This window comes from Chiroxiphia lanceolata, chromosome 2, assembly GCF_009829145.1.
Source record: "Chiroxiphia lanceolata isolate bChiLan1 chromosome 2, bChiLan1.pri, whole genome shotgun sequence".
Lineage (NCBI taxonomy): Eukaryota > Metazoa > Chordata > Aves > Passeriformes > Pipridae > Chiroxiphia > Chiroxiphia lanceolata.
This window is the reverse complement of record NC_045638.1, coordinates 38,439,106-38,511,194: the sequence shown is the minus strand read 5'-3', so window position 1 is coordinate 38,511,194 and position 72,089 is coordinate 38,439,106.

Here is a 72,089-nt window from a genome sequence, read left to right as displayed (position 1 = left end):
AAAGAACACTGAATAACTAACAATACTGTGAGAGAGAAGAACAAAATGCATATGGTGGTGCTTGGTGGGAAACTGCTCAGTCCAGCCCTGGGGTAACTCAAGCCTTATCCTTAGATTTCCATTCTCTGTAAATCTGGCATTAAGATGTTGTTCAGTGGCTGCAGATGCAGCACAGGTGTCCCAGTTTGTGTTTTGTCTGCTATATCTACATATGTCATTTTCCTTCTCAGTGACTTCAGGGGTATTAGGGGGCCACGGTCAGACAGAGGAGATCACTGGAGATCCCTTCTTAGAAGCCTGGAACATGATATGTGCCTCCTGCAAAGAGTTTTAATTCTGGTTAAAACAATTTTGCCCAGAAAAGCACTTCAGTCAGCACTTAGGGTGCTTTCATACTGGGGAGTCCATATGTTTCCGTCTGAGCTATATAAACTTATTAAATCACTTTAGCCCACTAGATACTTGCTATCCTTAAAGTCTTCACAAGACCATTCTAAGAATAAATTCTCTAGGTCTGGACTCATCTTCATCGTAGCTCGATTCCATCTACTTACCGCTTTAACAACCCTCTGGTGTATGTTTCATAGATGTCAATTGTTTTGAAATTCTGTTTATATGACAAAGCCTACATTTAGCTCACAGAAATCAGTACAGGCCTTCAAAAACTCTTTCCTAGGAACTTTTCTGCATTCTAATGGAAGGCTATTTTGTTTTATCTGATCTACAGATTTTGCGTGTGTGTGTGTGTGTGTGTGTGTGTCTCAAGGACTGTCTGGGGCAAGCTTGTCTGACAGGCTGCAGAGACAGACTCTCATGAGTATCACCCAAATGGAAAAAGGGTTACAAATTAAATTGTCATTTATTTGTCTTCAATTTAGCTGTCAGAAAAAAAATATTTTAATTTGACAGTCTTACTAAATAGACATGCAGTTCTCGGACTGGTAAGTGTACTAGACTTACCCTATTGAGTCTGAAGTTCTGAAATACAAAACTGTTACAGTCCACCATATGTTACTTTTCAAGGTATGCTGTATCCAGCTAACTATTGCTTTCACTTTAGTTTGTCCAACAAAGAAAAAGTACCTCACCACGCAAAAAAGTAGTCTCACAGAAATAGTAACATACACTAACATGCTAATCTTTACATAGTGCCTTTTACATTGAAAAAGAGCATCCCTGAACAGGAATGAACATGGAGATACATGTATACACTTTTTTTGTAAATTAGGTCCAATGCATTTTTGACTGAAAACAGATTAAAATTCAGACAAAAATTAGATTTCTGTAGATAGAGGGAAGAGAAGGAGAAAGGGACAATCCTGCACAACCCTGGGCCTGTCTGTCCTAAATATCTGCATATAGGCTCTTCTGAGTCAGTTCTCTTTTCCAGTTGATTATAGAGGAAGTCTAGGCTTTAAACCAAATGCCTAACTTTCAAATAGTTGAACTTAGATAAGATGAATTCCACACCTAACTTTTTTTTAATCTCTCCCTAAAAACATGCACCTCAGAAAGTCAGAATGGCTTTACTGGTGTCCCAACAATGGCCAGTGGTGAATGCTGAAAATTACAGAATGGTTTAGGCTGAAAGGGATCTTTGAAGGTCATCTGGTCCAACTCCTCTGCAATGAGCAGGGACATTTTCAAGTATATTAGGTTGCTCAGAACCCCATCCAGTTTGATCTTGAATGTTTCCAGGGATGAGACATCCACCACCACTCTTGGCAACCTGTTCCAGTGTTTTACCATTCTCATTGTAAAAAATCTTTTCTTCTATATAATCTAAATTTACTCTCTTTCATTTTAAAGCTATTACCCCTTGTCTTGTAACTACATGCCCTTGAAAAAAGTCCCTCTCTAACTTGTAGTCACCTTCATGTACAGGAAGGTTCCTCTAAGGTCTCTCCCAATCCTTCTCTTCTCCAGTCTGAACGACCCCAACTCTCTCAACCTATCTTCATAGGAGAGGTTGGGATCTGTGGGTTGCTACCACATTCTGGTTTCAGATATGAAAGTGTGAGTGATCTAATGTGATTGTTGTCCAACAGAAAAAGATCGAGCATTCAAGGTGCCAGTTTTCTTTATGGCTGTTGAAGATCCAAGGGCAGCTCATGTTAATGAAAAACAGTGCTTAAGACAGTGTTTACTGCAAAAATAAGAGTGTTTTTAGATCAAGGAAGCTAAATCAAGATTGTAATCTCCATGTAAAATCTGAACAGAGACAAGCTAGTGCTAACAGACCACTATCTGAGATAAACCTCAAGAAGGACACACAAAGCTGACCTTCACTGGTCACATCAAGGCATGGATATAGATGACTATCTCATTGTTTGAGATATCCTTTCATTTGTTTTAGACAAAACAATAAATTTCTGTCCTTGATTTACCCTTACTTCAGTGGTACAATATGGCTACTTTTCCATTTCAGAGGTGATGGATTTTCTGTGCAAAAAAGAATTGGATTATATTTTTCTGCTATGATCTGTATAGAAAAACAGTGTCATCTTGGAAAGTCTGCTGTTATGGAGCTGATGTGCTAAGCTTATATTAAAAATTACTGTACCTTTCAAGTTAGTAATATCTCTTCCACAAGCTTCATTTCATGCTAATTTGTTCACACGTTAACCAGCACATTTTAAAGCTTGCTGTTTCCTGATAGAAAGCAGTGCTGAGGTTGCCAGGTACAAAGGTGCTTTGAAAGTTATATTGCCTCATTTCAGTGATTGAATAACGGGGTCAGAGTTACCTGAGGGAATGTTTTGCTTCCTTTTCTAGAGGTTACATTCCCCAATTATAAGAGCTCTGTCCTTCATTTAGAGAGACAACGGTGGAATGAGATACTCTGCAGGATATTTATAACTGTCTATTCTCAGGCTGCTGCATTGTGGCTAGTTAGAGGAGTAACATATGGCACTGTAGAGAAAATAATTATTATTCTTTGATAACTTACTTAGGAGCAGTTATTCTAGATGACTATCATGACAGACTCTTAAAAACTGTAAAGTTATTGATACAATAATGCAGTAAAGGCATATATTTTCTCACAGTTTTCAGCACAATTAATACCCTTTAATGTGTTTTTAAACTTGCAAACATTTATCTATCTTTGCAAAAATCTCAAAGGAAGTAACTTTAATCTGTATTCAGATTAGTTGCTATTTAGGCAAATTTACTGTTGGCCAAAGTTCAAGAGAACTTTGACTGTTTTAAACTACCATCTACCTAGGGCTATGAATCTGAGATTCCAGTCCAGTCATTCAAGAAAAGTGGTCATAGAAACTAAGTTAGAGAGCATCAGTGAAAATATTGCCCCTTTGTGGTATAGCTTTATTAGAAAAAGAAACGCAGTCTTAGATCAAAACCAACTCTCTTTCAAGTTTATTTAATAAATCCTATCTAGAACATTTCAGATTTGGTTTTATTAGAACATTACCCCTACTTTTATAACATTATATTTATTTAGAAAATTTGTATTTGATCACAAGCTGTAGTACATATTTTACCATGCTACTTCACAACCAGTCTTGGGTTTATAAGGAGAAAGGGAGGAAGTTGACTGCTAATTTTTCAGCTTTGCAGTCAAAAAAAAAGAAAAGGAAAACTTCTTAAGTGCCATGGAAGACACTATAATAGCTCCTTAGGCTATAGATTTAGGTTGTGATAGCACAGGGACTGTAGTGTTGCTCTGGGACTTGCTGTTAAACTTGGATCTGAAATTCATGCTATGCTTTTTCAAGTATAATTACCTGGTCTTTAAGTAACTACAGTGAATTTTGCCCCTGAGGAGGATCATTATCTTGAATGACTCTATTTGACTTTTGGTCCATGCTCAAACTAAGAAACAACACATAAGAAAAAGAAGTTCATTTCCTTGTAATCATAAATTATGTTTCTTATACTCGTGGTTGGTTTATTAGAAATACAGCAAGATAGAGTGGTATACAATGTTTTCCTTTTCACAAACATATGAAAGTCAAGAACCTAAGCATCACACTTCAGGAGGAAAGAGCTACACATCTTCCAGTTAGCCAAAGGTGGAGAAAATTTAGAGTTAGAAGAGTACCTATTGGCCTCCTGAATACAAGGAATCAGGTTGTTTTTCATTTACTTATCACCACAATCAGACAATGGGTCTTCAGTGATGTGCCCAAAATATTGTTCAAAGGTAAAGAAACAGCATATTTTATTGTCTTGGTTCTGGCCAGGAGTGGGTTAATTTTTGCAGTAGTCAGGAGGGTGGCATGGCCAGGACATGGAGGTTATTCTGTACCACCTCATGTCATTGCTGGGGGCTGCAGTAGGAAGTGTCTTCCAGGGAGAAATGGTCCCTTCCCAGTTGGTGTAGCGCGGCAGAGGGAGTGGTCGGTTCATGTTGATAGTTTTCTTTGCCATCAGTCTAGGTTCCACGTGGGATTGGACTTTTTACTGTTGTTTTAACATTTTGCTAATATTTTTTAAAATTTTTCTTTTTCATTGTTTTGAAGACTTATATTTGAAAATTACATCTGAATTTTCTCTGTATGGTATCTTTTGTGCACAATAGACACCATTTCTTTGCTTGCTTTATTAGCTCTAAAACCAGTTTTGTTCACCACCAGGTCTGCATTTCTTTAGCTGATCATTGGTGAGTGGTTTATATATGTGAGGTTTCCCATGGCAAGCCTGTGCCTGTTCTTCCCTATACCACATTTCTGTCTCCCTTTCTCAAGACTTCTGTTGCTGTGCTAGACTTGTCTTTCTCCACATAATATTGTGATAGAACTGTAAGTACCTCATTCTACATAGAATAATTTCTGAGTATTTCTATATGTATAAAATTATGAGTTTTAAACCACATCGATTTAGAAAAAAGTAAATTAGCTTTAGACACCCAGTCGATTAAAGAAATTTCTGTCAGCTAAATCAAGTCAGACAGAATAGCAGGCAGGTCAAGAAAATTTCAGACATAGAATACCTGACAAACATCACTCCTGAGGCCTCACAAACTCAGTAGAAAGCTTACAGTCTGTTAGTAGCAGTGGCAGTACCATTACAGAAGGTCACACAGCTGAAACCCTGCACTGGTGTTTCTGCCTCTCCAAGACCTAAGCACGAGCAGCACCACCTCAGTGCCTTTAGTTCCCGGTCAACCTTCCTGCAGGAACCCCACTGAGCAGATGGCAGACTGTGCTTCAGACATTTCTGTAATAATTCTCTGGATAACCTCCTCTGGTCTTGTTTCCTTGGGAACAAGCTACCTGAAATGGTGGTCCCACAGCTCTATTAACACCTCATTTACAATGGTGGGAAGATGGGTTGTATGCAATATGAATAAAAGAAGTGCATTTCAATAAATCCAAGTCGTAAGTCACTGAAGACAGTTAATAGCCACCCATGGAATAGGAAGGCAAAAGCTACGTATGAGATAAAAATACTAGAAGATTATTTAAGCTTTTTTTTCCTCTATTTTACATGATTGCATGCAAAATAATATACTTAGTGACTATTAAGTTTTCATATATAAGCATTTAAATTCCAGAAAATGTCACAAAGAAGACTGCTCCAAAACTGTGTAAATGGGTAAACCACAATCCTTTATGCCCCCTCATGATACATGCTATATTCAGCAAACAGAAGGCTACTTCTATTAAGGAGATTTTAATAGAAATTAAATACATTGATGTACAGGTAGTGAAACATCTGGGCAACATTTGCCCAGTCTTATTCTGAAAAACAGCACAGCTCTTCTCTTGAAATTCTCTTTCTCATAATATTGGTAATAATAATGGTAGAAATTCTGATAATAATGATGCATTCAGCACAAGGTTATATTTCGGCAAAGATATATGAAATTGAATGGAAAATTGGGTTTTAAAATAAAAATCATCAGGCAGTATTAACTCTAGAACTTGCTACATTCTCTGTCTGTAATAGGTATTGCAGTGTTTTTCATTCCAATATTGAATTAAAATCTTTTTTATGTCCTTTTAACAAGGAAAGATCATGAATAGAAAAAAATAATTAAATAATTAAGAAAACAGTATAAATTTAAAATAAAATGTAATCTGTAATCTAGTTGTTCCAGAGAAAACTCCATCTGTCATAGAATATTTTAGAACTTGCTCCCCTGGAGCACATTATTCTTCCCATCTTAGGCTGTCCAGTTACACTTTAGAAAACTCAGCAGTTGGTATGATGAATTCTTTTAGACTTTAAGCTATGAAAAATCATTTCTGATTAAACAGACTTGAGAAAAGAATTGCAGTTGATTATATTATAAAGATACATCAAAGTGGACACATTTCCAACTCTTGTGTGTCCATGTACTTTCTGGATTGTTAAGGTATCCCCATACTACTGCCTCTTAAATAGTTTTAGCTTTTTCCTGTTGTACTTAATGTATAAGTATTTTGAGATATTATGATAATTGTCATCATTCTATGTCTTTATTCTTTGACTCCTGTCTAATTTGCATTCATAAATCTAATTATTTTTAATATGATTGGTAATATATGATGGCAAACAGGGTTTTTTTAAATTAATGTAAAAAGGAAGGAGAGCTGTACCTTAGAATTCTTGGGTTTTTATAGCATGAAACTGTAGGTGCTCCACAAAATATCATTCAATCAATGAGAAGAAAGAAAGTGGAACTGAAAGGTTAATCAGTTAGCAATGACAGAATTTTCTTGCAATGCATTAGATTTTCTCTTTTGAACAGCAGCAATCCTAACTGGCATATTATTCATATATGTATTCATAGGTTGTATTGCACTGCAATACTCAAATATAAGGGTCCTACTGGGCAAGTTACTATAAAAAATGCTACATCTGGAGACAGCTTTAATACAGGTACAATCTTGCTTATTTTTGTCCCATTATATAAGAAAGCTGTATATATAAATTTTCCAGAAATTTAAAAATAAATTAGATACAAAACAAAGGAATTATCTAAAGAATGGGCCTGAACAGTCCTAATAATTGCTGTCATGCCTTAGAACAATATTAAAAGTAATTTGTCTATTCTTCCTCCATCAATGCACTATTTCATGTCACAGCAATATGTTGTACCAAGTTTGTTGTACTTTTACTTCATGTTGAGTATCAGATTAAAAAAATCAACTTTTTAAATATCATTTCTCATGTCTTGCTGTGTGCATTCACATAGTATTATCATTCATATAGGAAACTCCTTGTAATTACCAAAGGATATGAGAGTCCCTGTGTACCATGAAGAATGACTTTCAGGTATTGTAGTCTGGTGCAACTGCTCTAGTTTTGCTTCATATAGTACTTCAGGGTCTTATTCTTATTTGCTATTTTCTTACTTATTTCTAAGGTTTGGAAATTATTTCTGAGTTTGCAAATCTCAGAATCTAGTCTTACCAGGAAAACCATACAAATGTCAAAACACATATAGTGTATAGGAAATTTAATATGAAACACTTCAAGATTGAAAGAAATAGAAAGAAACCAGAAAACAAAGGGGGTTGTGTTTTTAAAAGTGCATAGTTTTGAATTTTTTTGCTATTCATATATATCCTACTTATGAGTTTAAAATTCTTAGAAATACTGTAGTTCCTCATCAGACAGAGCATTTCAAAGGTATCCATAATATCTGTGAAATTCTCACAGTGAAACTCTGTTTTAATGGGTACATATCTTACCTGAAAATATATCAATTTACATGGTTGACAGCTACATATGTCCTCTTTGCATAGGCAAAGCTGCTTTTTGTGCCCATCTTTGCTCTTAAAGAGCCAAAGATGGAGTTATGAATGTCCATTTCTTAGGTGAATGGTAAGTTCACCTTAACTGGGGAATAGTTCAGTTCCTCTCTGAGAGTTTCCGAATATAATTGGTAGTATATCTTCCACAAATCGTAAGGATAGGGAGGAGAAAATTATACTTGTGGTAGATCTGTATATGTTTTGCCATAGGCTATCATTGCTGGAATTGCATAAAATATTTTCTGTGTCTAGCCTCCTGGCAGTATCTGACGTATGCTGTTTCTCCATGTGGCTGAACAAGGGGTTTCTCCATTTGTTTCACTACATTGTGTGGGTCTGATTTCCTTCAGATCTTCTGGTTGCTCGTGTTGCTTTTTCAATGCACATAGTGCATGCCAGTGGCAACACGAGCATTTCAACAGTTGTACCCCCAAATAAACTTGTGGCTGTGTTTATTATTACTGGTGCTGGCAGACTGAGCTCTGTCTGTAGGTAAACATAGGCCAGCTATAAATATGTTTTTAAAACTACAGGCATGTATCATGATACTGAAGCAGCAGGTATCACACTAAATTCCCATTTGCTTTGTCATTATTGAAACATGTTTTTTTAACTTGTCTATATATTTTATGGGTCACAAAGACGCAATCTTATCTGTTACTTTTTATGCATCATATTCTTATTGTTGCTTTCCTCTAAAGAAGAAAAGATGCAATAGCAGTAGTACCAACAGGTAGAATTCTGAAAATAATGAAATTTAAGGCAATCAGTCTCTCCCTGGAGGAAACGATAACAAAATTTTGCTACCAAACATAAGTCAGGTCTCTGGAAAGCTTCTTGCTAATCCTGAGATAGTGTGGCCCTTTAGAAGTCTTTTGAATATTTAGCAATTAAAAAAAAAAAAAGGGAAGGTCTTTTTCTAAAACCTTCACCCTGTACAATCCTTTTATAATAACCTCAATTCCCAGTGAAAAGAGTAAACTAAGTGTTAGCTTCTTTATCACACCTCCTGCTATATTGCCTGCTTGTGACAAAAACCTAACTAGTAACTAAACCAGATCTTTCTAACATACTGATTTTAGTCCTAAAGGGACAATTTTGACAGGGGTTCTCTTACAGCCATATTCCCTATATCCCAAAGCAGGCAATGATTCTGTATATACCAGGTGCTGGCTCTGCCCTTTCCAATAGAAGAGAGACATTTTCTGTCTCATAAATTGTCTTCAAAGGCAAGCTTAACATGTTCGTAATACTCTTTATGGACAGAATGCAATATTTTATATTGACCAAATGTGCTCAAAGGTAAGGACTGATTATACCCAAACAGTTAAGAGCAAGACACTCAAACTGTGTCTTACCTATCCACGGCATTGCGTGACAAGGATGGGTCCGTGCTCAGCAGCTGCTTTGAACACACTGTTTAGGCTGCTGTGCTGAAATATGGATTTTCCAAACCCCTGCTTCTCAGACAATGACTCCTTCACCTGTGTAATAAGATTAGCAGAGCTACTTGAAGGACAGAAAAGCCTTGCCAGTCAAGTGGAGATCAACATCTTTTACACTGGTTTTCTAAAAGATGAACAAGACATACGCAACACTAGAACAGGACAATTTTTTAGTATCTATAAGTACTTGATTTTCACTGGGCCTGTTCAGTTAACAAGAATTGTTGTTCACAAAAACTGGTTGAACTATAGTAAATAGTGGATAGTTAGTATTTAAAGTTAGCTGAACTTGAAAAGCCAAGTGAAACTACTGCAAAATGTCTCAGTTATAAGGCAAGATAGAAAACTCTACTCTCCTAAACAATTTCTGCCATAAGCCTGCAAGACAAAATTCACAAAACCACAAAGCATGCTTTCCCTGTACTGGAAAATGAAATAGATTGGAAGATTACAGATAAAATAAAGGTTCAGTAGGTACAATCATCAATAAACAACAAAGCAATTTCACTACAATGCTATATGACATCAGCTGCACTTGTTTTATGAATAGCAGAATACACTTTATGTCAGTATCAAGAGTAACAAAACCTATAAGAGAGCAGAAGTATGTTGCTTTTACTAATGTATCTTGAAGAAATTTGCTCTTATTATGTCAGCATGAGTTTACTGATATGAACTGGAACGTCACGAGATTTTAAAAACAGGGAAAATACAGTGAGTTATGGTCATAAGTTCTATGGTGAATTCAGGGGCTTCTGGTCATTCACTAGTTTTTCCACTTAAGACTCATACTAAGTACAGAGAAATAAAACTCACAGTACACTGTGAGCTTTCTCTATCAAGTTCTCCTAGTTCAGGTCAGTAGTGACCTGCAATGAACTTTCTCTGACCAGAGTTTCTCCTGAGCAAAGCTTGCCAATCACACAAAATTACTTAGTGGTTTTGGGATCTGGACACATATATGGACAAGGGAATTAATGGATACTACTACCAAACTAATTTAATGTGTACTATAAATCAGAAGTGAAAGTTAGTCTCCCGAGGGGGAAAAAAGGAGCTAGTGTATTAAACCACTTTGACACCTTTGATCTTCAATGTTCACAACATGAAGTATTTTCTAAACACCTTTAAACTGAAATTGAAAGATACATTGCTGAAATTGACCCTGGTCTTTCTATCCGTTTTTTCTGAGTAAATGTGAAACTTCAATGCTGTCCTAGACACAGATATGATTTTTTTACAATGTTCAAAAATCCTTAACTGAAATCTGTTTTTATGCCTAATGTGTGTAGAGCTATTATTTGCTTTAAATAGTTCTCTTCTGTGTACAAGAAGACTATTGTAGTCCTAGTTAGACTGGTAATAGTTTTCAATTTTCCTTTAATTGATACTATGAGAGGTAAGAAAAGAATGCATGTACCTTTGCCCTTCAACAGACTGTGCACCCATGTAAGTTTGAGATCTGCTGAGGTTAATGGAATTGTCAGTCTAATATTACCATTCCAGGTTCTGTGATTTCTGTTTGCAATTAACTACATATGGCATTTATTATAAAATATCTAACTTATTAATAACAATTGAGTTTAATACAGCAATACAATCACACTTATATACATATTTAACCTTCAAATTGCATTGATCTTTCATTTTAATTGACTCATTGTTACAGGGTGGTTTTTTTAAATTAATGTTTGGCTATATTTCAAACAGTTTCCATGTTTATGAACTTTGGCCTATCTAAATAGTCTTTGTTTCCATACTGATTTATTTGAATTTGAAGATATCACTTGAATACAAGAAAAAATAAATAATCCTCTGTAGCTTTCTCAGTTTACAGTCTCTCTGAAGTGATGGGGCGAAAGAAAGCACCATTCTTAATCCATTCTTCATTCTTCGATACATTCTGAAGAATGGATTACTAACAGAGTAATAGTCAAGAAGGTTTTTGCATTTTGTTTTGGTTTTGTTTTTTTCCAGTTACCCCACACTGGGAAACCTCACTAAGCATTTTAGATGTTGAGAGAAGTTCTGATTCCTTCTTTGTTGCAGATGTGAATAATGGCCAAAATTTATGCTTCATGAAAGGATAAAGTAAAGCCAACAATACTGAATATACATACATACATACATACATACATACATATATATATATGTGAAAAAAGTATATCAACCGCTACCGAGCTTACAAAACCAGTGAGTTTTTGTAAGTGCCTACAGTGCCTACATGAGCACACTGAGCAGTCACAGTGAATCCAAACAGCTAGGCATGCCTATGTCTGTGGAGTGTACTGCAGTCCTAGGGTCATAGGCACCATTATCTGGCTGAATCTTCCTCTCAGATGTCCTTTGTCTAGAAGGTACAAATCTACCAGAGACTTAAATAGATGTGATGAAGCATCTCATTTCCTCTGCTCCCACTTCCTTGGTGATACCATCAAAGCCACGACCACTATGAGAAAGTGAATAAATGCCACCTACACAAGATTACTCAGACTACTCGATATATTTGCCATGACTTCAAGTACTTAAAAGCTGAATATTTAATTTTAAGAGTTTTTTGATCTCTACAGACAGTGATGTACAGGGTGATTCAGAGTATGACTCAGAATGCCTGTACTGAAGTAGTTAAGCACCTAATTTTAGGTACAATCCAGCTGGCCTCAGTCTAGGCTAGTTACACCCCCCCTTAAGATAAATGTTTCAGATGGTTTTAGATGGAACACTTCAGAATTTCCTCCCCACCAGCTGATATAGTGGCTGATTTACACTGATAGCTTTTAAATGACTCTAAATGCCACAGATGAGCTGGTGTCCTTAGACACCTAAGTTAGATGCCCAAAGTTAAGATATATGACTGTCATTTTAGCTGTGTCCTTTTAGACACACAAAAAACCCTCTCTGAGCATCATTTAAGAAAAAGAAGAGACTTTCTGGAGGAAAGCTCTGTAGAGGCCAAACTTCTCCCAAGGCAAATGCAACAGTAATTGACTGTTTCACTTAAAATGAAGACACTAGGGATCACCAACAAGATATTTTCCCACTTAATTCTCCCAAAGTATCTAACATTTTAAAAGTGCTCAGAACACTGTGTAAATTGGGAATCGAGTCAGGGAATTCCGATGACACTTTTTTTTTACAGACTTTTGGTAACCCTTTCATTGACTCAGACTCAAAAGTGTCAAAGTAAATGAGGACAAGGTTATAAAAAATGCAGTTTCTTAAACATTTTTTTCCAGTTTAAATTTGAGGAAGAATAAAATTCTTCATTTCAGGTTGTTTCTTAGGGAGTAACAGTGAATGTTAGACCTCTCACTTTTTTGTGGGAGGAGATGAAGAGGATGTTTGTGGTTGCCTCCACTGATGAACTGGAGGCATTTCACTATAGATATATCTGAGAAAATTTAGGTTAATTTGTTGGGATGAATTATGAGCATATTGCCCATGGAAATGTAACCCTGGCTAACAAAATTTTCCTAAGAAGGACATCATTCAATAGAATTATAGAATTGGTTTGGAAGGGACATTAAAGATCATCTAGTTCCAAACTCACTGCCGTGGGGGGCAATAGGCAAGATAGCTGAATAACGACTCCTAGCAGGTGTTATAGCAGTTCTGGGGAAGAAAACTTCTTAACAAACTGGAACAAAACATTTTGAAATTTCCAAATTAAGACTTCTGGAAAATTATTTTAGCAGTGGAAAAAAAATATCTAATTTTGAGTTCTTATAGAGTACAGCTATTACTTTTGCCAATAATTTATTGCTGTTGGTTATTGTTTCTTAACTGACTTTTAACATTTTACAAGCAGAAGGGAAGCATTGTTGTTGCCACTGCACTGGCAGAAAAATTGAAACCTGATTTGAAGTGAATTACCTAAAGTCAAACAAGGTTATTGTAATGACCACTGGGGAAATTAGAAAAACCTTGCAAAAGTTTAGAGATATTTTTGTTAGGGCATCTGTGTCTTGAAATACTCTACGTCTCTTAGTTAAAATAAAATTGTGTTACATAACCTGAGTGATTTCAGGAGTTAGTAAATGACTGATTTTCTGTTCCCTTGGTAAGCAATAATTCTTGCAAACAGATTGACTGAGATTTTATTGTGCTACTGAAGTGGGGGAAAACCAGTGAAATATTGTTTGAGACTTTTTACAAGTGAAAATGACAGCATATAGGGAAAAAATTTTATGAAAGGTGGATAGTACTCAAAACAGAATAAAATTCAGAAACCTAGACTTATTTTTTAAAAGCAAATTATATTAAAGAAACTGAAAAGAAAAAAGCCTACTTGTTTCTTATATGTGGAAAGAAAATAGGAGTTAATATCCTAAATATGCCCAGATCAGCAAATTTATGAATAAATGTATGAACAGAAAACACCTGACATCAGTGCCATTTATAATTATAGGATGGTTCACAAGGAGCTGAAAAAAATGAAACAGATTAAAAGTTTCAGCAGTTGCAATAAAAGTTTTGTCAGTTTGTGCTGGTTTTAAAGGCTATTTTTCTGGAACAGACTTGTTCCATTGTGTTTAGCTTGAGTTCTTACGAGATACAGATATCATCACTTGCTTAAACAAACCTTACCTTTTAAAGTGGTATTGACATTGCTGTCAGCAAAAAGCAGCTGAAAAAATAAAAAGGAAGACCCTAATTAAGGACATAAAATGAAACTATCTTGTATGCTTTAATTCTAACGTGGTAAACCAACATATGGTGTTATGCACGTTATATATATATACATATATATATTTACTCCTTTGTATCACAATGGTCAGAATAATGAATTGTGTAATTGTTTATGCAGCAGCAAATTTCAAGAAAAATTGCTCCCACGTGATAGGAAGTGAGAATCTAGTAAATCTGTTTCAGAAGTGTACTTGTCTGGTCTAACTTCAAACACCTATAATATAGAAGTCCACATCTGAGCTAATCACTTTAAACACATTTAACATTCTCCTGACCTACATTGAATGGTTTCTTTAGGATGAGATGAAGTCTGAATATAAACCCAAAAGGGCACTTGAAGATGGAAGTAAAAGCACACACTGTGATTGTAGAATTGCATCTCTGGGAAAGACAAAATTTCCCCCTCTGTCTATAAAATTACTAAAAAAGGTATAGGAAACTAACACTGAAAAATGTACATGCCAGTATGAAACTTTTTCAGTTATTCTGATGTTTAAAAATAATTAATAATCAGTTATCTCCCCTTATATTGGTATAAAGATTAAAGTTTGGCACAATAAACATTTCTTAGTTTCTCCACAGTAGTTGACATTCTGCAAAGCTTTCCATGAGGAGTTTTCCCAGAAGATTTAATAGCACCTTTAAGATATAATATACTACTTGAAAATGTAGAGGGTGCTGTGAAATATTTAAATATCAGTGGATTAAGATGAAAAATGCCTAACGACTTTTCTTGGAGAATAGTATCTTGAATATTTTGGACCTATTTTAAACCTTAAGGGATCCATCTAGCTGCTTAATTGCTGGAAAAATGCTGCAATAGTTACATATGTACCAAAATTCCTTTAACCAGGTCTTGAATTAAAAACTACTTGTATTTTTACTGCAGAATATGAGTTCCAATATATCTGCAATGGCAAAATCTCCTGAAAAGCTATTAACCAGAAGAATTACTTGGCCGAGCAAACCAACCTACTAAGCAATTTTGTGAAAATTAAAATTCATTTCCTACACAGTATAGTAGCTGGTTCACTATAGCCCCAGTAAACAGTTTTTCTGTTGATGTTTCCCCTTTTTAAACTGGAAGAAGCAGTCATCCTATTTCTTTCAGTTCAAGAGCCTTAATACCTGCTGAGAAAAAGTGCTGAGGATTTGTGAGAGATGTCTAGTTTTTTATTTTATAAGTATCTACCTGGTAAAACCAAATCAAGCCAAAATGACAAAACTCACTTTTTGTTAGCCTTTATTCCTAATTCAGTGAAAAAAAAAAAAGAACTGATTTTTACCTAAAGACCTCACAGATGGACAAGTCAGTCATTATTTGAGTAGTGTTCTTTTGATTAAGATGATAGTGCTGCTGCAGCTTTTTAGTCTGTCTTGAAGATTGCCTCAATATTTTGTGAAAAGATTATTCTGCATACCACAAGTAACCAGCTTCTGCTACACAGCTGTATATTACAAATTGACAGATCACCTGTGTCATTGCAAACAAGTCTTCTGGATCTCACAAATACAGACATTATTTCCAGTCTACAAGAACCGGATGTCAAAATAAGCATCAGCTGTTCAGTAGCTTCGTATTTTTCTAATAAATATGAAGTTAGTGTGGATAAATCGGTGCTGTTTCATCATTTCAGAAAGGATCTAGAATTTCCCAAAGCACAGCTATATACATGACTAGTATGACACGAGCAGACACAGTAGAATTAAAGAATGATGAAAATCTTTTGAGTTTGCAAAACCAACTGTTTATTTTCATTATACTTTTGAAAAGTCATAACATTCATGAAGTGAATTCCACTCCTTTCTAGTTGAAGGCAGAGACTGATCTAGATGTCCAGAAGGTATCTTAGTACCCCAATGAAGAGATTTAGGAAATAGCTCAATGAAAAGGATTCAGATTGCCTTGAAAATTATGTGCATTAATGTTCCAAAGCATTACTTTTAGTTTTTTCAATTACTAAAAATTCAGAGATAAATTCACTCCATTGAAAGTCAGTCCACAGCATTCTTCTGTTAAAGTTTGCAATGCCTTTGACTCCTAAGATAAATTGAAATTTCTTTTTTCTTGTTGCATCCAGGAGCTTTTATGCAGTGTATTACAAAATGCCATGAAAAAAAAAAGACATTTAGTGAAGCCATTAAGGAAATAAAATTGTTTTTCAACTAAAATGTCTACAATTCAAACAATAGTACAGCTTTTGGCAGATAATTAATCAATGATTGTCTTTTGAACTCTGAAAATGAATGACAGCTTTAACTGTTTGGTGGTGGTGGTTTTTTTCCATTTTTTTTTTTTGGTTGCCTTTTTTTTTTTCTTTTTAAGACTTTTAATGATTTTTTTTCAAAGGCATTTTTCTAACCAAGTACCCATAATTATGTACACATGAAGAGGTCTTGAGGAAACCATACAGGTCTATTCAACCACATGCTATAAAGATTTTAATTTTACAGATTCTTATTATTTTAGTTCCACTAAATGCTTTTAGCTAAGGTTGACCAAAACTTTTACCTTTGAGACCCTGTTTTGAATCACTTATAATTACCATATTTAAACTGACATCCCCCATACCAGATGTCTACTCTAGGATGAATCATTTTGGAAAATTCCAGCATAAATAGCTCAGTAGTTTTGCAATATTAAAGAAAGAAGTTTTTCCTTTGTCCTTATTAATGTGTTATTTTGAAGCAATTAACATGAATATTCTTGTTATTTTTTAATAAATCTGTCTCCACTTTACAATGTCTTTGCAGAAATGGGTCCAAATGAAGCTTCAGATAAACTTTTAGCAACAAACAATTTTAGCAACAAAACAATCACACACTCCCCTCCCATTGATTTTATTGGGGGTGAAATTATGACATTTGGAGGAGTTAAAATTTTATAATAACTTCTAATATAAATTTAATATTGTTTAAATACTCTCTTTTGTTTCTGCTTTCTTTGCTTCTCCTCTTTTGTCACCTTCCTCCAGGCCCTTGCATATGACGTTTTATGCAGCAGAAACAGGAATCTGTGACCTACAGGAGCTAGTGTATAGGTAGTTTAGCCTGGTACCTCAGTATATTGTCAGGAATGGATGCACCACAAAATCGTAGTGACGGCAAATCCTACCTGAATGAGTCATTTTCTCTCACGGGTGCTACTTTAGAAGAAAGAAAGAGAGAGAGAGAAAGAAAGAAAGAGAGAGAGGAAGAAATAAAGAAAGAGAGGAAGAAAGAAAGAAAAGAAAGAAAGAAAGAAAGGAAAAGAAAGAAAGAACAATTAGAAGGGTGGAATACTTAAAGTAGTATTTTGTCTCTAAAATTATTTAAAAAAAACTCCTGAGTATCAATGGTTGAAAGTTTTGTTATTATTCCTTTACAGCAACTCATAATATGTTAGGTTCTATCTCTACCAACAGAAAGAAAACTTTGATCTCCATGCAAAATTTGCCTTAGGGTAGAAATTGGAAAAGATTTTAATGGTTCTACAGGTTTTGACAGCCTAGTGTTCATAAACTAAACCTCCAGTTCACTTCAGTTCACACTGAAAATGTATGTGCTTAACTATGTTCACACAAACAGTTATAGACTGAGTCCACTCTCAGCTACTGGGTGCCCTCATGTCCATGGCACAGTGACCGTGCAGGCTTTCTTCCTGTCTCACCGCTCCATATGTGCATCCATGGACATGCACACACATGTGCATGTTTGTGCATGGAGAAGACAGTGCTCTTGTATGGAGCTTGGGTAGGGCTGTATTGTACACTTACATGAGGGAACTTGGGAATGTTTCTCAATTTAGCAAGATAAACGTAGTTTTAGAGCTTAGCCTTTGAGTGGTTTTGTATACATGCAAGTGTTTGCAGGATCAAAAGACAGCTAAAGTAGAGAAGACTAGATGGAAAATAAAAATATCTATTAGTTTGGCAGATTAGGCTGTATAATGTGCTAGTAGCACATTTTTATCATATTAGAGGTATATAATTTGTTTTCATGTACCAACAATTCAGCCATAGTCTTTCAGAAGGGTTTCCATTTACCACTGATTTTAAATCGTAAAGTGACAAAAGACTTTCATTTAACACATTAGATGATCTTGATAAGTGTTTTCTTTAAAAAAGGAACCAATCAGTGTGTTGAAATGAATGGCAATCTACTACATCTCATAATATTCAATCACCATTTAGTTGATAAATAATGAAGATTAAAGTTTCTTCCTTTTCACTATACATCACCCCTTGCTCAAGTTTGCTGCTTCAGCAGCTCTCTGAGAAAAATATATCTTGCAGCATGTCCTCAAGGGCATTAGATTTGGACTATTTCAGATTAAGGAGACTTCACTGAGAATGCATTGCCAAGAATACTTTCTCTTTTACATCTAGAAGGATCCAGCTTGAGTGAAATCTTACCTGCATTGTGGTTGAAGAGGACCTGTAAGAGATATATGCCTGAGAAGACTTTAATGGCTTTACAGATCATTTCAGAAAGGACATACCTTGACTTTCAGCCTTCATGGTCTCATCTGGATATTCATCAGCTAAGAAAAGCAATTAAAATTGTCTTTACTGCTTTTTGATTTCATGCACCAGATAAGGTGCATATCTCTCCAGTCTCTTCAAACTCTTTGTATCACTCTGCTTCTTTTCTCCACTGACTCCTAGACAATTCTTCTTCCCAGAAAAGACACTTGGCACCCACAGTAATTAAGAATAGTCTTACTGCCTTATTAAAAGGAAGCTGCAGCAGCATCCTTTGCAATTACACAGTGCACCAGAAGGCATCATACCTAAAGGTCAAACACTAATTGAATTTACAGGTGGGATTAGCTTGATCAAATATAGATACCTAAACAATAGATATCTACAACTACAGAAGACACTCACCAGAGAGAAGAAACAGACATTTTTAGGCTTTGGTTTGTCTGACCTGTTTCAGTCATCTACTTTAGGTGGTTAATCACGTCCTGAAGATTCTTCAATTCTTTCCATTGACAATAAAGAAAGACTACAGTATGTTGCTCACATGTAGGCGTGGACATATCTAAAGGTGGATGAGGTAAACCCTGTGCTGACGAGTATGTGGATCAGAGCCGGCTGTAAAGTCAGATGGAACTTCTGTGTCTCTGTGTGTGATTGGACTGCATGCCTTCACCCAGAAAGGTGGAAAGAACTGTCTTAGAAACAACAAAGTTAGTAGTACTTGTGTCTTTGAAATTTGAAATTGACTTTCACAAAACACCCTTTTAAATTATGTGTACTTTAAATTAAACAAACTTTAATTTTAAAATTAAATAAACTGTGTTGGTGTTTCTACAGGCACAGGGTTTCTGAAATATCCATACAGATTATCTTTTGAAAATTTCAAAGGATCAGCGTTGCTTCATTAGCACTTATACATAGAAGTCATCTTTATATTCAGAAAAGGAAAAATATAACCCAATACATTCAAATTAGAATGTCTTAGAGCATTGAAACAAAATTTAACAGAATTCAACGAGTGCTTATGAAGTCCTTCACTGTTTTAGGCATCCAAGTTTGAAAAAGGAACCTGGTTTGCTATTTGGTTTGTCTAAGTATATTTCATTGGAATAATTTATGTGTCAGTTATACAGTTGTGTAGATCTTGGTTGTCTGAAACTTAAATGATCTGAAACTTAAACTTTGCAGGAAATACCTTATATCTTACCACAAAATCTCCAGGAGAACTCTGAATCAACAAGTGTATGGTAATTCTGCATATATGGATATGCAGCATGACTTAAATGTGCAATTTCTGGTTTGTGGTATAGTAGAAAAATGGAACAATGTATAAATAACTTGAATTAAACTCCCATAGATGCCTGGAGTCAAGGAAAACGGGAATTTTCATCAGGCTTGAACTGGTTCTCTCAAGGAATGTAAATCTTACTTAGCTAGTCTTTACAGGAAGAAAATGAACTTCACTGCTCATTTACAGAATTGGATATTATAGTCAGTGATTTCAGGAGTAAACATATTCAAACAATTGACAACATAAAAGATCTGAGTAAAACTGATTAGTATTTTATACTGCTTTGATATCTGGGATAATATCTGTAAATAGTGCTACTTTCTGACATCATATATATATGTGTGTGTGTATATAAATATATGTGGGACATTAACTTTCTGGGCCGAGTTATTTTCATAATTCGAAAACTATTTGAGATACTAGTGTGCAATGTGAAAAAGGTTTATTTGAATCTGGACCTGTAAATAGATCTAAATTGCATTCAATGGTTATGATTCTTCAACTACATACTTAGAGTGGAGCTTCTCTGAGATGAGTAAGGTTTCAGATGAGCACACCCATGAGAACAGTGGTTGGTTGTAGAATTTCACTCTTCCCAATGTACTAGCACCCAGCAAAGGACGAATATACTGGCTTTCTCTTTCTTTTTTTCTTTTCTTTCTTTTCTTTTCTTTTCTTTTCTTTTCTTTTCTTTTCTTTTCTTTTCTTTTCTTTTCTTTTCTTTTCTTTTCTTTTCTTTTCTTTTCTTTTCTTTTCTTTTCTTTTCTTTTCTTTTCTTTTCTTTTCTTTTCTTTTCTTTTCTTTTCTTTTCTTTTCTTTTCTTTTCTTTTCTTTTCTTTTTTTTCTTTTCTTTTCTTTTCTTTTCTTTTCTTTTTTTTCTTTTCTTTTCTTTTCTTTTCTTTTCTTTTCTTTTCTTTTCTTTTCTTTTCTTTTCTTTTCTTTTCTTTTCTTTTCTTTTCTTTTCTTTTCTTTTCTTTTCTTTTCTTTTCTTTTCTTTCTTTTCTTTTCTTTTCTTTCTCTTTTTCTTCTCTTTTCTTCTCTTTTCTTCTCTTTTCTTCTCTTTTCTTCTCTTTTCTTCTCTTTTCTTCTCTTTTCTTCTCTTTTCTTCTCTTTTCTTCTCTTTTCTTCTCTTTTCTTCTCTTTTCTTCTCTTTTCTTCTCTTTTCTTCTCTTCTCTTTTCTTTTCTTTTCTTTTCTTTTCTTTTCTTTTCTTTTCTTTTCTTTTCTTTTCTTTTCTTTTCTTTTCTTTTCTTTTCTTTTCTTTTCTTTTCTTTTCTTTCTTTCTTTTCTTTTCTTTTCTTTTCTTTTCTTTTCTTTTCTTTTCTTTTCTTTTCTTTTCTTTTCTTTTCTTTTCTTTTCTTATCTTTTCTTCTCTTTTCTTCTCTTTTCTTCTCTTTTCTTCTCTTTTCTTCTCTTTTCTTCTCTTTTCTTCTCTTTTCTTCTCTTTTCTTCTCTTTTCTTCTCTTTTCTTCTCTTTTCTTCTCTTTTCTTCTCTTTTCTTTTCTTTTCTTTTCTTTTCTTTTCTTTTCTTTTCTTTTCTTTTCTTTTCTTTTCTTTTCTTTTCTTTTCTTTTCTTTTCTTTTCTTTTCTTTTCTTTTCTTTTCTTTTCTTTTCTTTTCTTTTCTTTTCTTTTCTTTTCTTTTCTTTTCTTTTCTTTTCTTTTCTTTTCTTTTCTTTTTCTTTAATTTATGAAGTTTTAACAATCATATCACTTACAAAATAAACTATTTAGAAAGCTTGCTAGTCAAATCAATTTAGTTTGTAATATCATATTTTTAAAACACTACAGAAAATTCCAAAAATATAAGAATTTAGTTGAATTGACCACAAATTGGGGAAAAGATATCATTATAGGTAGAAAGAGTGGTTTCAACTCATCTTTTGAAGTTTTTCTCTGGTTGATTCTCTGACCCGTGTGTAAATTAGAAAAGTCTAGAGACCACTCTAAAAATAAAGACATCTTTCTTCTCACTTGTTGCATTTAAGTGGTAGAAGCTGGAATACTAATGTTAAATCTGTCACTTCATTTTGTCTTTAAGGAAAAACATAAAATATTCCTTTATCTCAGAAAGTGAGACCTTAAAAATTTTTAAGGTTCACTATATAAAATTTACATTTTAAAAAGAAGTAAAAGCCTTGACATCATGATATGCATCAGTTGGTATTGTTAGAGGCAATGTCTTTCACACACATTCATTTCCAAGACAGTGATATTGGAATCAGCAATTCTTACCAGTTTGTACAAAAATAGATTTACTGTGAGAGTTTAAGTGGGCTGAAGCCCACAGTATCCTTACACAATGAAGCATAGTTAGACCAGGTTGTGCATCACCATGCAGCATCACATATGTGTGTCTTACAAACCTGACTTGTGTGTCTGCTTGCAGAGGAAGAAAGCTCAACAGTAATTGAGGTCTGTCCTGAGATAGTTTTCTAGAGACAGCTCAATAAAAGAATAGTTTGTAAATATATGATGTGGACACTTAGGCTGCACCACATTACCTAAAGGCATCAACACACTCCGTGTAAGTCAATGTATGCCTTCTGTAAAGGAACAGATCATAGGTCATGATGATGGTGAGATGTCGTCAGAATAGCACTTATCTCTGTAAACTTAGGGTAAAAACTCACAACGAAAGTAGTCATTTTAAAGTGTTACACCTAGAAGGATCTTCAAAACAAGTGAATGCAGAAATAAATCATAGAATCATAGGATCAGAAGGGTTGGAAAGGACCTCTGAGATCATCAAGTCCAACCCTTGATCCACTACCACCACAGTTGTTAGATCATGGCACTAAGTGCCACGTCCAACCTCATCTTAAAAACCTCCAGGGACGGAGAATCCACCACTTCCCTGGGCAGTCCATTCCAATGGCTGATTACCCTCTCTGTAAAGAATTTCTTTCTAATATCTAACCTAATGTGAGTTTCCATCTTGCCTCAAGATGAGGATGATGGGATATCATTTACAGTAGGATATATTTCTCAGTATTATTTCCAAAGAAAAAAGAAGTTTCACTTCTTTGTACACTCTTCAGTACATGAAGCAAAGAATGGATATCTGTAGCTTGTTATCAGCAGAAAACTACAAGGTTTTCTTAAATTTACAATAAAAAAACTTTTTCAGACTACTTGTAGTTAGTCTAATGTCTCTGTCTCTAATGACTTGTTCTAAAGCTGTAGTTGATGGTATTGTAAGCTCTTGAGTAATGTGGCATCAGATTTATTTTTGTTGATGTATCAGAATGAGAAAAATCAATTTTCTGTCAAGAAGAAAGAACTAGTACTGTAGAGGAAAAATCTCCAAATATATACATTGGCTTTGTGACAGCAGAAAGTTAAAGAGGGATCAAAACACAGTGATATGCATACTGTATGCCTTACAGTAGATAGATGCCACATCAGAAAGAGTTTAGTTTCAGTGTCTACAAAGGTAAACAAAGTAGCATAACAAAGACAAGTATACGTCAATGTGATGATCAACAGGACCATGTCTAATATCTCAATGAAAATGTAGTAAAAAAACCCCTTTAACTTACTAAAAAAAAATCCTCCATAATAATGACATTTGCAAGTGATAATTTCTTTTGTGATTTAATTATTTTTAACTATTGAGGAATTCATCCTGTTTGAATTTCAGCTTCCGCAGTTTTCCCTGACTTGCGTACTGGAGGAAACATTATTGGTACCACAGCAGGTGGCACTATTCCTTCATATTAATTCTGAATTTGTTTCTTCAGACACAGAACACAAAAAATAATTGAAAGTATCTTATTTCATGAGATCTGCGAATTAGTGTTTGTGTTGGCTGAAGATCAATTTGAGGGTCTTCGAGTCTTCTTACTGTTCCAGTACCTTCCCTGGATGCTGTTGAAGAGGTTTTCAGATGCATAGCTAAGTAATTTAAGACAGAGCAAGGACAGCTAGGAAGTGGGTTGTAGGCACAAATTGCTTACAACCTTTCTCTTTTTTGGGAGAGCATCATGACCTTATGTTGCTATTTCTTGGAACAGAGGTGAGAGAAGACAAAGTAGAGAGTACCAGAGACCCTGCCTCGTAGGGAGCTATAGAAGTCACCTGTATGGTGTCTTTGATGCAAGCAGCACTAGATAGCATCCAAAAAGTGCCTCGGTAGAAAGAGAGTCTTTGCACTGGGGATTTGGAGAGCTATCATCTCACAATTTGCTGTCTAAAACTAGAGTTTATGGCAAAGCCCAATTTTTCCTCAGTGCACCAGTGCTGGCTTTAATTTGTCTTCCACCTGGATGCTTGTGCTACATGTCTAAAAAGAGTAATGCCTAACTATCCTATACCCTAAAATACTGAAGCCTTGATCCTGTAAGGCATGGTATGGAGTTTGCTGGGTGATTGACACAAACTTTTTACCCTGTTATGGCAAATTCAGCTCACCTCAGGGATAGGAGTAATTCCTATCATACCATGCCAAGATAAGTACAATCCACAGTAAGTAGGATAAATGTCTTTTCAGAACTCGAAGCTTCTATTCTGTTTGATATGTGCAAGTATTTTGTTACTTAATCACATGAAATTTTTTTTTTCTCCTAAAGATCTGTCTATGAGCATAGGAGATTAAATATGTAATGGTTGCCTAAGAAGAGATTGTTGCACAAGGGTGAAGCATCTGCATCATTACCATCCAAATTATGTTTGTAGAATTTAATTATTTCATCTAACAGTTTTCCATACTTATCTTTATTGAGTAAGAGAAGTACAGAACGGATTACATAAAATTATTAAAATTAAGTATAAAAAATGAAGATTATGTATGTCCAGAATCAAGTAGCAGATCAAACAACTAGGCTAAGAACTGTTCCAAGGCTTTACTTTTCCTACCAAGGCCTTCTGCATTCTCTCTGTCTTCTACATGAACTAACAAATTTAGCTGCATTTTCTTTCTCCAACTTGATAAATATATTTCTCTAGAAAAGGGAGAGAAAACGCACTAAATTTACAGTTATGAGCCTATTCTAGGATAATGATACTGAGTTGTTATTAAGTGAGGTGAGGCCTCGAGCTAGTGTACTCTGAAGTTCCTTTTTGTGTAGGTATTTTTTTGGCTATCAAAAAGAACTTGGTAATTTTGTTTGCTTTGAAAAGGACTAATTTATTAGGATCATAATGTCTATTGTATCACAGAGTTTCTACTGTCTATCAAAATCTGCACTCTTTTGGCACAAATATTTTGCAGTGCATAAAGGCAATCTGAAAGTATGTAAAAAGTAATATTGGAAAAATTATGTTACTAATCAACAGGTTGACTTTGCAAGCAGACACTGAATTAATTGTCTTAACAATACATTCGAACAGAAAGTTGTTTGTGATGGAGACTTGAAATTAGTTTTGTCTGTAAATCTAGTTGCATGTAGAATCACCAATCATACTAAGAAGGAAAGCTTTAAAAACAGAGGAATTTGCTTTCTATGTATGATGTACTGTGACATGTACTGTAAAACAAAAATAATGTCATTTGGCCAAATGCTGTATGAATGATGATTCCTGTTCCACGAGCAAGATTATTATTAAGAATTATTAACTGTCATGAAACTAAAAACTTGTGTATCAGTGGTCACTCGGGTTCCAAAATCCAAGTCAATCAGCTTGAGCAGCTATGAGGATGAGACTGCTTTGGAGAGCTTCCCTCTGGACAGGGGGTCTGAGGTGGCACCAGTGCTCACTACAGTATGTGAAATCCTGAGGAGCTGCTCGTGGTTTTTGTTGTTTGATTTTGGTTTTTTTTTTGAAATCTAGTTGAATGGGTGATCTTCATGTGGTTTGTTACACCATGGTGACTGAAGTGGATTGACTTTTTCGCCTGTCCTTTTAGTGGGAATTAACCATACGGCCTCAGTTTAGAAGCATGCTTAATTCACAGAATGTCATATTGGGTTCTTCCCTTGTCACAGTGGATACAGCAGCTGTGACAGATGACACAGATTTGTTGTCAGTTGCTCCTTGTGGTGGGTTCACCTTGGCTGAACACTAAGTGCCCACCCAGCTGTTCTATTCCTCCCCTTCCCAGCCGGACAGAGGAGAGGGTAAGGTGGGAAAAGAAAACAACACAAATCGTGGGTTGCAATAATGCAGTTTATATTTATGCAAAAAAAGAAAGCAAAACCAGCATGCACACACACGAAGCAGAAGCCAGCAGTTAATCTCTACTTCCCATGAGCAGCGATGGTCAGCCACTTCTCTGAGAAGCAGGGCTCCGGCACACGTAATGGTTGTCAGCAGGCAGCCATCAGAGACAATGAGTACCTCCAGTCCTGCTCCTTGCCTCAGCTTTCATATCTAGGTTGACATCATATGGTATGGAACATCCCCTCGGTCAGTGTGGGTCAGCCGACCTACTCGTGTCCCCTCCCAGGATCTCACTCGATTGAATGTTACAGTGCTGTGCTCAGCAGTAGCCAAAACATGGGTGTGTTATCAACACTCCTCTAGATACCAATACAGAGCTACTATTGGGAAATAAATTCCGGCTCAGCCAGACCCACCACACTTCTTGGGGAAGATGGAGCTATGGGAACACAGTGACAAGGGTCAAAATCTGCTCAGAAGTTCTTTTGTTTTGCTTGTCACACTTATGTACTCCCTGAAGCTGGGCTAAAAAAATGGGAATGACTCAGTGACAGAGTGATTAGGGCTGTTAAATGAGGCAGTGTGCACCACCTCCTACAATTTATAGTAGTGTCTCCAGTGCAAAATGGAGCACTTAAGCTGAGTGATTTTGGAAAGGTGAGAAGAAAACCCTCCTAATTAGAAACACTGATCAGTGCACTGCTGAGCAACAGTGGAGACTTTCACTCCTTTCCCTATCATACCCTTGCTGGTTTTTAAACTGGTGCCTTTCCTAGATCTCTTTCTCCTGTATAATCAATGAAGGGGGTGGATGGCCCTGAAATGTGATTTATATCAACTTTCAACTTGCCTCCTTCCATTGGGGGAGTTAGGTGACTTAATTAGACTGGACATCTAAACTGCGATTGGCAAAGTTAGTAGAGATGGTTCTCACTCTAAATTACAGCAATCTAGAGAAAACATCAATTCTATCTTAAAAGTAGATAGGTATAATTCAGTATTTCTGAATTGATCTTCCTAAGGTTAAAAATTACATGAATGAAAAGGAGGCAAAGGTTCCTCAAAAATATGGAGCATACTGCACTGTGATATGGAGAATATTAGGAGAATTGGCCAAGCAAATAATTAAAGCATGGAATGAGATTAATCAAGTCATATGCAATCTTGCAGGAGAAAAAACTTAAAATGCAATAATATTAGAAGAGATAAAATGCTTGTGCATTTTATGTGGATGATTGTATTTAAAAAATAGCAGAGGCTGTAATGAGCAGTAATTTCAATCAGAGCTTCAAAAGCAGTACTTGAGTTGCTGAATAGCAGTTCTAAATATGGTAAACAGCAAAAAAGCTATCTCTACTGTAAAATTAAAAAGGTTCATTGAAGTTAAAGATGCTATGATGACTTACATCAGCTGAAGAGCTGCCCCATGAAGTTTATCAGTTCCATATTGAAATATAAATTAGAAGGCGTTTATAATAATGACTTCAGCTGCTTCCTGTCAGACAACATTTAAACCTGCATGCTGTATCTAGAGTGTGCCTTATCCAAAAGGGTCTGAGAAGGAAGCCAGAGAGGGAGGAGAGGCACATCAGGAAAAAAAAAAGAGTTCGTGTGCTTTAGATGTAGAAAGAAAGACAAACTACTCGTTATTCTGCACAGCACAGGTTTAGCAGAACACTGCAGCATGCACCTTGATTTTACCTCAGCACATCTAGGTTAATCTTTAGACAAACAGTAGTAAAAGCAAAGGATGCAGGCATTAGCATCAGATTTGCCTAAGCCATTTACTCATGTTACAGCACACTGAGCAAGCTGCAAGCTTGAGAGCAGAGAGTGACAATAATCAGGCATCATTGTCACAGAGGCAGATGCCACCCTGGAAAGTTACCACAGAATGAACCAGATTAAGCCTTTGCAACTTGGCTAATGCAAAAGGATATTGGAGGACGTACTGGTGGCTTTCGGCTACAACAAATGACAAAATTAGTTACTTTTTGCATTACTTCATGAGGATTTTCCTCCTTCAGGGAAAAAAGACTATTCATGATAACATCTTCCCCTATGATGAGGAGATATTGACTTCTACTTCCTCAGTTCTTAACATCCACATCTCACCTTTTTTGTCTTCAGTCCTACCCTTTACATTTGCTTACAATTTGTGGCGTTATATACATATCTGTATGCACATATATATACACATATATGCATATGAGAAACGTATATCAGTTTCTCTACCTATCTTGCAGGGATCCAGTCTTTACAGAAAACAGTTCTGAAGTGAGCTTCTCAAATTCCTCAAAGACATAACGATAAGGAAACAAGGAATAAAAAATAATAACCCCCCTACCTGATCAAGATAATGGCTTTAGTTTATGAGAGCCATAAAAATTGAATGAAAATGGTTGGTGATATGTATCCTTTATATAATTAGTTCCTCACTAATCATGGATAGTATTTTACCCATTTGGCTTACAATTTTCTTTTTTTTCTGATCACAGATTAATTATATAATATATGCCAGCAATAAAATCCCAACACCACTACAATGAAAAGAGCACCTATTCAGATCCTGTACCAATTACAATAACAGAAAGTTTTTAAAATATACTTCAGGTAAAGACTTAAACGAAGTGTGTAATGTCTTTTATATTGCTAAGATGTTTTTACATCTATTGTCCTTAAATCCACCTGTGTTTTCAGAGTGCAGTGAAACAGTAACATGAACAGATTTCTTGAGAACATTCTTCATGGTGACAGACTTACTGGCATGAACCGAGGAGATATACTACCGTAAATCTGTGGCACCATGGGGGCACAGTCCTATCTGTACAGTGGAAGTAGATCCATCAGATCTGATTTCAAGATCTGAAATGGGACTAGTGTCTCTTTTGAATGATATCACCTTAATGTTGCCATTTTGTGAAAAACATGGAAGGGAAATGTTGTATCGATTCCTGCCCATCCAATAAGAAAAAGACTTTCAGGATCTGGGAGAAAATCCCGGAGGTGAGCAGTTTAGAAACGTGTCATTGTGTCATTCAGAATGTCCTTTTTGCATTTTTTTCCCCACTGGATATCTCAGCTGAAGGTGTTGCTCTCTTCCTTACCAGCATGCTCACATAATCATTAATTTTTGCATCAGTTTAGAGCAGAAGTGTTTACAGTGCAGTAATATATGGATATGCTGCACAATGTGGGTGTTCCAGAACAGGGAATATGCCAAATAAATATGGCTCTGAGTTTTCAAAGGTGAACTAACTAACTAATTCTAGGGATAGTAAAGGATGTTCCTATTAACAAATGTAAGAGTCTGGCTTTATTTCAGTACATATTCATATTGATCTAATAGAAAACAGATGGTCTATTTATGGAAGTTGAGTGTTAAAGGACATTTTCACCCTTATGATGTTCCCCCTAATGGGTAAAATGAACCACTTATATCATCTTAGAGAACTGTCAGCTGTATTAGATACTAGGTATGCTTGATTAACTCTCACTCTATTTACCTTATAATGTAATATGACTTCAAATGAAACACAGTAAGATGGTATTGTGCTGGAACTAACATAATCTTTTTTGCTCTTTTGCAACAGAGTAAATCTAGAGACTAATTGCTTTTTTAAATCTGTAAAATCCCTATTTTCTTTAGTCCTATCAGTTAATAAAGTTGTATTTCAACACATATTTTTAAGGCAAAATACATGTCACCATTATCCTTACAGATAATATGGCTAATGAAACAGCAGTTTGAGTGTAGTAAGTGCTATACTGCCCATAAAGCAATGCAAAATGTTCTGTGAAAGAACTGAGATCTCATTTCCAAGTTAAGATATTCTGAACAATTGCTTTTAAAAAAAAGTAGTGTGAATGCATTTTTTATTTATTTCTTTTGCATTGTACAACAGATATGAAGTGTGTTGTAGAATTTTTATAATAACTATAGTGATCTAGCATTTTTTTTCTTCTTTTATTAAGCAATACTTAAGCAAATATCAAAAATATTTTGCTGGGTTTCAAAAGCAGTGGTCACTATTGGCCTTTTAGAAAGCATAACTATTGGGCATTTTTATATTTCTTCCTTCTGCTTCTTTCACTTGCAGTCTTAAGGTCTTAACTTGGTGCACTGTAAATAGTTCCACTTATCAATTCAACTAATGTTTTAAAGCTAAACATGGATGTGATATTTTGGAAGATTTAGAGTATAGTAGTCTTCCAGAGAAAAACAAAATAAACTCCCCTGTCATTCAGAGACATGTGTCTTTAAATCTTTTTTAATCCATTATCTTTTCTGATTTGATTTCTGTCAAAAATCTTCTGTTTTACTTACATGGTTAACACCTTTCAGAACTACATCTATACATCTCTCTATGCATTTTTCAAAAATTTTAATTCTAGTCAGGGCATTTTCGTGTGTGTGTTTTTTTTTTTTTCCTGTATTGCAGTATAGCTAGGTAATGAATTTGCCTTAGAATCATAAAGAAGAATGGAAGTTTAACTGAGGCTAATATTCAAAGGATGAAAATATTCTTCTATAGCAGGGTTGAAGGTTTATCTCCTTGATTATATATTCTGGTATTTTCTGTGTTAATTTTACTTTGCTACTTTCTATGAGATAGAAGATGGATAAAAATGTTTAGGAATTTATCTAATCTACCTTTGTACTTGAAGTCTTTTGATTGTCTTAAAAGCTCTTGGTGACCTCTTGCACTTAGTGCCTCTACCCAATTTTAGTTCACTGGTTTCCATGGCTTCCAAACGTTATTCATTTTGTTTAATAAATAGCATTACTGACACTCATCTTTCCAGCAGCTAGAGTAATTTTATCCAAGTGAATCCCACAATAGTTTCTGCAGTCTGACTTAATGTGATCCTGAAAATTAATTTCCCATGCAACTTCTCCCATTAGGAGTGAAGTGGTTACATGCTGAACTGATTTTCCTCTGAGTTCTGAACCCCAGCGCTGGCCTCACTTCTGGTCAACATAATTGTAGCCAGGCAGCAATAAAATACGCTTGAAGTGAAGAGCCTTTAAATGTTACAAGATCAATTATATTGGTTGGTCTTTTCTAGAAGCCAGCACTGACATAATCAGACTTGTGAGCTACCATTATTAGCTGCTGAGAAATGCTTCCTTTTCTGTTCAAAATGAATGCACCCTCTCGCAAATTGCAGAACTGTAATGAAAACAAGGTTTATTGCTGTCTTTTATATCTTTTATATTGCAGCTGCAAAAATATCTACTGAAATGTATCTTGAGATGAAGACAAAAAGGCAGTGTCAGGTGGGAAATACATGTCTATGGGATAGAATTCAAATTTTGCTGAATAGATTTGTGGCTTTGATGAAAACTTTTTTCCCAGATACCATATACTGTCACCAATTTATAAATAATAAATCTGATTTAGAAGTATGCAAAGGATAAGACTCAGTCCATCCATAGCATGAAAGACAAATTACGTAAAAAAGACAACTCAATGTAGGTAAATTGCCATAGTCGTGTGATTGGGTAATATTTGAGTTACAGGAATGCTGAGTATCAGCAGCATAGTTGTCAAGTCTAGGGATTTCTGTACTTCTAAAGGCAAGACAAAGAGAGTATTTATGTAATTTGTGTGTTTGAGTTTAGTAGAATGTTTCTCTGTTTTGATACATAGAAAGTATTCAAAGGATACTGAAATTTAATTTCAGTTGGTATTTTATGTACTACAAAGAAACTGGAAAAAAGCTGAGCATTCCTTTCTTTTCATTTTGTAGGCTTAACTTGCATTTATTTTTCAGAAGGGTAGTTATTTGCAAGACTGATATTTCCAAAGAAAATAGGATGGTTTGATTTGACTACTTGCTGGCACATTTCAGGGTAAAAAACCTAATGAAATGTTGTTTCAAGAAGATTAAAAAGAGAGAGACAAATGAACCATGTACAGTAAATAATTGTTCTAGGAAAGTCAAGTAGGTCTCTAATAACTCAGTTTTACTAACTAAACTAAACACTGGCAGTTTACTTTGTAAAAGACCAAGTGTTTAAAATTAAGATCTTCATAGAACTACTTTGGTTTTGGGTATCCGTGGCAATGAGCAGCAATATACATGTGTATAAAATAGTAAATGGTTCGCACCAAGTAGACTTTTAAATTACTGCTTCAGAATCCTCCGGTTATAGTAAAATATTGACTTTCTTGCAGCAATAAATTCACTTTTGGGATTGCTTACCACTGTTTGAATACCAATGTGATGTAAATGACAAAGTGACACTTGGTGACTGGCAAACTTATGGCTGCCAGCTTTCAGTTGGTACCAACACACAGAATCCCAATGATTTGTATGCAGTGCTAAATCACTCTATCTACTGCCTAACTGTGCAGCAGATGTATTTGACCCGTAACGTCTGATAGCATTCAGTAAGCAATTTCATGTTGAACTGTTTACCCAAATGCTTGACTTCTTGGCTCTGCTCACTGACAAATTCCATGGAAATGAACCATGGGGCAACCCTAGACTCTCTTGTCTCTTTGCTTCTAGTTTTAATCTTCTTCATACTAGCAGTGGTCCATTAATCTTGAAAGAAAATTTATTTGATCTCTTAAGAGAAGTTGATTTAGTGCTCTATGCCCTTACTTCAGCTATGGACAGGCCAACAAAGATAGCTTCTATTCTTTTCAAATCTGCTGTCAATAATCCTGATAAAGAACTCTGCAGCTTGCAAAAGTATGTCTCTGTTTTATATAACTTCTGGAAACATATAACAGTTTATAAATTAAGATTTCTGTTTACACTATATTAGGGTGTTTTTTAGGATACATGGAAGGGAATATGGCAAAGACAAATTAATGAAATTGTAGTAATTTAAAACGAGATTGAGATATTCTGCACTGAACGGATAAAAAAAACCTTTGTATAGACTAAGGAATAATTCAGCTGATTGTTTTTTGATTGTGCATGTTAATTTAGTATTATATTGCAGGATTTGAACATCCACAGCAGAGGCCATTACATAACTTCTTATAAATAAAAACAATTCATAACTTCTTACTTTGTTAGCATGGTACAGAGTGAATGCTATAGGTCTGAACGAAAGTACTAAGTTAATGTTCAAAAGTATGGTACAAAAAGGAACAAGATGGAAAAAATGCTTTGGTATCTTTGCTCTACCATATAGCTGTTAGGTCTGTCTTGGGGAAATATATAGGCAGTTTCTCCAAAGGAGATTAATAGGTAGAGCAAAATCCTCCCAACTACATGGGTATGGAGAAGAATAAAACCAGACATCACTGTTAGAATTTTTCAGCATATCTCATTCCCCTTCTTATTATGACTCTAGGCAGAAAGACCTTACTGTGAACATAAAATGGCCTTTTTTAAAACAGACACTAACCTCTGAAGTACTTACAAAAGGACTATATGTCAGGAAACTGGAATGGAACAAATACTACAAGAATGCTGAACAGCTTTCCTTGTAACAACAAAGACAATGTTAGATTCCAAAATAAAATAGTTTAACAACCTGCCAAAGTAATAACTATGCTTTCTATCTAACGCCTTTGGCCACATTCATCTCTGAGGATTAATTCTGTGTGAGGCATAAAGGACAGCTAAAGCTAAAGAAAACTTTTGCTGTTTCATGAGGATGATAGAGGTCTTGCCAGAATAGAGAAGAAGGTACAGCCTTTTCATGTAGAATAACTAAGACAACTTAGGCAAAGTATATTAAATTCCAAAGTGAGACTCTTCTAGTTCATGGTAGCAATATTTTAAATGATTCATTGATAAATGTCATCTCCTCAGCTCTGTTAATCAGTTAGTAATATACTTGTATATTTGTTTGCAAATTTAATATCTGTAAACTGCAACTTTTGTCTGCTCTAGTTCCCTTAATGGTGTTAAAATAGTTAAGATATCTTTCTTTAAAAAATTACTCAGTTTTGTTTTCTAGGCATTCAGACTTTGTATTTTGACAGAAATAGTTTGTATGTTACTTGACTGTTAGGTTCTGATATCTGCAGAGAGAGATTTGAGTGGTCTCTGTAGAAGACCATGGGCTACAGAAGCTGGGTAAACCCCCCTTGACAAACCTCATCTCTGTGGACTCTTCCCTCGCTGCCACCATCCAAGCTTGCTAGCCCTGGCAGATGAACTTTAGGATTAAAGGGTGGGTCCAGTTCCGCGTATGCTGCATCTCACCTAAAAAATCCATTGCACAGGCTCTAAGGACTCTTCCTGCCTTCTTCAGCGGAATGTAAAGAGACTCCTTACATGATGTTATCACATGCCCTGCCAGAGTCAGAGAGCCACATCCTGATCTCATCAGACCTCTGCATAAAACCCATTGTGTTCCCCCCTTTGCATATGTATTCTCTGTATCCCTTGCATCCTGTAGATCCAAATACCTAATCCCCCTGTAAAATCCCCTAAAATAATATGGTTTTTTCCCATGAGGTAATTCCTAAGACCCCGAGATTGTCAATCTGGGTTTTTCTGTTACCTCATTCTTGTGAAACCCTCTAATTGTAATAGAATGAACATGCAAACCTCCCGATGAACATGTAAACTCCCTGTTAAATATGTAAACCCTAAACCCTTTAAATGTGAAATTATAAGTCCAATAAAACATTTCAGTTTTCTTGCCTCCCCTGGGATCATCTTAGCTTCATTGACCTCTGCACTTCACTGCCAGTAAATAAAAATCCTGAGGAACGATGGCCTAAGGTTCTACACTTTAGTTTCACCTTTGCAGCTCAGCCACCTGCACCAAAAGGAAAGGTACTGAGAACAGGAGTGTGGTGTGCTTAGAAAGACACCTAAACCCTCAGATGATGATTACTTGTGATTAACAAAAAATGGAAACTATAATAGTCTTTTCACTGTAGATTTAGCTTGCATCCTGCATATCTCTACAATTTTGTTTGATTTATCGGCAGTATGAAGTTGGGGATTTTTAGTTTAAATAGTTTGGTATTTCTAATTATTTTCATTACCAAATCTGATTTTGAAGTCATGATGTCTTAGAGGACCTCTTTCTTTGTATTATGGACCACTAGCTGTGAAATCTGCATCATGTGAGTGAGTCCTGGAGTAGCACAAGGCTCTGGATGAATTTAGTTTTCTGCAATTGTCCATCCCAACATATTTTAGTTTGAAAACCTGAATATGCAAATAATTATATTTAAGAAAGATATCAGCTTTAATTCCATAAAGGAAAAAAGAAAAGGAAAATCAGCCAAAACACCCACTCTATTAATAACTATAAACAAATTGATCAAAATGTTTTTCTGCACGTGGATATTTCTGGCTTTTGAAAAATTATTAGTAAAGAAGAGAATGTTATTCATAAGCACCCTGAATTTTCTGGAGTGGGACAAGTGTTCTGAGATTGTGCTGATTGAGAACAGGCAGCGTTACATTCCATAAAAATAGCCATTTTTACTGATTATTTTAAATGGCAGTAACTTTACTAGTTTGATGTAATGGAATGCCAGTTCAACTGTGAAGCTTTCTGATGTGAAGCAGCATGTTTAGGACAATATTTCACTCTTGACATTAATAATCCTAAATTAATATATCTCAGCAAGATTCAGAAAATCTGGTTCAAATTTAGCGCTACTTATACAAGTTTTGCAGAACAGTAAGAATTAGAAAATTGTCATGATTTCAAATTAGTAAAATATATATTTAGGACCTGCTAAAAGGCTGAGTTAAAATGTGAAAATACTATGAAAATATTACCTTGTGTGTTCAAGGACACCAATTACTTATCTTACAGAGGTTGAAGACTAGGTGCACATATGTTATTTTTTTTTCTGAAATATATTCTGACTTAATTTGTATTATAATAATCATGTTGAGTGAATTTTTGATAGACACAGAACAAAAGTTTCCCTGGGCTAAGTTCCATTTCCTGCTGTCCCACTGCTGACCCTGCGATTCTCAATGAAACATACTGAAGGAAATCTCTTCACATGTGTGAAGGTGGAAGATGGCAATCGGATGGATTAGTGCATAGTTTTCTCTCCTCTTTGCTATTTATATCTTCCTTTCTCAGCTGACAGAAGGTGAAAAACATCTAGCTTTGTAAGATGGAAGAGGGTAGGCTGCAGATTGACACAGCTCCAAATGAATGTAGAGGGTTGTGAGAGAAAATCATCTTCTTTAGGCTAGCTGGGCAATCTTACTGCAGATTTTAAGAACTGACGATACAAAACATTCATTTTGGTACAATAAAATCAGCTAATTTACCCATCTACTGCGCAGATCCGATAAGCGTGTTTTGTCTGGCTCTCATCTAGGTTCCTTTTAAATGATAAAGAATGTAATGTTGGTATAATGTTCCTCTAATTAGATTGTTCTTGAGTGTTTTTCCTTTGGCTAGACTCACTATGTGTAGTAAGACCCATGTGCAACTAAATTTCTCCTTAGCAGCTTTTTTTTAAGAAGTTTTTTACTATTTTTTTACCATCTCTTGCTGTTGCAAAGGCAGAAATTCCCTTACTAATACATCAACAGCAGTTAGGGATTTTGGATAGATTAGATATCTATCCATAAACGTATTCATAGGATAACCAAGGTATAAGGATATGAGTGGGCACATGTATGTGGAAGAAACTAGCACTAATCAACCTGATTTTCAGTTCTGTGGGCATAGTGTGGTTAATTGTCATCTAAACCACCTCTCAGAGAAATGAGGGTTCTATAAGAATGCTTGAACTCTCTTTTTGTAAAAACATTTTTTTCAAAGACTTTTAAAGTTCTTTCAGAAAGTTGCATGTCATGATTTCAGCTTTCTTAGTAAAATATGATTGCTTCTGACTATAATATTAAAGTTCTCTTTGAAAGTATCAAGATGCACAGTGATTAAACACATCCCAAAAATGGAGAAAATGAATGACCTGTGCACTGATATGAAATATGCATTGGGTTTCCCTTTAAATGAGGGTAATTTTTGAGATATGCTGCATTGACTTTCTTGTATATCACATTACACTGTATTGTATGTCTCATTACACTGTGTTATCACTTCATGGTATTGTAGTTTGTATGGTGACGGGGAGAGTGTAATGTAATGTGATGATGTGCTGTAGCTGTGAAATACTATTAAATCATGACACTCTAGGGATTCAGTAAAATACGCGATTTCACTAATCTCAGTTTCAGAATCTGTAGGAGAGTGCTGAGGGAAATACTCGCCTTGAAAGGATTTTCTGAGTTTACTTACCTCATTTGTGACTTATATGGCTTATTGCTGAAATCGCCATTTCCATAGGATTCTGCTGTTGGATTTGATACCTAGACTTTCCTAGTCTACTGCAGTAATGCTCCAGTAATCTGTTAACTGCATGCTGCTAAAGGAGTGGCATCTCTTGTGGAGACAGTCATTAAATTTAGAAGATTATGACTGGCTTGGTGCTTGACCTCATCTATGGCACAAGCTGAGAATTTAAGAGACAGATTGACTTGGGAAGGCTATGAACAGTGGCAATTTAAAAGCAACAACAACAAATCCCCAAACTTTGTACACTTTCCTATGTCTCTATTTTTGTCAAAAACTGTTACAGCAAGTCTGTGTTCACTTTCTCCTGTATTAAGACCACTGGAGCAGTACTCTGCCAACATGAAATTGTGTACCATTGTCTTGCATTACAAAGCATATTTAACCTTGAATTATCATGTTTCATAAACTGAATTTTTAATCTGATTATACATGAAATTTTTACCTTTACTCTTAATTTACAACAACAAATGTATTTCATTGCTCAGGTAGGTTCTTAAAATATTATGTATCTATGACAGATACACAGTTCAGCCAATGGCACATGGCAAACAAAATTTTTAATTTTAAATTATATGACATTGAATTTCAGATTGGTTGTCATCAGTGTTATAAAAAGTAGATGAATGCCTTCACATTTTCCTGTCATAGGACAGAATAGTTTTAGAAGTGTTGAAACAGATTTCTTGTGTTTATTATTTTCTATTCTTTCATGTAAAAATGGGTAACCATATATAACTACTATGTATATTTTCTTTGTTTAGATAGAAAGAACATCTTAAAGCATTTTTAAGAATCTTAAGAGCTTCATCATATCTAATATTTGTTACCTGCACTGCTGTTGTCTCAGTGCTTCGGGAACAATTTCATGGAAACAATTAACAACTATACTTTTCCCCTCTTCTCCTCCAAGAACCAATTTGTGAACAAAACAAAGAATGGAACCTTCCCGTTCTTCTGTGGAGTAGGTGTTTTCTGACTCTTTGGAATGACTCTTCAGTAACTTGAACATGCTTAGGTAATCAGAATGCTCATACTGGTGCACCTCAAGAATCTGCTCCTGGCTTTTCTGAATGTTATCAAACTGTTTCAGGAAATCACCCAGGGATGTGCCCCAAGGTAGTGTGGTCATGGTGGCAGGGTGTGTGAGAGAAGATGGTTTGCAACTTAGTGAGGTATATGAGCATGACCTAAATGGTATGGCATGAGGGGTGGAGACTGTGCTGGTTTGGGCTGGGATAGTCTTAATTATCCTCATAGTAACTGGTATGGGGCTGTGTTGTGGATTTGTGGTAGAAACAGTGCTGATAACCCAGGGATGTTTCAGCTGTTGCCGAGCAGCGCTTGTACAGAGTCAAGGCCTTTCCTCACACCACCCCACCAGCAAATAGGCTGGGGCTGCGCAAGGAGCCGGGAGAGGACACAGCTGGGACAGCTGACCAAAGGAACATCCCAGCTGACCAAAGGGATATCCTGTGCTGTATGATGTTCTCAGCAACAAAAGTGGGGATAAGAAGAAGGAAGCGAGGTGACATTTGGAGTCATAGTGTTTGTCTTCCCAGCTTGCACATGATGGAGCCTGGCTTTCCTGGGGATGGCTGAACACTTGCCTGCCAATGCAAAGCAGTAAATGAATTTCTTGCTTTGTTTTGCCTGTGAATGCAACTTTTGCTTTACCTATTAAACTATCCTTATCTTAACCCATGAGTTTTCTCACTTTCATTCATCTGATTCTTACCCCATCCCACTGGGGAAAGGTGAGCAGGGGCTGTGTGGGGCTGAGCTGCTGGCTGGGCTTAAAACACAGTAAGACAGACTAGAAGAATGGAAAGGCAAAGGCCTTTACATCACTCTTCCCTATATCGGAATAGCTACAGTGCAGAGAAGCATTTATATAGTGAACTTACTATACTGACTTTGATTGTGAATTACACTTCCTTTCATGAGGTAAATAAAGTAAGACAGTAAAAAAAAATTCATTGTTTCACTGGAAAGCTTTAATAGTAATTTGCATGTTAATTTACTTCTGAAAGCTAATGAGAATAATCAGTTTCTTTGTAGTTCTGTATTATAACCATGTCTTTGATTATCTCCTTCATTGTCTCCTCATATTACATTATGTCTTGATCTAAATGTACTAGCCATTTTTTAGATCTTGAATTTGCAACAGCCCTTTTTGTCAAAAATTCAATACAATACTAAAAACTCATGAATAACATCTACTCTGGACATAGATCTACTTAACTGGAATTTAGAAATCCTTTTCAGTTCTGATATCTTTTATCAGTAGCTACCAATGCTTTATTTGGAAATGTTTCACTTAAAAAAAATCCCATCCAGTTGTTTATGTTACTATTTAAGAAGCTGTTGCTGGCCAGAGGCCATTTGTCACTTATCTGCTTGACTTTATATGCCCTTTTAATAAAAATTCTGAGAAACAAAGACAATGATTCTTCTACAGCCTCTCTTTTACGAAACTGCACTGTTTGTAATTTTTCGGTCAACTTTGACTCTGATTGTTGTTGAGGGATGCATTTAGTGCAGGTAGCTTGGTGTGCAAGCTTGCAGTGCCAGCTGCAGATTGAGCTCTGTCTGGATGATGAGAGCCCAAGGCAAGAGACTGTGAAATGTTGACCCTTTGCCTAACAAGGGTGCAGGGACCTGTGGCCCATCCAGAAGACCAGATACAGAAAGTCCCAGACTTTTCTGTCCTTAGACTGTTAGGGTATAAAAACCCAAGGGTCCCTTTGTTCGGGATGCCTCCTCAGAGACACCAGCTCAGAGACACTGTTATTTTATTATTTGGTTATTACACCAAGATTAAATTATTTTAAGAATCTGGATGTCTCAGACTCTGCTATGGGAAACCTGGGGTCGAGGCGGTAAGGAAACCTGGTCTGACTGTGAGTGTGGGGGGGTGTAGCTGAGAAGGACCCTCAGTCCCAGCTCGGGTGGTTGTGTGTGACTGCCATAGTGGCTCCTTGATGGTTGGACAGGGAACTTTCCTTAACACCATAATGCTAGTAGACATACAGCATTAATTTCGGTTTTCATTTCCAGCTGAATTTTGGTTTTAGACCTCGTCAGGTTTTTCTAAAAGTAATCATGTTATGCAAATCTCAAGGTTTGTTTTAAATGCTTGCAGAATGTCAGCTTTTCACACATAATTAATTTATTAAATTTTACTTTTGTATGTATTCTGTCCATTCTTTAGCATAACATTTTATTTTTGATGTTGCATTTGTTAATTGGAGTTATTCTGGACTTGCAGTATACCCAGAGTGATTTCTCTATTACTGCGTTTACCATGACCTTTTGAGCAAAACTTGATCAAGTCACCTGTCTGATTAAAAGTTGGACAAACACTAATTATTTGCCAATAGAAACCTAGCACAAACACTCCAGTTGAGATTTCATCTTTTGTATAGTTTTTTTTTTTGCTTTTCTGCCTTTGTCCCATTCAGTCTTTCATGAAAAGGGGCAAACAATAGAAAGTCAAAATGAGTGACTTAAATCTGTTTTGGACACAATGAATCTGTTCATGGCTAATTTATCTATTTACCCTCTAAGAAAGTGTCTTCATCCCTTTCCAAGGAGATCCTCAGCTGATTTAAAGATAATGGTCAGGGTTCATTAGAAACCAAACTGAGAAGCTCTCCACTTAGTACCAAATGCCAGAGAAAAGTGCATTTTCTTAATCACACTAAAACTTTAGTTTGTTTCTGCATTTCTGAAAAGACTATTAACTATGGGTGTATTTTCATGAACATTTTATTAATGATGGGTGACCTTCAAAAGGTTAAGCTATGAATAACCATGTTAGTGTTTACACTAGGTTTATTAGAATAGTAAAACAGATCTGCTTCTGTGATGCCTGACTCTTTATGTGGAGCAGACTGCTGGGAGCAGGTATCACAAATAGGGCCTTGCAGCAGCCCTGTGATGTGGTCCAGCTCCCAGCCTGCCATGCTGGGCTGGCAAGGATGTGCCCCTGAGGGCTTTCTTGGCGGGCAAACTCTGGCAACCTCTAGCCTGGCACCACCACTCTGACAATGGTGAGGGAGGTGTCCCAGGTCATTCTGAATAGCTTTCTAAAATGTATCTTATACAACTAAATAGTTTCTAGGGGAAATGGTGATACACTGAGTCAGTTACATTTTAGGGCATCTCATCTGAGCCTGTGGTATCTCCTGAAAGAAACAATAACATGGAAAAGCCATTTTTACTTCAACAATATCTGTTCACTAAAATCCCCTCAATAGATTTCAGTAGGCTGCCATGGTTTCCTGAAAATATTGTTTAATTCTGTATATTTTTATTTATTTATTTATTTACTTATTTATTTTAGGCAGTGTATTAACAAATGTCTTTATTTTAAAGCTGCAAGAATCAGGTTGAGGTTGTTACTGAATACATTGCCAGAAAAATGGCATTTTGTGGTGTACTTACAGTAAAAGGACCTTACAAATATATTGCACCTGCTAGTGTACTCCAGTAGAGCCCAGTGTTGGTTGAAAAACTGAAAAAACAACTCTTCCATTTAATGCAAAAGAAAATGTCAATTATTCAGTTTTATATATAAAAAAAGATTTAATTTTGAAACTAAAGTTTTTTGGTGCTACTTGGCAGATGATTAATTTTTTCTCTAACTAGTGTGATCATTGCTAGTCCTGAAATCTACTGATCATTTCTTCCTACTTTATAGCATACTGCCATTACACTTGAAAGGACCAGTGGTTCTCACTTCTCTGCTTTGCAGCTTCTGCTGAGTGAACAGTCAAGAAGGCAGAGGAGATAAAGTATTTTGATTGGGCATTTTTACTGTTACCATAGAGACTCATCGAAAAACTCAACTAAATGTACTCCTTAAAATGTCAAACACAGGAAGCAGGAGGGAAATTTCAGTGGAAAAATATCTGAAAAGCATGAAGCTGTTATATTAGCTAAACTCGCTGTGCCACTCCTTCATTCACTGCAGGTTAAGTAAATCCTGCTTCTGAACCGAAATGAATTATTTCCTTCAAATATGGGCTTTCAATTACCTTTGAGATATGAACTCTAATCTCTTTGGTAGAAGATGAAAATTAACTGTATCTACCAATGCCAGTCTTACATGAAGCTTAATTAATTTGGATTTGATTTTTCCTCTCACTTCAGCTAGGGAAAAAAAAGTAAACACATGAGCAATAGTCATAATCTGCAGAACACTAGGCATACCTCTGATTTTATTATCGATGGTCAAGAATTCATTTTAGCATCACATTCAGCATTTAGCATCACAACTTTTATTAATGATTTTCCATGGCTGGTGGGCTTTCAGTGAGGAGTCAATAAGCAATGAAGCCAACATGGCTGTGGGAGTGGGTTGACTTTGTTGCCCAACTGGGAGATATTGAGAGCAGGGCAGCACCTGGCACATACAGCCTCTGCTCTCCTGCTGTGCTCAGAACCTGGCTCACACTTGCCATTACCACCTTCCCCCTGTCTTCTCATTTAAGGAGATTAACAGTGAACTATTTAGAGAAGGGTCCTTGCTATTAGCAGCAGCACTGAACCACAGAAACCTCCCCAAAATCATACCAGATAGTACTGTAACTATTTTAATAGGAAATACTGTGTGCATGATGAAAAATGAATGTAAGATGAAAATTGTGTATTGCGTGGTTTGCAGGAGGATTAATATATAGTTGCCTAAAAGACCAATGGGGACCAATTTTAGAATTAATATCCTGTCAGTTCTGGGCAGCCCTGTCATATAGATTAAAACACTTTGGCTAGATTGGATATATTAGAATGAAGTATTTATTTTGTGGTCTAAGATATTGGGCTATGGGCCAGGATTCCCAAGTTCTTTAGTCTTTTCCTAGGTTTTGACAAATACACTGGAGAATTTCCCTTGACCTTCCTTTCTCTTTGCTTGTTTATCTGTGAAACTACCACCATGGTTCTGTGTATGTAAAAATATTCCATATACCTTAGGCCTAATGTTTTAGTAGTTAACCTTGAAAATATATGATTTCTTAGAATTCCTTATATCTGAAGTAAGAGCATGCTATAATGAATTCATAACTGTTGAAGAAACACACTCATATTTTTTTCATTCGTGAGTCTCTTTTACATTATTTCTTCAGTTGGAGGGTAGACTTTTTTTCCATGTAAAAACTTATGTTTAAAAATCAAGATTCCTATGCAACAACAAACATTTGGTAAGATGTAATATTTGAATTCTGGTAAAGACCTAAAACTAATTCCCAGTAAAAACATAAAGCTTTGTTAGTTGTATGTTATTTTTTTCTCTTCTCTATTTCAATGCTAAAATGAGAGATGAAACAAGTAAAGGCAGCAAAAGGAGCAACTTTATTAAAAATTTTTTTGTAAAGAAAGGCTTTCCAATATATCTTGAAAAAACACTGTGAACTTTATGGTTTTTGCAAGTCCTTGGTTTTCAAGTCTATGTTGTTAAAAGGTATTATTTAATGTCAGCAATTTTGTATTATGAAATAGTCTTCACAGTTATCTAACCAGATCATCTCAATGCATTCATTATGCTGCAATTCTTCTTGATGCATGAAAAATATACAAGTTCATATTTTGACACTGTATCATATTAAAATAAATAACATGAAAGGCATTTCATTCAAAAACGAAACGTGTGATTTTTTGAAAACATATCACATTAATATCTAGGGTGACAACTCTTAATCCTTCCTACAACCAGGAAAATCTGTCACGGGAGTAATAATAAAAAAAAGGCTTTTATTGAATTAACAGGAAAAATAATAGCAATAATCTAAAAATGGGAAATGCCTTGGAAAATCTTGTCTGTGGACTTCAATACTCTGGTTCTATCTAATGAAAAAATGTTTCCATAGATATTTAAAGTAGTTTGTAAAATGAACCAATTTTAAATCACATCAGATCTCTGTTCTCTAATGAGTTCTGTGCATCCCCTCTTCGTATGAAGGAGGTTGAGAGATGGACACTTGTGTTATGACACAGTGATAAGTCGCTGCCTAAATGAACAGATGACAATGCAAGATGCTCTACAGGTGTGAGGGACAAACCACTCACTGTGTTTTTCACCTCAATTTCTGACAAATTACTAAGAGAAATTTATGAAAATATCAGTTTACTTCCCTGGACATTAAGATATGTCTGCAAATACAGTGACTTATTTTGTTGATAAACAGCAGCCTCAGAATGAATGTGTTTGAGAGCAAGCTCTTTTTATGAGGTATTTGCCTTAAAAAATCCAGCCATTGGCTATCCAACTTAATAAACTTTGATGATGTCTGGAAAATGTTTTGAAATTTAATCAGGAATTAACTTTGGTGCTTACTTTGCAAAATAATTTTAAAAATTGTCTTTAGAGAAATTCAGAAAAAGGTAAAAATATTGCACATATCACACTGTTAATAAAGACTAAACCATAATATATGCTAAAGAATTAGTATTAACCCTTTCAGACCTTTTAAGAAGTACTCAATGCCACACAGAACAAACATAGCGTATTTTTTATTTGGTATAATTACACTGTATTATTTCTCATTCTTTATCTTTGCATTTACCTTCCTGCCATGACTCTGGAAAATCTTGTGTAAAAGAAAATGAAAAAACACCACCAAACCACATCTTGGGCTGTGTTACTTTTCTCCCTGCTGTAATGTGACTTTTGTTTTTCATGGCTACTGATCTGTTCTATGTTGCAGTAAAATGCTAATTTAAAAAATCAATAAAAACATTTGTCCTGTAAAACACAACGCCCTCCAGAGGTTTACTTGGCTCTGTATAGGTCAAAATCTGTGACCTCACAGTATTTGTAAAATACCGTTGGTAACTTCTCAGATTGTCACACCAAAATTGTTTTCAGTTCTCCAAGGAGGGTGCAGACTATAGTGTGAGTAGCTACAAAGGTAAGGGCAACAATTATATGTCAGCTGTACTCTATCTTCAAAGAGAGCATTTTGCCAGCCTGACACATTGGCTGAAAAAGCCTCACATGTAGAAATCTTTGTTTTCTTTCTAATTTATTTTTGGAGATGTAGTAGAACCTGAGATGAATCTGTAAAAATAAATAGGATTGGAACAACCATGTAAGACCACCATATATTTAGTCACAGATGAACTAAAAGGTAGTTCAATTTCTTTCAGCTCTTGGAGCAAAAGATATATACCCTGTTTTGTAGTTTCCTCATAGTAATAAGTTTTTGTTACACTGAGCAAGTCAGCAACTAAGAAAAAGTAAAGTGCCTAAATAAAAATAATTGTAAAGAAGTCTGAGGTGTCAGACTGCATAGGTTTTTATTACTATTATTTAAATTACAACCTTTACAAATGGCAGAATTTTTCTCATTCACAAGGTTATAAAGGATTGTAGAAAAATGAAGAAAGATTTCTCAGGAAAACAGTATTTGATTGACTGCTATTTCTTTTATGCTTTAAAAAAAGCTGTCTCGTCTTTATATAATTCTGTTGGTAAAAAGATTGCCTGTCATCTCTGCAGGTATGGAATAATTAGAAAAGAGGACATAAATGAGATTAACATCTTAATAATACTAGGGAGTATTGAAGGAAGGAGGAAACTCCTCAAGGGAGCAGAAAGGTTACAGATAAAGGAAACATGATTAAATTCCATTAAGGACTTGCTAGGGAAAAATTAAATGAAACACACTGTCTGTGATGCTTTCTGGATAGACTTTGTGGAGAAAAAAATTTATAATAATGGTACACACACAGAGGTATCAATCCACTACTATTTTTGAAAAAAAAAAAAAAAGAGTCAGAGAGAGAGAGCTTTCAAGAAGAAATAAAGTCCTGAAAGACTGGAATCCTAAAGTCTCACTGTTAAAGTGTTCAGCTGGTAACTTCTGACCAAATTCAGCTTCAATAAACCCCAGATAGGAAGGACCTCCCCACTCTGACATTGGTTTAAGAAAAAAAAAGGCTATACAACTGCTGAAACTGAGTCTACAAAACTGAAAAGTTGTTAGAGCAGTGCACAGATCACTGATGTTCTACATTACCTCAGGGAGACAATTGCTCTTTCAAAAAGGATAAGTATGCATAGTAGAAATGACTCATGATACACATTTAGACTTTGAACTAATTATTATTTAATGAGTGCCTGATAAAATAATAAAACCTCAGAAGAGGTAATTTCCTTTTGTTTTATTGCATAAATAAGAGTCATGTAAAGCCAGCTGTGTAAATGTGTGTTCTTCTTTCAGGCATGTTATTCTAGGCAAAACTAGTAGCAGTAGCTCTATTTTTAGAGCTGCCTGATACTCCCTGCTGTGTGAAGCTATGTCTATTATATCAGCTTTGCCAAACTTTCCTGTTTCACTTGAAAATTGTTATGGTAGACATTTTCATGAACCTTTCTGAAATTTTTCTACCATAAAAGTGTAGTTCTGATCATGAAACCAGAGTAGTAAATTTTGCTACTCTAAATACTACTTGAGACTCAGAGAAATGTCATAATACATTGAAATCCCCTATGCATTGATATAAGAACTTCATATTTTGCAGGTATTATTTCTTGTGTCAAAAATGACCCTTATGCCACCTCTAATGGTGATTTAAAATGTTTCATTCTTTAAACAGTTTATACATGCTCAACAGAAACTCACTGCTGAAGAATAACAGCTGTTAATGTTCACATCAGAACACATCATCAGTGTGGGTGCTGAATCTCCTTAATATATTGCATAGTGCTGTGCTCAAGACTGGTCTTATTCTCAGTGGAAGACAATTACATATTTTAGGCAAGATGTGTCCCAGTTAAGGGTCATTTGAAGAGCAGAATGTAGCATTTGAAAAACATATTACTACTGTACAAGCAGAGTACCCATATATGCATGTTCATTGTTTTTTACACCATTTGAATTTCTTCTGACACTGAAAAATATATGAATGTAACCACAGCACATCTCTAGACTTCTCAGCAATGCTGAAAATAGAATGCCTGGTAAAGCAAGGTGTTCACACAGTTTTGGATTCTGGTACCTGAATGAGTTTTTCAGAATATGATTTTCTGTAGACATACATTAAAGCAAGAAGTATCCAATGATGCATTCTCTGAAACTGTCAAATTTTTAAAAAAGAAACACTGCACTACTGTCTAATCACAAAAACAGGAATGGTCAACTGACCTTTCATGCCAGTCATGCTCCTAAGTCTCCACTCAGTGAAGAACTAGAAAGTTTATTTACCCCAGCAGAGAGATGCCCTGGGGCATTGTCATGATGCTGCTCAAGTAATGACATGCAGTAACACCAGAGAAAGTCCAAAAACATGGAGAAAAGGATGTGACTTACTACTAATTTGTTCAACTCCTAGAAGTCTATTGGTATGATCCTCAAGAATGTTGAGGATCTACTGTTCAGAGATGGTATGATCCTCAAGAAGAGGAACACCCAATATTTGTTTTCTTTTCTTTTCCTCCTTATTACTCTCCTTTCCAACTGTTGATAACATCCTCAATGTATAAGCTATAGTCATGATAAACTAATGTCTTCTCCCAAAAGATACTTGTAGTTTACTTTATCAAAAAAATTGGTATTGGCTGAACAAATTTCAAACACATGTAGAGTGAAGAAGAACATTTAATGCAACTGGATTTTTTGGGTCTTTAATTGGGTTTATTTGAATGGACATGGAAAAGAGACACCCATATTCAACAAGGTATTAATTAAAAGTATTTAGTTTCTTATTTATATTGCATCCTGATGCACTACAAAACAAGATTAATTTTGCTAAAATAGATATTAACATACAACTTACAAGACATTAACCTGTTGGCATTGTGTCTACTTGTCAATTCCCAGTTAAGTGCTCAACTTTCTTTGTTGATACAATCAGATGGCAAAATGGTCAAGTCTGTATATGACTGTTAGAAAAACTTGAAAGTATAACCCAAGCGTAAATCAAACCAATAGGGATGGATAAGAATATTCTGAGCTGAGTAAAAAAATAAAACTATTCTATAATGACTTTAAAGTCATTAGGTCACAAAGTACTGAGATATTAAAGTGACACACTGACACCAGAAGGAGCACCTCCATCAGCCTAATTCAGTAGAAAATCTTACCTAAAAAACAAATAGTTTTGTTGAACAATACAAAAAGAGGATGAGTCAAAATGGTATTGTCGTAGCATTTTTTAACCTTAGTGGTTATTATCAGGAGCAAAAGACTAGTAACAGTCATAATACGGTGAGCAATACCTATTTGCTGTAAATTTCAGTCATCTAAAAATCTGAGTAAGACTGCTGTTGTTAGTGACCTAAACTGAGGACTGATTATGCTCAGATACTAAAAGGTGCTTCTTAACACTTAATGGTAACAAGAAATCAATATCCAACATAGCTAAATATCTTTAGCTGTTACTACCTTGCATGTCAACTGTGTGTAACATGTGGTTGTAAAGGGACAGAACATTTGTTTTGGACCTCTGGTGGATTCGGTTGCTTTATCCAGATGGTGCGTCTGAGGAGAATATGACGGCTGACAAAATACCGTTCCTATGGAAAAGTAAAGAGAAGAGAGCCTAGACACAATGGAATTGAGATTTCATCTCCATGGAAGCTTGAAAATTATAAAAAAACCCATGTCTCTCTCCTGATTTTGAAACAAACGAAAGAGTTCAGCCCCAAAGAGGCAAGTATGTGGCAGATTTTACACCACAGATATGCATAGCTGAGCCTACCAGCTCCAAGTCATCAGTGGAATGGTAAGAGTCCCTAGGGAACCTTGGTTCCACACTCTGTCAGTGTTACTTACAAAATACGTAGGCATGGACGATGAGTTTAGAGACAGATGTTACGTGGAGTGACAAAAGAAAGTAAGTATTTAGGACCAAAATGAAACCTGAGAGCTTTTTGTTCCCCTGTAGAGAGAACACCACAGAGCACCTTTGAAGTACAGTGCTTCCTTTAGTTGCTTCTTTGTTCCTCTGACAGTTAGCAGCACATAGTCAGGGTTGTGACTGTTGACACAATGTGGTCCTAAATACTTTGAAACAGACACACAGATCAAAAACATACTCCTTGTTTAAGTAAAACTCACAGCAGGCATGTGGAAACATCTAGACATAACTCTGAAATCACAATCAAGTCAGAGTTTCTACCTAAATACATATTTGGAAGGCTTTGTATAAACTGAAGAGGAAGAATATTTGCCGTTTAAATGGAAGATGTAAAAAGTATGAGCCACATCAAAACTTTGGAACATGGATCTGCTTCATGATGCCTGGATGTATGCTGACTGCGTATCAGGATGGGACCTGAGAGTGTATGCTGTTATACAGCATTCTTCCCTCTCCTCCTTTCTTCCTCTTTCCATGGGATGAAAATGTGGGTACATGACTAGGAAAGCATTTACTGAAGATTCTGGCAGTTCATGAGAGCAGGTTTATGGGAACACAACACAAAACATACACAGCTGAGATGCTGCCACCACTCATGCTCAACTGGTTTTTTCAGAGGCAGTACCATTGAGAAAAATACACAATAGCATATTATAGTAAAGGTGGAAATAACTTGTCCAAAGTAGATTACCGTTTCTACCTGATTAACATAAATTCCTACAGCCTAACCAGGATCAAAGTTTAATCCTTTCAAAGCCTGTCTTGTATCCACACATCTGCTGCACTTGACATTTTAACAACATCTGTTTTCACTTATCTGATGTCTCTATTTCATTCTGTTAATGCTGAGAATATGTTCTTATGCGCACATGGAATTTTATCTTTCTGACTTCCAAAGTCTTTGTGGACATCTGGTGTTCATGATTATTTACTCTGCTTACTGATTTTGAGGAAGGAATATGTTATTACTGTTCAGAAAAGGAAGTTAAAGTATTTTAAAGTTTTAACCTTTTTTTTTTTACAGGAGGCAAATGATTGTCCAGAGTCATATTTTTGTAGAGTCACCCTTGAATCTTGCTTCTAAGGAAGGATTACTTGTAGTGAGTGAGACAGGACAGTATGTGTCCAGTTGAAAAACAAAGAGGGCTCAGAAAGGCAGGCAGGATTTAAGGCTTACATATTTCATTAGCTTTCTTCAGTGAGTCCAGATTCATCTTTAATTCTCTGAGCTACAGGCAGTTAATAAAATCTTAGGGATAGTTTCTCTGGCCTACATGTAAAATGAGTTAAAGTATCTATTTTAAGTTCTGAATTTGAAAGTTAACAGACTCTGCTAGTAACTTAGGACAATTTGTATCAGTGCTCTTGATGTAATGCTGATATAGATAGATCAGGGTCAGATGGGGAGCTTTTCTTGGCACTGGAAAAATAGGGAAATATTTATTATATGAGTAGAAAGGGCCTGTGTTTGTCCTATATTTATTGTAAGCATTTTACTACTAAGGATACTGTTATTCAAAGGATTGTGTCTGGATAAAGCTGTCTTCATACAAGAGGAATCTTGGCAGCCCTGAGCATAAATTTATCCTCCCTTCAAACAGTATTAACTGGTACAACCATTTTCCCACAAACTGCAAAATACTACCTTGTAAGAAATGACAGCGAAGATATACAACACACACATATACAGATATACACAAAACCCACTTGTGCAGTAGAAAATGGTACTAATCTTATTCAAACTGCATAGTAAATGTACTGAGTCAGCAAACACCATTTAATCATGTTATTTTAATGAAGCAGAAGACTACTAGATTTGGCAATGGGGAAAAGAAATTTTCCTGTTACTTATCTAACCAGCTGATTGAGCATATTCGGGTTATTGGAAAAACCCAAAGGCTCATTCCAAGAGCAAGTTTAACAATACAGTTTGAGCTTATACAGCCGAATTCCCTCTCCAGCCCGAAGAGAACTGTCTCATCTTTCTTACCTACTGAGAACACTCCTAGGCCTCTGCAGTCTTCTGATCATTAGTGTAGTTGAAGTTACTGTCTTGTATTGTAGTTTTTGTCTTACAAGAGTGTGAGCCAAAAATCATGTCAGGCAATGAAATAACTATGCAGTGAATTATTATTATGTGGGTTATTGTGGACCACTGCTATATGCTGTATGTGAACCTATGCACTGATCACACTTAGCTGTTTTTTCATGTGCTTAGTAGGTGAACAATGCCCAGACCATCTTACAGCCATATTTTGCTACATTTGAGCAATGTTAGCCCTGCTTTGATCGAGAATGTTGGACTAGCTGACCTCTAGAAGTGTTTTCCATCTTACACAGTTCTGTGATTCCTCTAAAAGTAGTACCAATTTTTTCCTCATTCTCGGAGTTGACAGATTAGATTGTATCCACTTAGAAATATTAGCATTAAACAATACAGAACTCCACTGATCTAGAATATCATTCATGGTATGAAAATATGCAATGAAGTTGACCTTGATTACTCAAAATTTACTGCTGTGCAGGATAAAGCTATATGCGTTACTGAGGTGTCAAACCTGCAGCACCTATAGTAGCATGCTGGTGGTTTCTAGAACTTTTTTTCCCCAAGAGTGAATTTTACAATAGGTTGCGAAGAACACCTTTAATACCATTACACTTTAACAGTGCTACCTGTCTTTCTTCAATGTAAGCTGGTTTTTTTATGGTTTTCCAACTGTGTGTCAGTGAAAGAATTAGAGGCAAGATTAAGCAGTAATTTAAGTGACTACAGTGTGGTAAATACATTTGAACATTTAGAAAATATTTTTCTGCCATTCAGACAACCTGATGATTGTAGCAACAGCAGTAGAACTTTTTATTTCTTCTTTTTACACTATGTAGGTAGCAATCTTAACTTGTCGGAAAAGAAGATGATCCCCTACCTTTGGAACAATTATAATTCAGACATTGAACATTATTCCCACAGTTTGGGTTTTCTTATGTTTTCTGACTTATCACAAACTGAATAAAGAACTCCAAATTTTTTTTCACAATGCATGGATATTAACTCTTGACTTTATTATGGTCAGCGCTTGAAGAGGATAGAAAATAGTTTGCGCATAGTTTCCAGGGGTTATTTTTTGTTTTGCTCAGATAATTTCAACTCTGCCAAAGTTCCTTTACTTAGAAATGAAGGTTTTTTTCTTCCATTATCCTTCTTATATTATCTCAATTTTCATCGTTCCTGATCTGCTGAACAATACTCAGAAAGAAAGAGACCATGCTACAGTGTACTCTGCTTTTATTGTCTCAGCAAGTGTCTTGACAGAGATATTCATAATGTGAGATAGCAGAAGAACCACTGCTACAAATGATTCATGACATTTGCTTGCTGTTCTGCATTCCTGTGTAAGTTTTCTGTTCTGTCAGATATGGCAATGCACTTTCTGAGCCCTTTCTAATAAAGAATGGTGTGAAACAAGGTTGCGTTCTCGCACCAACCCTATTCACAGTCTTTTTCATCATGATGCTCCAAAGGGCCACATCAGACCTCAATGATCGGGATGGTATCTACATTTGATATTGTACTGATGGAAGCCTATTCAACCTAAGGTGACTGAAGGCCCACACCAAGACCTTAAACCATCTTGTCCGGGAGCTGCTCTACGCTGATGACGCTGCTCTTGTTGCACACACAGAAGCAGCCCTGCAGAGTTTAACATCCTGCTTTGCAGACGCTGCTGAGCTCTTTGGGCTGGAAGTCAGCTTAAAGAAGACAGAAGTTCTCTATCAACCAGCACCTCAGGAAGTCTTCCTTCATCCCCATATCACCATTGGCCAATCAGAGCTCAAATCAATCCATCAGTTTAATTACCTAGGTAGCCTCATCTCCTTGGATGGTAAGATTGATGGAGAGATAGACAACAGGTTAGCAAAGGCATATAGTGCCTTCAGAAGCTTAATAAAAGAGTTTGGTGAAATAAACACTTGAAGAAAAGTACAAAGATCAGTGTTTACAGAGCCATTGTACTGTCTACTCTCTTATATGGATCTGAATCATGGGTCATCTACTGCCACCACCTCTGACTCCTAGAATGCTTCCATCAACACTGCCTCCGTACAATCCTAAACATCCACTGATCAGATTATGTGACTAATACATCTGTTCTAGAACAAGCAGCAATCACAAGTATTGAGGCCATGTTACTGAGAACACAGCTGTGTTGGGCAGGGCACGTCTCAAGGATGAAGGACCACCACCTCCCTAAGATCTTGCTTTATGGTGAACTTGCCACCGGCTGCCACATGAAAGGAGCCCTGAAGAGAAGATACAAGGACTCCCTGAAGCAACATCTCAGCCTTGGCCATATTGATCAACATAACTGGTCTACTCTGGCCTCCAATCAGGAGCTCTGGATACACACCATTTATAACGCTGCTGCTTCTTTTGAGAATGCATGCAGGATCACTCTCAAGGAGAAAAGATAACACAGAAAGAATTGTGCCTTGTAGAATATACCACCTAAGGAGTCTTTCTGCTGTACCTTTTGCAACCGGATGTGCCTATCTCGTATTAGCCTTTATAGCCACCAGCACGCTTGTAACAAACGTGGGTAGAGCCCTTCCCAAATCTTCGTTCGCAAAGCCTAGCCATGAAAATTCTGACTTCCAAGACTAACATGTCTGGATCCTACCAAAGTGGGTCCATGGATCTCAGTTTCCATGGATTTCATTAGGCACTTGACATGAGATTTATCTTTATCTTCTGTACCACATTTCAAGGCACAAGTTTGCTTGAATTTTATACCATATAGATATTTAAAAACTATCTGTCTAATTCTAGGATAATTTCCTTAGATTTCATTTCCCATAATAAAATGATAATTTGCCATCTTCAGAGTGGTACATTTCACCCTAAAACAAATAGCTCTATCATCATCTCATGAAAGGGAGAAATTGTGACAGAAGATAAGTTTGAGAAACAAAATTCTTTAATAACTAAAGAGCTTACGGTGGCATGTGCAGAATGGTTAAGAGAGCATGTTCAAATGGTTAAAAGCATGTTCAAATATTTTAAGCAGCTTTGCTCTCCTTGTTTAACCCCTTTCTTTTCATGCTTTATTTATAATTAGACAAAGAATGCAGAAACTACTCTATAGAATCAACCCAAAGTTAAACACATTTTAGCATCCTGTCCTTGGTAGTAACATTAATGCTTGGGAAATGTAGGAAGCATAGGGTGATACACCTTTTAGTCAAGTCTTGAGTTCTGGTAATTAGCCATTTAAAATCTTCCTGTAAAAATTACACCTGAAGTGTTGCATTTAATATTCACTACAGGCCTAAATGCCTAAGAGATGTATTAAATCCCTTTTCTGAACACATTTGCACCTTTGACCTCCAAAATGGCTGCAACAAAGAATTCAACACTGTATTAATGTGCTGTGTGAGGAAAACAGTGCTTTTTCATTATATATCTGATAAGCAGTTGAATTCAACCCATAAGTCTAATGTTAAAATAAAGACAATATGATTCCTAGCTACATTTACCATTTCTTTTTCAAAATACTACAGATTTTGATCCTATTTTCCCTTAGTCATACCTTTCCAGACTCAGTTACATTTTATGTGGGAGGGATTACATATTACAATAATTGTTGTACTCTGTAGCTTTCTTTCTAGGTCTGCCATATTCTGGTTTTAAATCATGGACAAAATTTTTAATGTAACAGTCCAGATTGTAATTATTTATGGAAGTCATCTATGAATAATAAACATATACAGAGACCAGTCCTTGTTGGTTGAAGACTTCTCTCTGTATACCGAATTTAGAGATTATGACTATAACTAAGTTTTGTGTTTTTTTTTCCCTTTTGTGTGCATTATTCTATGCTTACTAATTTTACATTTCATATACTACTTTATCCTTGAGTCACTGACTATGGAGAAACCCTCTTGAACTCCTTACAGACAGCTTTGATTTTGATTATGTGGAGTAATTTTGAATTATTTGAAAACATCACTGCATTGCTATTTATCATGTTTCCAAACATTTATGCATATATTGAGCAGTCAATGTCCAAACTTAAGAAATTCTTGTGACAGCTAGTTGAAAGCTTTTTGAAAATAGAAATATATTAGATCATACTTATCCATCTACTCAGTGGCACTTTGAAACGCAGATAGATTTGTAAGGCATGGTTTTCCTTTACAAAACCCATTAATTCCTTATCAATATTCTTAATCTACCTGTGTTTACTAATTCCTTTCTTTGTATAGGTTTTACCAGTTAGACTGGTAGCTATCAGTCAAATCCTTAGTTTTCACCAACAGCCATTTTGAAAGTTCTGTTGTATTTACCACCTTCCATTCCTTGTCCTATTGATTTAAGAAATAGATTACACGTAAAGATCCTCATAATTTTATATCGGAATTCTTCAAATGTTTGTTGAAAAAATTTTTTTTTTTTCAGTTCAGTGTACTTATTCAGACTTTTTTTTTCTTGTTTTAAAATCCTGCTTATGAAAGCTTCCATTGGAAGTACTTCCTCAAATTCGTGCTGTAATATTAAGATCTGATGTGGAAATCTTCCGGATTACTTTTGGATTGAGCACAATTCCAGAATTTCACTTTTCTTTTCTGCAGTCTTCTCATCCAAATTCCTTGCATGCATGTTCCTCATAAGCTTCCATTATCTGCTGCTACCTTTCATTCTCTGAGAAGCCTTCTGCTTTTGATTTGTTTGAAAAAGATTTTATTATGAGCCTTTATAGCTTTAACATATAGATTCTTGACATACTTCTTGACCTGACTTATTATGGTTTTATATTTGAATTTCCGGGTTTATGGTCTTTTATGTCTTTCATATTTGAATGTAACTTTGTTTTTTAATGCCTATTTACCCCATAAATATGAAGTCCATTTTAAGACTCATCCATTCTACACTTTCAATTTCATAATAATTATCTTTCTCACATTTATGCAGTTCCTCCTTTTAGATAACTGTCAATTTTTTCTTCATTCAAGGTATAGAACTAGAATATATTTTGATCACTGTGTCCATAAAATAACAACTTGAAAGTTAATCTAAAAAGTGGCAAGTGCATTTTATTTTGCCCTCTGGACTCCTACCCCTCATCCTCCCCCAGCTATCTGGTTGCAACTTCCAAAATGTTTCATAGTTCCTTTCCTACACACAGTTTTCTTCTAGGAGGAATTTGAACATATTGAGAAAGAGGAAGGGGAAGGAAGGTGAAAAAATGTGGGAAGTTTTCTGAGATCTTACTATATAGATGAAGCCTGAAAGATATGTTTTGAACTAAAGCTAGTGTGATATTCAAGATTAGATTGGGAGTTGTCTTTTTTCTTGCAGTATCTCTGAGCCTCCAAGAAAAGGTAAATTATAATTTCTAAAAATATAACACCCACAACTTTTCTTGAATTTTACCCAGGATACATAGAAGCAATTGAAATCTCTAATTATCATTGACTTTCAATCTTTACAGCTTCTTGATTTCTCTTTTTATATTATAGTTGCTTTATGTCCATAATAGCAAGTTTGAAAGCAGTCCAAAACCCACCATATAGTTATCTGAAGGTTTCTATTTCTTGAATAATATGTAATAAGTTTTAATTCAGCCTAGTTCTTTCTGCGTATGAGATTATTTCAGAAATACCAAAATCTCAACAGAGTTCTTATCTTTATCCCAGAACACATACCAAATAAGGAATTCATGTGACATATGAACTGATATGAACAACCAAGTATTGTCTTCCTCAATTTATTATTACTAGCGTAAAAGAAAATAGGTAGTAATGGAAAAATAGACAATAGGAAGTATGGAAAAATAAAACTGCTTAAGACATGCAATGCATTTGCTATTATTATTACTATCTGCATTAAAACATTAATTCAATTGATCAAATGGAAACCTCATCTTTTCATTATGGACAGTAGGTCAGGCTATAAGAATCCTTCAGGAAAACAATAGTTTTTCAGTAGAAAACCCTGAACCTGAGCCAGTAGTGTGCTCAGGTGGCCAAGAAGGCCAATGGCATCCTGGACTGGAACAGGAAGAGTGTGACCAGCAGGACCAGAGCAGTGATTCTTCCTCTGTAGTCAGTGCTGGTGAGGCCACACCTCGAGTACTGTGTCCAGTTCTGGGTCCCTCAGTTCAGGAAGGATATTGAGGTGCTGGAGCAGGTCCAGAGAAGAGCAACGAGGCTGGTGAAGGGACTCAAGCACAAGTCTTTTGAGGAGAGGCTGAGGGAACTGGGGCTGTTCAGCCTGGAGAAGAGGAGGCTCAGGGGAGACCTCATCACTCTCTACAACTACCTGAAAGGAGGCTGTAGCCAGGTGAGCGTCAGTCTCTTCTCCCAGGCAACCAGCAGTAGGACAAGAGGGCACAATCTCAGGCTGGGGAGGTTTAGGTTGGGTATTAGGAAAAAATTTTTACAGAGAGAGTAATCAGACATTGGAGTGGGCTGGCCGGGGAGGTGGTGGATTCACCATCTCTGGAGGCTTTCAAGATGAGACTAGATATGACACTTAGTGCCATGGTCTGGTAACCATGGTAGTGTTGGATCAAGGGTTGGACTTGATGATCTTGGAGGTCCTTTTCAACCTGATTGATTCTGCATGATTCTGTGAATTTCAAATCATATCTTTTAGCTCACTAATTCTCTTTTATTATTCCTCTGACATCAGGAAGGTGTGAATTCATTTGATTTATTTTGTAGTATGTAACAGAATACATACTTTTATTATCACTATAACACCTCAGAAATATCCATCTGAAATGTATGTTGAAGATACATAGCAAGTTTTCACTTTCTTGAACTTTAACATTCCATTCCATATTTTCTTCAGGAAATAGTGTTGGGTTTTTTCCCCTTTGGATGCCTATTGTTTCTTTGCTATTTTGTTTTACTAACTTTTTTTTTGCCTTGCTGTCTTTTCATTTTTGATGCCACATGAAAAAATGTTCAGTCTCTTCTCCATCAGAACCATCCAAGAAAATTCAGATCACAGAGCATGTCATAAATCATTAGAAAGGCAGATTTCTTAAAAATTTAAAAAAAAAATTCAAATATCTAAAATGTTAAATTTTGGATTTGTTTTTTAAATAAAGATTTAAAATGGCTCTTACAAACAATCACTTTGCTGAAAACGTGCAGCTAATACCCTTTCTAGGACATTTAAAATAAAATATTCACTGATAAAAACAGAAGTGGAATTTAAAAATTATATTATAGTGGCTCTGCATGACCTTACTATGTTAGGTAGAAACTGGTGAACAAAGATAGTAAAAGGACTATAAAGACCTAACAAAACAAGACAATGGTGTCAAGCGAGTCAAACAGCATGAGATTAAGCATACAACTAGTTTTGTGTGTCTTCTACAATCATTAAGGTTGGAAAAGATCTCGAAGATCATCAAGTTTGACCTTTGAGTGAACATCACTTTGTCAACTAAACCATGGCACTAAGTGCCATGTCCAGTTGCTTCCTGAACACCTTCAGGGATGGTGACTCCACCTCCTTCCTGGGCAGCACATTCCAATGCTTAGCTACACTGTTAGTGAAGAAATTCTTCCTGATGTCCAAGCTGAAACTCCCCTGGCACAGCTTGAGGCTATTTCCTTCTGTCCTGTCATCAGCTGACTGATCTGTTCCAACCTAACACATCTAAATTACTTAAAACTGTAATTTATACCTGTCCAGCAGATATAGATAGTCAATGTTCTTTTGACACCGGCAGAGAAATGAGTCTTACAGAAAACCTAGATGTTGGTAATGTGAATCTTTATAAACACAGTTAGGGATCACTGCATGCATAAGAAGCAGCGTGAAGAAAAAAGGTTTTCCAATAGTATTAAGTATTTTTTTTAAGGAATAGTAAATTTGGCACAAAAAATAAATGGAATGACATTATTAATAAGTAATTCAACCCATTTTCACTACTAATTTCTGTAATCTTTTACTAATTGAGCTGAGGAAAAAGCCATACATGGTACTTGATTTTCAAAGGGATGATAATGTTATATGACATATCTGCTGAAGTTTCTCCTACAGTATTATGTGAGTGCAAATGGAAGAGAAATAATAGATATGATTACAAGTGGGAGCTGGCCCAGCAGAGTTTTACTGAATAGAGAAATTTGGTAACAATTCCACCATGGTTAAATTTCAAAACTTTAAATATTCCTTAAAACAAAAGAAGATTTTTTTTTTCTTTCTCAGGATCGAACATAGATTCAAGTCTTGTGAGTATCATTTTATTTAAAAGTTAAGACTGGAATGAAATAAATAAATCATGTTTCCTTCATACTTATAGAATGTAGTTTAATTCTTAATCTACTATCCACATGACACATAAATTAATAATATAAGAAAATTATATTATTACACTGAATTGCAAAAGTACTGGCTGCTCAACCCTGTTTCATTATATAAAGCACAGAGTGAATATTTGAGATAGATATTAAGATGGAAATGTCAGTGGAAAATGTGAGAGGTAGGCATTGCTTCCAGTTCTGTCTTCCATCAGCCAGATCTCAGTCCTTTCATTCTCCTTTTTTTTTTTCCCTCAGGAGAGCAGTGGCTGCTGGGGAGACTCTCAGGAAACTTTTGGAGACAAGACAATCAGTGGTACCTACTCTAGTAGATTAGTGAGAGAGCAAGGGGAGGAAAGCATATCACTTTTTTCTCAAACAGTGACAGGAAATGAAGACATAAAAGCCATGAAATAATAACAATAGAGTAAGTACAATCCCACCATTCAAAAAAAATCCAGTTACTTCAGGCTATAGTGACATATGTCAGTCTCACAGTTTTTCCAGAAGCCTCATTTCTTGGTCTCTGATTGACCTCATTTTTCTTCTTTCATAGATCCCATGATTACAGGATTGTTCAGGCTGGAAAGGACTTCATGATGACTCTAGCTTCATGATGACTTCTGCTCAAAGTGCAGTCAGATCTGAGGTGAGACCAAATTACTCAGGGCTTTGTCCAGTTTGGTTTTGGATGGTGGATGGAGCATCCAAGGTTGAAGTCTAAGCTGCCTCCCTTCACAGTCTGAAATCTCTCTGACTTTGCCCAGTCTTCCTCTTTCTCCCTGAATTCACTGTGGCAGCATGAAAAAAATTCAGTTTTCTCTACAGGATTCAGAAGTGACATCACGTATGCAGCCAGGGAAGTTACAACTGTGTTTCATAGCCTCAGAGATAGAAAAAAACTAATTCAACTTTGTATTTGGTTACAAGATATAGATGTCATGCATGTGAGGGTTTTAGTGTAGCCTATTATCTTGCAGGTGTTTTGTAAAAATTTGAATGTAGCAATAACCTGTATGAGAATTTTTCTTCTGTATCCTATTTTAAAGAAAAGTCTATGACAGTCTAAAATATAAAACATAATTTGTATATCTGCTGCTGTAAAAAAATAATGAAAGAAGAAATAACTAATAGTGTCCATAGTAGTTAACCTTCCAGTAGAGCAACTCTACAGTGTCTTCAAGTTAATGATACCTAATAGGAGCTGAGGAAAAAACTCCAGAGCAGTTAATTGAGGATAAGGTAAGAAAAGGGTTTAGTTCCATTACAAGACGCACATACCTTCCGTGCCTGAAATGTTACAATTTATAATACTGCCCAACCAATCCAAGTTTTGTCCATCCCGTAGCTTTTGCCCTGGTCCACCCCATCGCCCACCCCCTGGGATTTGTGTCTGGGGGTTTTTCTTCATCATCTTCATCTTTTTCAGAGCACAAAGGGTACACAGTCACCTAGTTTCTGACCGTATTCTGTGGTTCAGGCCAAGATATGAGTGTTCTCTAAACAGCATAGGCCTTGCCTTGACAAAAGACTAAACATTTTCTACTGGAATTCAGGGGTAGAATTGATATGGGGAACATAGAATGGGGTAAGAGGGTTGAGGAATGTGTAAACTACTGTGCTAAAGGGTGAGGAATAAAGGGTTGCTGCTTCTGACACACCTGAAGAATAGGATACCATCCAGAGTGACCTGGACAAGCTTGAGAAGTGGGTGCATAGGAAGCTTGTGAGGTTTAACAAGACCAAGTGCAAGATGCTGCACCTGGGCTGGGCAACCCCTGGTATCAACACAGGCTGCTGGGTCAAGAGATCGAGAACAATCCTGCCAAGCAGGACTGGTGAATGCTGGTGGATGAGAGGCTGGACATGAGCTGGCAATGTGCATTCACAGCCCAGAAAGGCAAAAGTATCCTGGGCTACATCAAAAGTGGCATGGCCAACAGGTCGAAGGAGGTGATTCTTCCTCTCTGCTCTGGTGAGACCCCATCAGGAGGACTGCATCCAGCTTGGGAGTCCCCCAACATCACAAGGACAAGGACCTGCTGGAGCAAGTCCAGAGGAGGACCATCAAGTTGATCAGAGGGATGGGGTACCTCTCCTATCAGGAAAGACTGAGAAAGTTGGGATTGTTCCTGGAAAAGAGAAGGATTTGGGGTGACCTTACTGTAGCCTTCCAGTACCTGAAGGGAACTTATAGGAAAAATAGGACAAGACTATTTACAAGAGCATACAAGGGGCAATGGGTTCAAGTTGAAAGAGAGTAGGTTTGGATTAGATATTAATGTGATAGTTTTCACTCTAGGCCTTCCTGGAGACCAGCTTCTAACCAGGAAGGAACTAGGATAGTGACCAAGGAAGTATGCCATGCTATTCCTTTACGTAACCTGGGGTATAAATAAGCCATAGATAAGAGAGCTCGCTCTCTTCTCTTCTGGTGAGATTCAAGAACAGTAGATCCCTACGTGGTCTTGCTTATCTGAAGTTGAGGCCTGTATCAACTGCTGTTGTCTGCCACACGTGAGGGGAGAGTGCTGGGCCGTGTCCAGACATCCTGCTTCTCTCAAGGGAAGTGGTGAGATTTTGCCAGTTCTCTATTTTGCTGGTTACTGGATTTTTAGATTGTGTATACCTGATTTGTTTCTGTCCCTTTGCATCCTTTTTTTCTCCTTTTTCCCTTCTCCCTTCCCCTCTTCCCTTTTAGGAAACTATTTGGGGTTTCTGAGGTTATAGTATATATTAATATATAGTATAGTAATCTCACTGTATATATCTGTTTTATATGAAATATATATATTTTTTTGCTATAGCTTTGGCTGTTTGTTTTTTTTTTCCCTCTCTGGGAAGCAGGCTTTTTTGTCAAGTTTTGGAGATTTGACGGGAAGCCAGCTCAAAACTTGCACAATTAGGAAAAAATTCTTTACTGTGAGGCACTGGAACAGGCTGTCCAGGGAAGTTGTGCATGCCCCATCCCTGGAATTGTTCAAAGACAGGTTGGATAGTACGATGGATTAGTGGGATGGGGGAGACCTCCAGGCCTTAGGTTGCTAGCCCATTACCTGTGAGGTGAATGCTCTTCCCCCCTGCCCCCCGGCACGTGGCCCTGCGACCCCGCAAGGAGCACACAGACCACCAGGGAGGGACAGACGAAAGAGGAAGTTTATTGTGGGGTAGGGGTTTATAAGGCTTTCAGGAGGGTCAAAAGGGGACCAATCACAAGTTCAGGGTCACATAGAAAAAACCATCAGGTAAAGGGTCAACAGCCAATAGGAAGGGGTTAACAAAGGACCAATGAGAAACACCTCAGGACACCTTCCCAGGACAGTCTGTATGGGAGACAATAGCTTCACAGGGGGTGTCGGGAAGAGGGAGACAGTGACTCTGCAAAAAGGTAAAAAAGCCATTTTAAAACCTGTTTAAACCACCTTAAAAACTTCGGTTTCTATAACATTTGAACTGTTTTCATTTTCTTCACTAGTCCATCTCTGACAGGACTTCTTCCATCCTGTATATGACAAATCCATTGCCACAGGATAGGGCTCTGAGGAACCTGGTCCAGTGGAGGGTGTTCCTGCCCATGGCAGAGGGGTTGGAACTACATGATATTCAGGGTTCCCTTCCAACCCAAATCGTTCTATGATATCAAAAGTGCAAGACCACTACAGCACAGCAAAGAAGAAAACATGTCAGTTATCAAGATTTTTTGAGAGTCTTGAAGAATGAACTACTGTTCCCAAGGAGCATTTGATGTTGTTTAACATTTGAACAGTGATACCTACTCATTCTCATAGAGAAATTGCGATTTCTCTATTAAATATGTTTATCTGATTAGATAGAAATGACAATTCTGATCCTAATGCTTTGTGGTTTAAACCTAAATGTTACAATTTTCTCTAGTTCCTCTTTTGTTTCCTAAGTGTTCTTTCAATTGGGAAAGTTTGGGAAGCAAATTATGGAAAACATTTTTCATTTAATATTTCAACATCATATTGCAGTGTAATTTACTTATTAAAATAATTTAGGTGTCAACAGAGTAACATAATTTTAACAAGTGATTGATAATAGCTTATAGGCTATTAAGATTAGTGAAGAAGACAGTTAGGTTGTTAACTAGCCACGACATGATCTTCAAATTAAAGAAGTACTCTGGGAAAATTAAAGTATTTTAGCTAAATTAGTGACAGAAGGAATATAATACCAAGTGAGTTTAATCCATCGGGAAATTTGTTGGTTTGTTCATAAGAATGATTTAAGCCCAAGTTATGAAGACATCATCATAGTTGTGAAAACACTTCAGGGAATAGGTGAGTCACCTTGTGACTAAGGGGGTTTGTGACCTTTTAAGACACATCTGCTTGAATGGTACTTTATAGTTATGATGAACATCTTGTATGTAAAAAACAGGCCCTTTGAGTCTTGATTGCATCAAGTAATAGAAAAGAAAATGGTTTGAGATCCCAGATCTCTTTAACAAAACTTTACATAAAACCCACCCACAAAACAACTGAAATCAAAACCCAAACCAAGAAATCAACCAAAAAAAAGCCCCAACAACCTCATCATGAACAATTTAAAATGTTTACAGTCCAGAGTTTGAACTATATATTTCCTATTCTAAAAAATCTGTATGATTGTCATTTCATTTGTCGGAACTAGGAGCTTGACAGTACTGTTCACCACTGGTGGATATGGAAAAATCCAGAAACTTCAAGCTTCAAGCTTCTCCTATCTTTTCTTAAGAACTCTTAGTTTGACATATTTACTATGTTGAAATTAAGATGATTTAAATATTTTGTCCCACAGATGGGATAAAATAAGAAACATACATATTCAATCAATTGACTAGTCAATTCTAACAACCATTAAGCTGCTCTGACTCAATTATTAATTCACAGCCCTATGTACTGAGGCTAGTAACTGGCAATTTTGAAACCCAAGGGGTGTCTTTAACATATACAATCTTTAAAATTTTCGATCTTTACCTAAAACGTAAAAGACAAGAATCAAGCAAAGGTGTGACTATACAAATAAGGTCAAATATATATTTACTGGAAAAAAAAAGAATGTACATATTCATTGAGGTTCAGTAAGGACATCATAGCATTACTTTTTTGTTTTTCTTTTCAGAAATTGAGTGACAATTCCCCTAAGGAAAACAAGGTAGTTCAAAATAGCATTTAACAAGCAAGTAAATAAACAGAACTACTGCCTTGCTTCATGTGGAAATTAGCCTATTAGATATGCAGGCAACATGATTTCCATGGTTACAAATGACCTGCTAATCTCTGAAATTATCCAGTCATCACGAACAACAAGCCTACTAAATAATTATGCTAAAATGCAGAACTGATGCTGTCAGTATTTTCAAAGTGAAATTCTCCCAGAGAGGAGTTTTTTACCTGGTAAAAAGTTACCCCACTAATTCAATGTAGGTTCATCACTGACTTTCTTTGAAAGAGTTCACCCTGAACATTTCATTTTAAATAACAGTATTTTATCCACTGTGATATTGGAGATAAGAAGAACAGTAACCTATTGAAGTGGGTAGGGGGTCTGTTTTATTTGAATATAAAGAGAAAACTTATTTAATATGCTCTTTAATGTTTCTTGGTGCAAGGACACAATGCGTTAGCCTGATGCACTTCTATTTTGGTGTTTTCTACAGTTGATAGTCACAATATTCCATGAAGTAAATTAGTTCTTTGCTTACATTGAGTTCCGTTTGTCTAACTGTAGGGAAACAAGACAAAAAAAATCAGTGGGTTTCTAATTATCACCGTTCATTACATAATAGCTACAAATATGTGTTCATAAATTTCCTCAGAAATTTCTGAATATAATATAAGTCTAAAGCTATTCTGAAGTGACAACAGGAAAAGATCTTTGTGATCTTGTAGGGGGTTGACTGTGGCTGGACACCAGGTACCCACTAAAGCCAGTCTCTCACTCCTCTCGACAACTGGACAGAGTAGTGAAAATATAACATAGGGTTCATGAGTTGAGATAAGAACAGTGAGAGATCACTTACCTGTCACTGTCATGGGCAAAACAGAATTGAAGTGAGGATATTAATAAATTTATTACTAACAGAATCAGAGCAGGAGAATGAGAAGTAAAATAAAACTTAAAAGCACCTTCCTCCCACCCCTCCCTCCTCCCTGAGTTCTACTTCCTCTCCCCGCAACAGCGCAGAGAGACAGGGAATGGGGCTTATAGTCAGTTCATCACAGGTTGTTCCTGCTGCTGCTCAGGGAGAGGAGTCCTTCCCCTGCTCCCATGTGGGGTACCTCTCACAGGAGACAGTTCTCCACAAACTTCTCCAACGCGAGTCCGTCCCACAGGCAAAAATTCTTCACAAACTGGGTCACTTTTCCATGGGATGTAGTCCTTCAGACACAGGCCACTCCAACATGGGTTCCCTACAGGGTCACAAGTCCTACGAGTAAAACCTGCTCCAGCATGGGCTCCTCTCTTAACGGGTCAGGAGGTCCCTGCCAGAACCCTGCTCCAGCATGGGCCTCCCAAGGGGTCACAGCCTCCTTTGGGCATTCACCTGCTATGGTGTGCGTCTCCTCCACAGGCCGCAGGTGGATCTCTGCACCCCCATGGTCCTCCAGGAGTTGTAGGGGGACAGCCCATCTCACCGTGATCTGCACCATGGGCTGCAGGGGAACCTCAGGTCTGGCACCTGGAGCACCTCCTCCCCCTCCTTCTCCACTGACCTTGGTGTCTGCACTGTTGTTCACATGTTTTCACTCCTCTCTTCTCTATCTGCAATTTTTCTCTGCCCAATAACTTACCTTTTTCCTTCTTAAACATGTTATTACAGAGGTGTTACTATCATTCCTGATTGGCTTGACTTTGGCCAGTGGCAGGTCCATCCTAGAGCCAGCTGGTATTGGCTCTACTGGACGTGGGGGAAGCTTCTGGCAGCTTCTCACAGAAACCACCCCTGTTAACCCCCCACCCCCCGCTACCGAAACCTGGCCATGCAAACCCAATATGAGTCTTTTACATGTGTGTACCACGACTGCTGTGGAATGCATATTTTATCATCATCATCTTCATCATCACAGTTTTAATGAAGTGGTAACTCTGTTTTGGTATCTTGACTTAAAGACAGAGCAAAAACAGTTTGTTAATGACTGATTCCTCGTATACTACTTTCCATTCTAATTAATCCCAAATGCTCATCAAGGTCGGTCCTTCTTTAATGTCTGTACTATAAATCACTGCAACTCCATGAATTTCAGTTTTCCTCTTTTGGGGTTCCTTAGTCAGCAAACAGTTGCACATTTGAGTTATTTTATCACCAAACTTTCATAACTTTACCACAGCCTCGCAATATTTCATGTGTTTAAAACCTCAGCACCTTCTAATCTTTGTTGTATGAGAAATGTTTCTTTCAATTAAGAAAATTGGTTTGGACAGAAATTAAGTCTGTATCCCTTAAAAATGAAAAGAGATGGCTTAGCCCACTGTAACCTTTAGTTTCAAATATGAAGGAAAGTCAAAGGAATACAAAATATTTTACAATGTGAAATTCCTGGGGCCTGACTCGAGTGCTGGATAGAAGTAGTACTATTCCTCTTATGTGAATTACCAGCTGATTTCACTATGATTTAAGATAATGTTGTGAATTTCTTTTGACTTGATTGTCTAGACTTCATTTGAATCTCTTTGATTTGCCCTATTTAAAAACTGAGCTATATTATTTTATCAAAATGAGAAATATGAGAGCTAAAGTCATCTCACATTTTTTGACAGGATCTTTCCTTTCATCAGCCTTCATGTTTTCCCCTCTTTCACTTTAGCCTTTTAAAGTGCTTTAAAAGGAAGTATCTTCTTTTTTGTCCAAGTATCTTCTTAATGTCCAAGGAAAAATCTTCCATTTTTCCTTGGACATTACTACCTTCCATGTGAAATTTTTCACTGTGTATTTGTCAAACCTTGTAACCTTTTTTCAAAAATTTTTATTATTTTTTGGTTTGCTTTGTTTTAAAGCAGTCTTTTTCTCCAAAACGTTATTTTAGCAATTAAGCCTTACAGTACTGTTTTTGACGTCAGTGTCGTTTTAGTTTAATCCTAGGAATCTTTATCAAACATGTTTTTCTGTGCATTCACCAAAATGAGGGAAAAAAACAAGTAAAAAAAAAATCATACCATGTGACTTCTGTTCTAGCTGTTTAAGTCATTGCTGATGAACTGATCCGAAGTTTGCTGTATGACGATTCTGTATAATGCCTAAGACAATGCTAGTCTTATCTTTCGGAGAAGTATACCTCAATAACTCTGGTAGTGCTGGCAATTACGTGTATTTGTATGTCTCTGGACTTATCCAAAAGACTTATTATACTTATTAAACTGATTACCTCTTTGTCAGCAATTTAAATAAACTATAAAGTAGGCTAGATGTATAATATGTTCTTAAAAAAAATGCAAACCTATATAACAGGGATTTGACACGTTTTTACGCTACTTGTTCTTATATTTCAGTGTTCTTTTAGATCTTCTTTAGATGCTTGTCTTCATGCTGAATGCTTTCTTGAGACAAAGGTGTTTGCTAGGAATGATGTTGGCTTTGCTTGTACCCTTAGTCCTGAACCCATATTCCACATTTTTTCCTATCAAACATAAAAAATGGGATAAATAATAATTTTCTATCTCTGTTTTATCTATCTATATTTTCTATATAGTCTATCATACTTCCGTGTATATCCTTTTTCTTCTCTGTTATGCAGGTTGAAAGAGGGAATATTTTAGTTGTGTCCACTGAAGCTCTACTTATTTTACCTTTGTGTAATGCCCATGTATTTAATGTACACCTTTTTAGTTTCAGACTTACCTCTGTCCTCTTCCTCCACCTTTCTCATTCCCTTTCAGTGATCTGAACTATTCAACTACACTACTGCAAAATGTTTAGACTTTCACAGCTCTTGGAGCAATGAAGGAAGCTGCTGTTTGATTTTGCAAAAGGGATGCTTTTGCTCATCATAAAGTCTGTTTCTGAGAAAGCCATTTCTTATTTTTAATATTCTTAATTAGAATTTAGAGATCTGCTCTCTTTCTTGTAGCAACAGTAGTTTCAAATTACAACTTTTTTTTCCTTTTAAAGGAGAATACTTATTTACTGTTATTTTTGTATACCAAAATTGATGGTTGAGGCAAGAGTCCTTTCACTGAAAAACTTAAAAAATTTTTTATACCTAACATCTATAGTAGGTCTAGTCATAAGCAAGGTCACATCTGACTCAAACTCAGAAATAACATTCTGAAGCCATACCTCAATAGAGGCTTGTCAGTCTAAAATCTGGCTCTCTAACATGTTTCATTTAAGCAGTCATCCTCATTTTGACCAACAGTAAGAACGTGACTCCGCTTATTCCATCTGTCAGCTATAGTGAGGGTATATAAACCAGTTTTACAACATGCCTAAAAGGAAGATATTTGGGCTTAATCACTCCTAATGGACTTTATACCCCAAGTAATTTGAATTCTATTTGTTTCATCTGAATCAAAATCCAATTATACTCTTCATACAGTAAGGCTACAGCTGCTTGTATTATGCATGTTTTTAATGGAAAGGAAAAAATGTGTAGAACATGAGGTTCATCGAACTGCTCCTTCCCCACTGAAGAATGCCTAAGAATTACTGAGAGAGGGTGACGGAGTTTTAACACTTCATTGAAGCAAAGAGTTGTTTATTGCTCTATTCACTTCTAAATATGAATAAATACTACAAAAAAGACATATTCTTGTCTATGGAAGGGAAAGAATCTTTATTCTAATAAGGGGTCGGCTAGACTTCTTCCTACTTAAGGAGAAAGTAAAATAAATCTGGGGGATGAAACGTTAAGCTGGTCCAGATCTTTTGAAAAACATCAGAGGAAAGTTTGACTGTTAGACCAAATATAGTCCACTAAAAGAAAGAAAATATACAGTCTGATTCCTGTATAGCTTATTAAGCTAGAGCAAGTTGGATGAATGTCGGAAAGACAGACCTTCTGGTACAACCTTAGGATTATTTGAACGGATGTAAATTTATCATTCTCTCTTTTCTAAAGATTTGTCACTGAGCAGTCTCTTTTAGATAATAACTTGATATTTGCATGTTTTCTATAAGCTGGCTTGAAGTAGGCATAATTTACAATAAAACATTCAATCAAGGGAGCAGTGAACCCATGAACTAGAATGCTAGTATGCCTTATTAAGTAACTCAATGCTTCAGCAGATATTCCTCTGTATTGTACAAATAACAGAGAAGGTCTGCATAGGCTGAAATTAGACGTCAGAGAATGCAAACATTGCTTGGCCATTTTGGGGCAAAAAGAAAAAAATTAATGCTCATTGGCACCAAAAAATAGTGAGAGACACAAAGAAGAGCAAAAATTAATTCTATAAGGATGTAGGTAGCAAAAGGAGATTCAGAGAAAATATGATCTACTGTTAAATGGGGGACACGGCCTCCCTCAAGGATGACACAGAAAAGTTTGGCAATGATAATTTTAGCATCAACCTTCACATGTGAAACTTGGTCTCTGTTCTTCATGCATGCGGATGTGGGTTCAGCAGTGGGAAAGCAAAAGTCTGAGGGCTGCTATAGAAGTTGCAGGTATTTAAATTTTCAGGACCAGATGGGAACTCTCAAAGGGTGCTGAAAAAATTGACTGATGTGATTGCAGAGACACTGGCATGGGCATCTTCAATGAAAAATTGTGGTGTTGGTGGGAGGTCTTCGGCTATTGGAAAACTATTAACAAAATGCTGTTTTTATTAAAAGCAAGAGGTACATCTAACTCTAGTCAGCTTTGCTTCAGTCTCTATAAATCTAACAGAGAACTTCCTCTTCTAATTAATTTCAAAAAAATGTCAAACATAAGATAGCAATCAAGGAATTGATGCAGGCAAATTATTCTTGACCAACATGATAGGTATCTGTAATGAAGTATAGCTGTGTGGCTGAGGGAAAAGCACTGGCTGCACAGTACCTTGATTCCAGTAAGGCTTTTGCAACCATCTCCTGCAGCATTTGATTTTGAAAACTAGGAAAATATGGACTGAACAAAGAGATTATTGGACAGGTTAAATGTTGGCTGGACAAGGGATCTAAAATGGTAGCAATTGTTGGCTTGATATTTGGTTGGCAACCAATAGCACATAAATAGCCCAAGGATCAATGCTTGACTGATATTATTCAATGCTCATCTGGATTATGGAATGGACTGTACCTTCAGTATATTTTCAGATGGTACTAAATTATAACAAAAGATTGTAGTGCCAAACGATAGAATTCATTCCAGTGGGACTATGATAAAGTTTGTGACTGGAATCAGCAGAAACTGAGAAGTTCAGTGATGAGAACTGCAAAGTTCTGCAAATGAAGTGATAAAAAAATAAAAATCCTATGAACCTGTACAGCCAGGAAACAACTGACTGAATAGCAGGCATGTTGAGAAAGAGCCAGGTTATACACATGAACTACCAGTATTCTGCCCTCATGAGCAAGCCAAAATGTGGGGTGGGTTGAAACAGAAGTGTGAGGTAAATTCCCTCACTCAGTACTGGGGATGCCAAAAGTTTGTGCATCACAACTAGTACTAGGACGACAATTTAATTTAAGTTCTTCACTCTTCATACAGGGCGTGCAGGAAATAACTTTTTTTGTTTATTTATTTTCCTTATTTTCTCCCTTTTTCTTCATTGTACCCTGTTTTTCAAATCTGTGTGGACTAAAGATTAACCAGTCCTGATTGCACAGGAATAAGCACTACTTGGGTTATACCCACAGAGTAGACAAAGCTTTCAGATTGCATAGGCTACCAGGCTACCAAACCCTCATGGTATGTGAGGTTGACCTTACATCCACTCTTCCTTCTGATGAACAAAGTGCAGAACACTTAATCCATTGATTTATATCTGTCATTAGGACCCTTCAAGGCTATGTAGGATGGACAAAATTTGGGCTAAAGATAACATTGAAAAATTTATCTGTTGCTATGAATTTTATTCTCTTCCATGCTTTTTTTCATAAAATATATAACCTTTAATTACTTTTATGTACTCTTTTAAGGAACATACAAAAGCTTTCAACTAAGAATTGCTGTCGGCGAGCAGTAATGCTTGATGCTGCAGCCTTCTACTTACTAGCAGAATAGCTAGTTCCAAAAACTCTATGTAAGTTAATCTATTACATCATCAAAGAAAGAAAGAAAGAAGTCGTGACCAGCATTTTTTAAAACTGTGTTTGGCAAGTAAGGTGAAAACAGATACTACAGAACTTGTGACCTTATTGAGAGATTCAGGCAAAGTGTCAAGATTTGCACTTTTCCTGGAGCTCAGAACTTTGTAACGTTACTTGTAAGTTAGCAAGGACTGACCAAGTTGAAACTACTCTATCCATTTTCTAACTCAGTAGATTTTTAGTGGCAGTAAATGCTGCAAGTCATTCAAGCCTCTAAAGAGTAGAGGCATTCTCACACAGGGAAAGCAATATTATCTGAATGCTATCCTCCTCCCTTTTTCTTAGATATTCTTTGACTGCAGTCACACAATAGTTTTGTAAAAAACTCTATTGTCAGGTTAGATTTGAGCTAATGACCATATTCACCTTGTAGGTGATGTGCAGTAATTTGTTTTTAGTAAAAAGCTACAGTGACCATCCTGATACTGAAGGCACCAGAACAATTCACTCCTTGGAACACAAAAACACTGTGCTACTGCAGATGTAATAGTGTTGCAGCTACACATTAAGAATTGTTACTACTACAATGAGCAGCCAGTACACCAGCTCTAAACTGCTTCAGATTCCTGAGTATAAGGCAATATTAAAGTTACATTTGCAAGTACTTTCGGTTGAGACACCTTGGCAGAAGTCCATTTCAGTTAAAAAATTACTGTAATAATTGCTGAACTGGGAAGGACTGATATTTTTCATGCTGCTTCTCTTTCAACATTCCC